General features: G+C 44.5%; 8 protein-coding genes across 11 annotated transcripts; 6 read left to right on the top strand and 2 right to left on the bottom strand.

The window, feature by feature from the left end:
• Positions 1–19,317: 19,317 nt before the first annotated feature.
• Positions 19,318–21,707, top strand: LOC120661699. The gene is made up of 3 exons (XM_039940626.1): positions 19,318–19,671; positions 20,780–21,166; positions 21,238–21,707. The coding sequence occupies exons 1-3, from the start codon at positions 19,522–19,524 to the stop codon at positions 21,316–21,318; spliced, it is 618 nt and encodes a 205-aa protein (XP_039796560.1). The 5' UTR covers positions 19,318–19,521; the 3' UTR covers positions 21,319–21,707.
• A 600-nt stretch (positions 21,708–22,307) lies between these two features.
• On the bottom strand, positions 22,308–24,687 carry LOC120661692. The gene is made up of 3 exons (XM_039940613.1): positions 24,519–24,687; positions 24,327–24,386; positions 22,308–23,761 (listed from the first exon to the last, which is right to left on the bottom strand). Exon 3 carries the CDS (start codon positions 23,678–23,680, stop codon positions 22,472–22,474), a length of 1,209 nt encoding a protein of 402 aa, XP_039796547.1. The 5' UTR covers positions 23,681–23,761; positions 24,327–24,386; positions 24,519–24,687; the 3' UTR covers positions 22,308–22,471.
• Positions 24,688–29,186: 4,499 nt separating this feature from the next.
• Positions 29,187–30,962, top strand: LOC120661685 (patatin-like protein 3). The gene is made up of 3 exons (XM_039940601.1): positions 29,187–30,125; positions 30,284–30,346; positions 30,489–30,962. The coding sequence occupies exons 1-3, from the start codon at positions 29,217–29,219 to the stop codon at positions 30,831–30,833; spliced, it is 1,317 nt and encodes a 438-aa protein (XP_039796535.1). The 5' UTR covers positions 29,187–29,216; the 3' UTR covers positions 30,834–30,962.
• Positions 30,963–33,799: 2,837 nt separating this feature from the next.
• On the top strand, positions 33,800–37,291 carry LOC120661660 (DEAD-box ATP-dependent RNA helicase 53-like). 2 transcript variants are annotated; one of them, XM_039940572.1, is made up of 7 exons: positions 33,800–34,205; positions 34,918–35,045; positions 35,145–35,553; positions 35,740–35,838; positions 35,920–36,144; positions 36,287–36,448; positions 36,546–37,291. In XM_039940572.1, exons 1-7 carry the CDS (start codon positions 33,870–33,872, stop codon positions 36,885–36,887), a joined length of 1,701 nt encoding a protein of 566 aa, XP_039796506.1. In that variant the 5' UTR covers positions 33,800–33,869; the 3' UTR covers positions 36,888–37,291. The 2 variants fall into 2 exon arrangements, with proteins under 2 accessions (XP_039796506.1, XP_039796512.1); XM_039940578.1 differs by having other exon boundaries at positions 33,802–34,205; positions 36,555–37,291.
• A 251-nt stretch (positions 37,292–37,542) lies between these two features.
• Positions 37,543–39,076, top strand: LOC120661675. The gene is made up of 3 exons (XM_039940589.1): positions 37,543–37,797; positions 37,906–38,167; positions 38,610–39,076. Exons 1-3 carry the CDS (start codon positions 37,663–37,665, stop codon positions 38,861–38,863), a joined length of 651 nt encoding a protein of 216 aa, XP_039796523.1. The 5' UTR covers positions 37,543–37,662; the 3' UTR covers positions 38,864–39,076.
• A 6,380-nt stretch (positions 39,077–45,456) lies between these two features.
• LOC120661652 lies at positions 45,457–53,381 on the top strand. Of its 2 annotated transcripts, none has more exons than XM_039940566.1 (4): positions 45,457–46,028; positions 46,139–52,161; positions 52,260–52,403; positions 52,762–53,381. In XM_039940566.1, the coding sequence occupies exons 2-4, from the start codon at positions 51,640–51,642 to the stop codon at positions 53,065–53,067; spliced, it is 972 nt and encodes a 323-aa protein (XP_039796500.1). In that variant the 5' UTR covers positions 45,457–46,028; positions 46,139–51,639; the 3' UTR covers positions 53,068–53,381. The 2 variants fall into 2 exon arrangements, with proteins under 2 accessions (XP_039796500.1, XP_039796498.1); XM_039940564.1 differs by having other exon boundaries at positions 45,457–49,241; positions 50,056–52,161.
• Positions 53,382–53,974: 593 nt separating this feature from the next.
• Positions 53,975–60,295, bottom strand: LOC120661644 (sec1 family domain-containing protein MIP3-like). The gene is made up of 8 exons (XM_039940552.1): positions 60,142–60,295; positions 59,884–60,028; positions 59,271–59,414; positions 58,388–58,540; positions 57,351–57,860; positions 55,706–57,244; positions 55,546–55,614; positions 53,975–54,715 (listed from the first exon to the last, which is right to left on the bottom strand). Exons 2-8 carry the CDS (start codon positions 59,929–59,931, stop codon positions 54,599–54,601), a joined length of 2,580 nt encoding a protein of 859 aa, XP_039796486.1. The 5' UTR covers positions 59,932–60,028; positions 60,142–60,295; the 3' UTR covers positions 53,975–54,598.
• Positions 60,296–61,276: 981 nt separating this feature from the next.
• On the top strand, positions 61,277–65,464 carry LOC120661632 (putative FBD-associated F-box protein At5g50270). 2 transcript variants are annotated; one of them, XR_005669985.1, is made up of 5 exons: positions 61,277–61,430; positions 62,314–62,372; positions 63,230–64,141; positions 64,240–64,620; positions 64,739–65,464. XR_005669985.1 is itself a non-coding variant. In XM_039940540.1 (5 exons), exons 1-5 carry the CDS (start codon positions 61,283–61,285, stop codon positions 65,054–65,056), a joined length of 1,581 nt encoding a protein of 526 aa, XP_039796474.1. In that variant the 5' UTR covers positions 61,277–61,282; the 3' UTR covers positions 65,057–65,464. The 2 variants fall into 2 exon arrangements, 1 of the variants encoding a protein (XP_039796474.1); XM_039940540.1 differs by having other exon boundaries at positions 64,240–64,383.
• The last annotated feature ends 3,125 nt before the right edge of the window (positions 65,465–68,589 follow it).

Genomic DNA, 68,589 nt, shown 5'->3' with positions numbered 1-68,589 from the left:
AACCATTCAAAAAACTATTGAAATTGCTTCTGGAAAAAAGAAAATGGATTAAATATTTTACTGTTCAAGTGACCCAATACCGAATACAGCCCGCGACGCGCCGTGCCAGGCCTTCGGCCCGACAGCCAACGGGCGGGCCACCAAGTCGGCCCATCACGCTCGCCCACCTGGGCCTTATTCAGCCCGGGACGCCGCGGAGCTCTCTCGGCCGTCGGATCTGATCCGACGGCCGGCCGCGACCCTCGCGGGATCAAAACCGGCGACGCCGGTGTTTCCCGAAACCCTAGCGACTCTTTCTCCCTCCCCCTCTCTCTCCACGCGACGCAGCGGCAGCCACGGAGCGGAGGCGACGGCCATGGCGGCCGCGGAGGAGAGGACAAAGCGGCGCCGTCGCGGCTTGCTCGCCGGTGTGCGCGCTCGCCGGTGGGTGAGCGCGCCGCCGTCGAGCTCGCCATGGATGGCGCCTTGCTTTCGAGCCCGCGCGCGTGCGCCCCGGCGTCCCGGCGGCGAGCGGTGGAGCGTCTTGTCCCGCGCCCCGACGAAGCGGGCTGCGCGGGTTTGTCCCGCACGAGGGCGGCCGGCTGTGGGACGGTGCAGGTCAGTACCCACCGCCCTATGCTCTAGGGTTAGAGTTTGCTATTCGATTTGATTTGAAATCGATCTTTTTCTTTTGATTTGCTTTCGATTCGCACTCGAATCTTTCTATCCCGACCTCGATCTACACGTGTGTAGGCGACTGATACCATTGATAGAACTCTAGGATCGACACAGTGCATAAATCGAGTAGGATTTCTTTTCTTTTCTTTACATCAAGTGCAAAAGACTCTAGATCTATTGCATAAGCGATATATGAAGGAACACAGTGAGAGAGTAGAGAGAGAGACCATCACCACCAGCGTTTGAGCTCGATCCGGCGGCCATCTCCGGTTCACTGATGACGATCTGCTCTAAGGCAGCGACGAGCGGCGCAGTGGTGTCGTGAGCGTGACGTCGAAGTCGAGGGTGATGGCAACGACGCCGATGGATCAATGTCGATGGAGGCGGCGGTGAAGCTTCCCGCTACTCCAGCGCACCCTCTAGATCGGCTAGGGTTTAGAATGTGGGAGTGGGTACTGGCGGCGCGACGAACTTCGGTCACCGTGCCCCGGCCCCTTCACCCCTCTTTATTTAGCGCTGTGCAGCGGGGGCCCACCAACCATTTAGGTTGGGCGCCCCCGATCAGGGCGCAAATCAAAGTCCTAAGAGACCGTTGGGTCTATTAGAAAAGAGATCAATCCAACAGTTACTATACCTTCTTGTTGGATAGTGTCCAAATGCGGGCGTGGGCGTGGCCATACATGCATGACTTTGCGTCGGCAGGGCCTTCCCTGGCCCACTGCTACACTCGTAACGGCAAATGATAGGGTAGCTAGCTTCCTCACATGCATGCATATGCACCACGTACAACAACATTTATGCAAGCATAATTAATACAACTAGTAGGGTAGTCCGCGCGGCTAGAGTTGTTATGGGATAAATATCAATTGACTATTTTCTTTAATACTATTGTGTATAAATGTTAATTCAATTTGTAGTTCATGGTATGAAAACATTTAGAGATCATCTGTATAGTTCCTAGATAGTAATCATTAGAAAAAGAATAAAGAATTATGTACTTTTCTCTTACACTTAATATATAGTGAACTTACCTGTTAGCAATGTATCTAAATCGAGCTCCATTCTAGATTGTTGAACTTCCCTGTTAGCAATGTATCTATATATCTCGTAATCTCATTACTTGCTGTTTAACATAGAAAGCCTAAGTTATAACAAAGAAAACTACGAACCTTGCTATTCCTCTTCTCTTCTTGTATCTTGTTGTGGTGTTTTGGAGAATCAGATGTCTGAAGACATGCTGTGTTCGAAGTTGAATGATCACATGTCTAGGTAGATGCATTTGAACTGTTGAATTTCCACACTGCACGGCAGCCCAAACATGCTGATAATCTCCAACATGTTTATTAGCACTGTAGCTAGGGCTGGACTCGAGCCGAGCCGAGACTTTTTTCGAGCTTTCTTCGAAATCAATATATTTGTATTTATTATAGTCTCCCGCGTTGTTTGATATGCAACTTCAAATCGAGCGAGCCGAGCCGAGCCGAGCCGAGCCGGCCAAAATTGACTTTTGTTTCAAATCAACTAATCTTTATTTTAAAAAAAAACGAACGTAATCGGAGCAATTTTGAAAAAAGGCACCGAGCCAGTTAACGAGCTTTTTTTCCAGCCCTAACTGTAGCACCATCAGAAATTAGTATACCTTGATGAACATTCAACAATGCCATGCAGTTTCAGTGACATGAACATAATAACAATATAAAATAGGTACAAAATTGCAAGTTCCTGAACATTGAATTTGAAATGGCATGGACATTGACGAAGGGAAAGGGACAAACATTGCAATTGCCTTCCTCGTGTCATGGCTAGGTTGCGTGCAACACCGCCGTGCCTGCATTTTGTGTGTATGTGCCCTTGCTGGTCGATACTATCAAGCATCATGTCCTCCATTGTGGCTAATGCACCGTATTGTTCAGTCTCTGCCTCACTCTTCCGTTCAGCTTGTACTTTGTGCACACCCCCCTCTCCGCGTGCCTCACTCTGCCGAGGAACTCGATGCAGTGTTGGAAGGCCATCGTCATCTTGTTTTCTGAGCCGCATATAGCTGAATTGATTTCAAATCTAATGTACTCCTATGTATTATTATCTCCTATATGTCCATCTAATTTGTCAGCATGTCCGTTGGCAATCTGCTACCCCATCCACCCCATCCAGTAACATATACTCCCTCCGTTTAAAAATATAGGTCGTTTTGACTTTTTTAAATTCATAGTATTTGTTATGCACCTAGATATAACATATGTCTAGGTACATAGCAAAATATATGAATCTAGAAAAGTCAAAACGACTTACATTTTGAAATGGAGGGAGTATATGTCGTGTTGGACATGACTCGGATTTCTAAAATACATCTAACTACTGATTGGTATTATAGTAAATGTAAAGAACATGTTTGATCATGTTTCTTGTTTTAATTATACGAAATATATTAGTATAGAGTTCAGAATATTTGACTGCATGCAAGCATTGTTTTTTTTTAAAAAAAGGGCATATCTTTCAGACCGTTACTAATTATTAAGTGATTTGCAACTTAAAATTCAAGAATGACACCGAGACCCCTTAACAATCAGCTTCCATGACTCGAACTTTACTTTTGCTTTTAATTACTTTGGGTTTACTGGACATGCTTGGAGACATGCCAGCATGATATGAACTCAAACGGGTGGCTAGATTGTGCACAGTTGACATAAACATCTCGCATATAAATTAACATTGATGAAATTCGATATGGATACCTGATCTACGGAAAGGAGTAACCTTGAATAATGCTACTGAAGTCCGAGTATGTCCATTGTGCTTTTTTTTTGACCGAAAATACTGTGGGGGAGTTCCCCACGGCAAAATTTTATAAAAGCAAAAGAGGAGATACAAAAGGTTTAATACTTACAAAGCAGAGGGGGGGGGGGGGGGGGGTAGAGAATGTACAAACAAAAAGCAAGAGACATTAAGTGATTGATTCTAGCCATTGAATAATACTAAGCCTTTTGTCCTCCCTAACTCGCACGAGTTGGAGATAAACTTGATCTCTAAATTTCTTCATCCATAGGCGTATCGTCGGGGTGCCATTGTCAAAGATCTTGGAGTTCCATAAGTTCCAAAGTTCCCACGCAGCAAAAACAAAGATTTCCACGAAGAAAGATAGACCCGTCCAATCCCGTGGAGTGCTTTAGTAAGATGCTCGTTCTTTTCTCCTTGTTATGGAGCCATTGGTGGTGCCAACAACTCCTCGGGTAATTGTTTGGCCTCTCCTAGATAATCGGCAAAATCGGCAAATTATAGGCCGGCTCCGCATCTCATCTTTGTAGATCTGATACATTTGCGAATGCCACCACACATTACTGAAGATATATCAGGACTGCAGGATTAAAGAATCCTCGTAGCCACAATCGATTACTTTTTGTGGTCTGGAGCTAAATTCAAGGCACACAAGACTAACCTTCACTTTGTCAGCATGGACGTCTATGACGATGTCAAACCGATAGCGCAGATGATCCACCAACCTTGAACTTGTCATTGAATATATTGATGCCATCGAACACTGTAAGGAACATGCAGGTGTGGAACCGTGAGGTTGCTGGCCCAATGATGGATTTACAGTCACAAGGGACTTTCTGAACTCGCGGTTGACGGTAGGGCCCACGCCCACGTGATACTCTGTCTCTCCATCTCTTTTTCTCTCTCGTTATCTCTTCCTTCCAGCCCACGTGATACTCCCCAGCCGTCCGTCCCTTCATTCCCTTTCCTCTCTATCTCTTTCTTCCGGCGGCAGGGACTCTGCAAGCTCTGCACCCAGGGGCGAGCGGCACGCGCGGCGGCCGGGAGGTGTGGCGCGGAGGCGAGCTCCAGCACCTCCTGGGGGCGGCGCGGAGGCGAGCTCCAGCACCTCCTGTGGAGAGGCACGGTGGCGAGCTCCTGAGCAGCGCGACGGGGAGGCGCGGCGGCAGCGGCAAGGCGCGCCAGGCGGGGCTGGTGGCAGGGAGGCGCGGCGGCGGGCCGGTGGCGAGCTCCTCGATAGTTTTTTTTTTCTTTTTGAGTTTTTGTTGCAATTTTTTTTACAAATTTTTTTCACAAACTTTTTGTAGTTTAGATTTGGATGTGAAAGTTTTTCTTCAAATTTTTTCAATTATTTTCAAACTTTCTTGTTTCAAAATTTTTCTCATCAATTTTTTTCCTTCTTCTTCTCTTCAAAATATTTTTGTTAAATTTTTTTCCCGAACTTCTTTAGTTTAGGTTTGGATACAAAATTTTTCCTTCAAATTTTTTCTAACTATTCTGAAAATTTTATGTTTCAAACATTTTCTTATCAATTTTTCTCTTTTTATCTGCTCAAAATATTTTTCTTTGAAAATATTTTGTCACAAAACAACAAAAAAACTGTTAAAAAAGGAAAGAAAAAATTGGTCGGAAATCGACCGTACGGAAGCCTCTATACGGTCGCCCGGAAATTAGAATCCCCCGGTTGCTGGTCCAATCCCCAAGATTTCATCTCAAGCGGGTGATGATAGGGAGCAGATTGGCTGTGTTTTTTACTTCCTAGATACCACCAGATCCTGATATGATCATACTTGAGAATACAAACCATGATCATACATGCGACTACTCCTTCACGCCGTTGCTGAATCCTTCATCGGCATGCTCTTCTGATTTTCTTCACAACCTAGACTCCCCTTGAATTGATCTGTGGAAGGCTTAAATCATCAATCTTTGAAGTTGAACAGTTAGCTTCCGCCGTCTCCGGCCGGCAGCCAATAATGTGTAGACGAAGATCAATACCGTTTAGAACATATAAAGGAGATACTAACCCTAAAAGTAATCAATTCTCTCTCCGTAATAATCTTTGATATGGATGCCAATCATATTTGATCCGGTTGATAAAAATAGAGGTAACTAGGTGATTCCCCGTGCGTTGCTGCGGGATTTGAGCGGATTTTTTGATAAACTATGACTAAAAGATATAAAAAATTAGATAAAACACAATGGAGAGCATGTAATATTATATTGATCAAGATTTGTTGAAATATATGAAATGGTGGATTTTTGAATAATAAAAACTTGTCACTAATTGACCTCTGGAATCCTCCCTCCGAAAGTTGGTGAAACGCGTTCTCTATTTTGGACGCTTTTATTTTCCGCATTGCAGAAGCAAAAGAGTGTTTTTTACACTTTTGTTCAACTTATGGATTGTTAGTTGAGAGCATCATTTCTAAGATAAACTCAGATATGATACTGGTATGGTAATCCACCTACAAATTAGCGTGATTTTTGTTTCTTCCAGGAATTTATGGTAGGGCAGAAAGATAAGAAAATTTCTTTTTGAGTGAAAAGATAAGAAAATTCATGGGACTAAGATTACCATAGTCAAAGCAAAGTAAATCTTGCACCGAGGAAAAAAAAGCAGACCACCAGCAACATGGACCTCATCTTCCAGCTTGCATAGGCTAGCGGCGTGGTACCCAAGATCCTCCGCCAGTTCCTGGCCGATGGTCACATCGCGTTCGCCGCCTACAATGTGGCGTTCGACAGCGGAAGCTACACACACACACACCATGGGAGATGGAGTCGACGCTGGAGCTCCGTGGCGCCCCAGGCATAGGCAAATGTATATGTATACATGTGCAAGCTCATGGTGCTATACAGTCAGCCTCTTTAATCTTGATCGTATGGTGGAGACTCTAAAAGACTTAGTACTCAGCGGTAGTAGCCAACAAAGTGCCCCTTAATGCTCAGCGGTAGTGCCCAACAAAGTGCCACTGATGCATGATAAATATTTCATGTTCATCTATTAATGATGCATCTTTTGTATAAATGTTTCATGTTCATCTATTAATGATGCATCTTTTGTATGGACGGTAGAGATTATGCTAGTTTGTAACGAACATGGCACCATTTATGCCATTTCGAGTGATTTTGGTGATCGTATGACAACGCAATCAATGGGACTAATGGTTTTGTTAAGTGAACATTTCTAGATCCCAGGGATAAAGTAAAAAGGCCAAGCAAAGCAAAACACGAAGAAAGAACTCAAAGAAACGCTGAATTAGACGAGTTCTACTGAAATCAGTAACACTGGAAGAACCGATGCCTATAGCATCGGTGCATCCGATGGTTGTCGGAAGATCCGACGGCCTGGCATTGGCACAAGCCTGTGGTAACGAAAGAAGCGAAGCACCGGATGAACCGACGGTGTCAAAAGAGGCATCGATGCATCCAACGTACTATGCTCCAGAGATGTTGTCAAGCGTGCAGTAGCCAAGCTTTCAGCACCGGTTGAACCGGTGGTACGTCGGAGCAAGGCGTCGGTGCAATGACGTTAGCAAGAGCAACGGCTATCTGTAGATCAAGTGTCACCGGAAGAACCGACGCCTAAGCATCGGTTCAACCGATGGTCCCTGAAAGTGTTGCGGCCGTGTCAGAGAAGCCAACGGCTAGTTCTGAGCGCAGAGTGAATGGAAGAACCGATGCCCTATGGTTGGATGTTCCGATGCTTACGCAGAAAACTGGCCAATGGCTAGTAACGGCTCTCTTGAGTTGGTGGCCCATATATATGTATTTCATCAGCCATTTGAAGTTTGCTGGAGTTGCTGGACATCCTACACACACCCAAGAACATCTCCAAGCCATCCAAGAGCATAAAGATCAAATCCTTAGTCCTTAGCACAAGCTTTGTGAGTGTTAGTGCTAGGTTAGCTCTTGAGTGAGTGATCAAGCAAGGTTTAGATCCTTATGCTGTGGTTCTAGAGTGAACCAAACTTGTATCTCGGTGCGCCGGCCTCCTTGGAGCATTAGTGGCTCGCCGGCAAGTCAACGACCCTCCGGCTTGGTGTGGAGTGGCGTCGACAACATTGTGCGGGGGACGGAGACCCCTCCTTCGTGGGCAATCTCCCTTAGTGAAGATCGGGATCAAGGTGACCGTGATTGTGTTCACGGAAGAGACTTGATTGCCGGGAAGCGATACTCTTTGTGAGTGCTTCAACAACCTGGACGTTGGGGCGCCTTTGTGGCAATCCGAACCACGGGATAAATCCTCGTGTCAAGAGTTCGTTTCCTCTCATCCCTCTCTTTAAGCTTCCGCATTTTATATTGCAACTTGTGTGCCTTTACCTTCTTAGTGTAGTATCTTGCTAGGATTGGCTATAGGTTGCAAAACTCTTTTTGGATGAGGGTTAAACACTAAGGTGAACTGTAGTTGCACGCCTAGTTAGCTTGTTTTAGTTTAAGTTTTGTGTAAACTAGTTGGAGCCATAGGTTAAGGTTTTAATAGTGCCTAATTCACCCCCTCCCTCTCTTAGGCTAGAGCACCCGATCACTTTCAAATGGTATCAGAGCCTGGACTCACTTCTCTCACAAAGAAAGCCAATTCCATTGGCAAATTTGTGTTTACCGGCTCATTAGATCGGTAGGCTTCACCTCCTAGTGAGTTAGCTCTAAGGGGGAAAGGATGGATCATTTTAGACCCGCTCCACGGTTTGACGGCACGGGCTTCCAATGATGGAAGGTGCTTAATGCAAGCCCATCTCCAAGCGACGGGTCTAAACGTTTGGAGAGTTGTGAGTGAGGGCATAAAAAATAATGGTCAACAAAAGAAGCAATATGATGTCACCGTAAAATGCATAATCTTGTCTTCTCTTAGTGATAATGTGTTCAATCTTGTTTATTCTTGTGCAAATGCTAAAGAGCTATGGAAGACTATCATTGAGAATCATGAGGGCACGGAGGATGTAGCCAACGAAAGATATCATGTTCTCATTGATAAGCTTAATAGCTTTAAGCAACTTGATGATGAGAATGCCGAATCTATGTACTCACGTTTGAACACTCTTATGAATGAGATTAATTTCTTAGGTGTGAAGCAAATTAAAGATTTAGAACTCATTCGCAAGATCCTTCACTCACTCCGAAGGCCGGACTATGATTTGGTGACAACAATTCTATATGAAAAAGGTCTCACCACAATGACACCAAATCAAGTCCTCAATAAGGTGATCGCTCATGAGCTACGCAATGACATCAAGGCAAAAGCATCTTCTTCTTCACCAACGCATAGCGCTCTTGCATGCAAACAACTCAAGAAGTTGAAGAATATGGCCATCAAAGGTAGCTCAAGTGATGAGGAAGAAGAGGATGCAAGAAGCTCCTCAAGTGATGATAAAGAGCCAATGCATCCCAACCTCTACAAGCAAGAAAAGAAGATGAACAAATGCTTGAAGGAAATCAACTCAATGGGGTATATGGTCTTCCTCAAAGATGGGCCTCACAATCAACTTATGAAGGTTGAGAAGAAGTTCAAAAAGAACAAGCAAAAGAAGGAGAAGAAGCCCAAACATGAATCATTTGCCATATTTGGTGAATGGGTTTAGCGGTGGTGAAGAATCAAGTTCAAGTGATGAATCAAATAAGAAATTCACCACTCGCATGGGATCATCATCCAACACTTGATTTATGGCCAAATGTATGGATGGCGATGTAAGTGATGATGACTCCGACTCTTTTTCAATTGATGAACTTCTTGACCTTGTTCATGAGCACCAAAAAGTCATTAAGAAGCAATCAAAAGAAATTAAAAACCTTAATGCTCTCAAAGAACTAAATGCTTCTCTTGCTACAAATTTTGAAGATTTGATGTGCAAATTCAAATTGCTTAGCAAGAAGCATGAAGAGTTCAAATTAAAATTTGAGAGCATTAATGATACTAATGACTCTTTGGAAATGAAGCAAATTATCCCTTGTGCAATTCCTATCTCTAGGATAGATGCTTCAACTTCTTGCATTGATTTAATTGATGATTCTTACTCTAATCCTTGCAATGAGAAATGCTATGATAATGTTGTTGTAGAATCATGTGATGATCTCATTGCCAAGGAAAATAATGAACTCAAGCAAGAAGTGGAAAGACTCATGAAGGACTTGTATAGATTGAAGGGCAAAGGAATAGAGAGCAATGTCCAACCTTCTCAAGATAACCGTAAAGACATGGTGAAGAAGCTTGAGAAGGGGTCCACCGTGACTTGCTCAAAGTGCCACAAAGAAGACCACAAGTCCAACAAGTGTCCTCAACCAAGGAAGAAGCTTCCGGATGAGAGGAATAAAAAGAAGCTCACAATTAAGAGTTCTCTCATCTACACCAAGCCCAACCGGAGGAACAAAAGCAATAGCACCTCCTATATGATAAAAAAGAAGACCAATGGCAAGGTGATTGCTCACAATGTTGGGAAGAAGGAAAGGAGTTGGAACCACTCCATTTGGGTGCCCAAGGACATCATCACCAACATGAAGGTGCCTCAAATGGTGTGGGTTCCAAAGGAAACTTAAAGCCAAGAACGGTTTCGGGGGATTTGGAGGCTTAGTTTACAAGTTGAAGTGAAGGCTTAAGCCAAAATAAGCTAAGCTCACAACTTGGACATTTGTTGCCCAAGTCCCCCATAAGGTAATGGTAGCTAGATTTCAATTCAAGCATCATGTTGCTCCATTGCTTTTGTTTGGATGGTTGCAAGTTTTGCATCTCCTAGTGTTATATATGGTAGGTTGCTTGTGTCATGACTCTAACACATGAGCAACCTACATGGTCTGATAAGTGTGTAGAAAGCTACACAAGGTTATCTTTCATGGTATATGGATCCATTGAGATATGTATTTCATATGTGTACCATGAAAACAAGCTATAGGGTAAACTTTCCAATTGTGTCAAAATCAATGTGCATACATTTGCTTGGTGATTCAAACACTAAATGCACACATTTAGGGAGAGTTCATCCTATAGGTTGATTTTTTGAGACTAACGTGTTTGCAAGTTTATCTTTTGTAGTCTCACGTGGAGTTAACACTTTAAGAGAATGTTTCTCACGATCAATGTGAACAAACAACTCTATAAGAGTGATTAGATAAATTGTGCTTCATGCATATTGAGCCATATTCTATTGAACTTAAATGCTCGTATATAAGTTCATAGGCTATGTGCTCATACATTTGCTTAACCTTGGTGTACCAAGTGCTCTTTGTTTAAAGACTTTCAATTGGTTGCAAGTCACTTCCATTTGGTACATGCAAGGTAAACAAAGTAACCCTTGGAGGTATACAAGGTTCTAAACTCATTCAATTGGTATAATTGTCAGTTTTTTTTATCTTTTTTAGAGCTACCTCCGTGCATGATATGATCTAAGCTTTCTTGTTGAATCTTTTAGTTGTACACTTGATTTTCACATTATCATATTGTGTACACACTTGTGGAAAGCTTAGCTCATGTCATGCTAGTTTCGTGATTTGGTGATCCACCATAGTAAATTTTCAATTGATATCTTCATTGATATCATACAATTGGATCATAAGTCATGGAACTAACTCCCTAGGCTACTAATTTTCTCTTGAGCTATTTTGTTTTGCAAGACCTTTTAGATGCAAGACCTTTTAGGTGATTTGATTCCAAAAGGCGAGAAATGTGGATCAAAGTAAGGCATGTTCCCAATAAAGAGGGAGAGATGTTCCCAAGAAGGAAAAGTATATTCCAAAGGGGGAAAATGCCGATTGGATCAAGTCAACACATGAGAGAAGAGTAGCGATATAGGGGGAGGATCAAAGGGGGATCATGGTTTTAGGGGGAGACCAAACCGTCATTGGATGATGGTAAGCATCCAAGCAAGTGTAAGTGGTTTAATTTGTCAATTCTTGCAAATTTTATACTTGCTTTGATTGTGTTGTCATCAATCACCAAAAAGGGGAGATTGTAACGAACATGGCACCATTTATGCCATTTCGAGTGATTTTGGTGATCGTATGACAACACAATCAATGGGACTAATGGTTTTGTTAAGTGAACATTTCTAGATCCCAGGGATGAAGTAAAAAGGCCAAGCAAAGCAAAACACGAAGAAAGAACTCAAAGAAACGCCGAATTGGACGAGTTCTACTGAAATCAGTAGCACCGGAAGAACCGATGCCTATAGCATCGGTGCATCCGATGGTTGTCGGAAGATCCGACGGCCTGGCATTGGCACAAGCCTGTGGTAACGAAAGAAGCGAAGCACCGGATGAACCGACGGTGTCAAAAGAGGCATCGATGCATCCAACGTACTATGCTCCAGAGATGTTGTCAAGCGTGCAGTAGCCAAGCTTTCAGCACCGGTTGAACCGGTGGTACGTCGGAGCAAGGCGTCGGTGCAATGACGTTAGCAAGAGCAACGGCTATCTGTAGATCAAGTGTCACCGGAAGAACCGACGCCTAAGCATCGGTTCAACCGATGGTCCCTGAAAGTGTTGCGGCCGTGTCAGAGAAGCCAACGGCTAGTTCTGAGCGCAGAGTGAATGGAAGAACCGATGCCCTATGGTTGGATGTTCCGATGCTTACGCAGAAAACTGGCCAATGGCTAGTAACGGCTCTCTTGAGTTGGTGGCCCATATATATGTATTTCATCAGCCATTTGAAGTTTGCTGGAGTTGCTGGACATCCTACACACACCCAAGAACATCTCCAAGCCATCCAAGAGCATAAAGATCAAATCCTTAGTCCTTAGCACAAGCTTTGTGAGTGTTAGTGCTAGGTTAGCTCCTGAGTGAGTGATCAAGCAAGGTTTAGATCCTTGTGCTGTGGTTCTAGAGTGAACCAAACTTGTATCTCGGTGCGCCGGCCTCCTTGGAGCATTAGTGGCTTGCTGGCAAGTCAACGACCCTCTGGCTTGGTGTGAAGTGGCGTCGACAACATTGTGTGGGGGACGGAGACCCCTCCTTCGTGGGCAATCTCCCTTAGTGAAGATCGGGATCAAGGTGACCGTGATTGTGTTCACGGAAGAGATTTGATTGCCGGGAAGCGATACTCTTTGTGAGTGCTTCAACAACGTGGACGTAGGGGGCGCATTTGTGGCAATCCGAACCACGGGATAAATCCTCGTGTTGAGAGTTCACTTCCTCTCATCCCTCTCTTTAAGCTTTCGCATTTCATATTGCAACTTGTGTGCCTTTACCTTCTTAGTGTAGTATCTTGCTAGGATTGGCTATATGTTGCAAAATTCTTTTGGGATGAGGGTTACACACTAAGGTGAACTGTAGTTGCACACCTAGTTAGTTTATTTTAGTTTAAGTTTTGTGCAAACTAGTTGGAGCCATATGTTATGGTTTTAATAGTGCCTAATTCCCCCTCCCCCTCTTAGGCTAGAGCACCCGATCACTTTCATAGTTGCTGAGATCCAATGGACAATACTAATTGAGATCATGTGGCTTAACGTGGTTGCAGAGAAATCAAAATAAATGATTCTTAGTGGGGACTAACTTATAAGTTTTATAGATATAGTATGACAAAAAATAATTATGCATAAAGATATTTTGGGTGGTGGATTATTTTTATTTATATGTAAGGGTATTTTTGGTCAAAATATATTATAATGGCAGAGGTAGGTAATTTTAATTTTTTCTTAATTTTTCCGATTAATATGGGAATTTCTAGGCCTTGAAAGCAAACATGGTGGCTCTGTTTGTTGGCCAAATAATAAGATAGTAGATGATATTACATGCGCATGGCGTTGGAATTTGTTCATGATGTCTTGATCTCGAGCCCAACTTGTCTCGCAAGCAGAATTGGGATCGAAGTGTACATATTAGAATATATATACCTTCTAATCTTCATTCACAAATATCCGTCCTTTAGAATAACCTAATTAGTTTAAAATGGGCTAACTTTTTTCTTCTAAACTTCACATATATACCTTCATTCACAGATGTATAAAATTCACAGATGTATGCTTTGGTTTTGTTCTAAATCTAGTTTTCTTCCAATTTTAACCAAACTTATTGTAGAATTTTTTTGGCACATACAATATATTTGAAGATGAAATCTTATCCCAGTCTCTCTACAACTAGTTTTCATTCAGATTCAGCACATTTGCGACTGGAAATCATCACACCGAACACTCTCGGAACATGTTGTTTCTATTTTACATATTTTTGCTCATTGTAAAATATTTTCTTTCTAATGCTGGAGCATTTTTCTCCCTGAAGCAGTAGATGAAAAATAAGTAGAAAAGAAAAAATGTTCCACCAAAGAGATAAGTGGAAGATATTTTAGAAATAAGAAAAAAAGTGGATCTATTGTTCTTATGTGAGAGACCTAAAAGCATCACAGTACTTGGGCCCATTTCCATCCACCAAGCTAATTGTAGCATTAGCTGATTAATTAGCTAGAATTAGCCAGCTAATTGAATAATTGCAATTTATCTTGTTAGAAGAGGTTTAGCTGCACATTAGCTGGTTCCATTTAGATCCACCATAGCAAGAATTAGCTAACTTCCAATTAGCTGGTGGACCCAAACAGGTACTTGGAAATTGGAACGAATACCACCCATGACCCATGCATGCATGGATAAGGAAAATGTGTGGAAAAATTTGGAGGGGCAAATGTGCAGGTCATACATGCATTTTTAACCCGGCGGTGATAGGGTGCTCTGTAGTAGTGTAATGATTTGGTCTAGCTTTTTAGAATAAATTTTAAATGGTAGAATGATTTTATTTTTTTTGGACCAAGGGAGCAGCTGGAGTGAAAAATCATCCCGTTGAAACGAGTAAAAAGCATCCACCGCACGGACAGACACGCGACATATCGCGAGATACCCACGACTTAAACGACCTCCGGGGGCAAAGCAAAGCCCCTTCCTCCTCGGTCCCCAACAGGCAACAACACCCTCTCCCTCTTTGCCTTTTTAAGAGCGCTCGCTACCCCAGTGCCCCTCTCACAACCACGCACCGGGCTGGGCTGGGTCCCGAAAGCCCGAAATCATGTCCGGATTGCAATCGAAACCCTGCAATGGCAAGAGCCCTTCCTTTCTCTACAAAACACCAGGCAATTTGCTAGCTGCGAACACCATGCATTAGTAACACATCCAATTTCATTCAAATTCTTTGCCGCGTACATGTTTCCAATCTATCGACAAACTAACTCCTCTTGATTTGCTATTAGGGACACAATGACCGAAGCTAAGAGGATGGTTGGAGTGAGCTCATAGAGAACTCAAGTTATAAATTTATTCATACACAGTTAATGGTTGTTAGGACCAGGAAATCGGTGGGTGGGCTCAAATAAGACTACCAATCTTGAAATTTTTAGATTTTGAAATAAGACTATCATCTGTGAATTGAGGGAGTACTAAGTAACTATATGGTTTAACCGGGAGATTACCACTTACAAAAACAAGACTTTGTTGCAATACTACAGAAGAGCATACAACACTCTCGTCTTTAGTGGCTAGCCTAGCCCTCACCTTTCTCTCTTGCTCTTTTTTATTTAGCACTACCTCCTCTCATCTACCATGCTAATGGATGAATACCATGGTAATGCAGATGTCTCTATTTATAGGCTAAGGGGGACCATGGTATTAAGACAATGGTCTATTTCTAGAGAATTTCAAAATATTCTAATATTTTCTAATTTTACTTATTACTGGTTCTAGAGTACTCCATAGAAAATATCTCCTTCTTACATGGTGAGAATATTCTAGAAGATTGCTTTGCTCTTTTCAACAGTCCCCCTCAAGGCAAACTTCTCTCTAGAGATCGCGATGATGCCACATCTCTAGCATTGGTTCCCCGACTCCGCTGAGCTTACGGGAGGTTAGAATGATGCCATATGTCTATCGGTTGCCATCCTACCGAGCGAGTCAACACCGCGTGTGCGGCCGGCTTAGCAGGTCGTCGAGTGTGATCAATGGCCTGCGGGGGGCTTTTCTTTAGGGTGCCCATGGTAATTGACCCCGACAGTAGCCCCCGAGCCTGTTCACGGCTCGGAGTGGCGTGGAGGCTTTGCCATGTTCCTTGGGTTGGGTTTTTTCTGCTGGGTTGGTGGGAGTGGACCCACCAGTGGGTCTAGCCCCTGAACCCCTGGAGGAGTCTGAAGACTCATCCAGGGGTTAGACGTCGAGACTCGGCATTATATGGGACGTTCCCTATAGTAGGCACTATGATTCACATTGAAACATTGGGGTTCTTACTTAATTAGCCATGGTGTTGGCATTTCTTAAGTCGCTACCGGGTTTGCGAAGACCTCGGCAACGGCCTCAGAAATGCTTGCTGGCGGTCCTTAGTGCAATCACCAGAAATGAGGGCGCCGACCCATCCTAGCAACTGCACCCAAAGGGTACCACTCTCGTGGTATAATCTATACGAATACAGATGGATCCGCAAGCGCACGGATATACCATTGTAGCATTTCACCCGGAGAGTAAGGGTATCGTTATTTATTTTATCCCAAAGGATGGCAGCGCCAAAGGTATTGTACTCAACATTAACCATGACATTGTGCCTCAAGCAATAGGCAAAACTCTAACAGGGGTAATAAGTCGAGATTAAGAAATAAGCAAGGGTAATGTGACACAACACACAATCCACACTCCAAGAGGAATGAATAAAAGAGAGAAATGATAAAAGAAAAAACTAAACTATCCTACATTAAGTCAGCTGGAGCTTAGGCTAGGTTAGGTGTCGTAGTGCTTCTATCCAAAGCTGGGGTTATGTTGGGAGATGGTTAGGACTACAGGTGCCAGAAAAATGGGATAGTGGGGAGAAGGTCCCGCACCGGAGTACATCCAGTCCCATTACTTCTTTGGTTAAACTCCTACAACGAACCCAAACGTCGGGGAGTACCCTAAACACAACACAGCTATTACCCCGGATGAACAGGGTTGTCACCACCTGTCGTCTACCCCAGTCACACCGTGGAGCACGGTCATATTCGAAGGATCCTGCATACCCGAGCACCACGCTCATGCATGAAGTCACTACCCTAGCGTCTCCGGGTCTCCCACCCTTCGGATGGACAAGTAAAACGCTAGAGCAAACCCGAAAGCACAACAAACCCCTATCCGTACCCGGATCATCTCGCCTAACCAAGACCTTAGCATAACTCATGAACGAACTAAGTATGGATTGATAACTATGAAGATAGTAAAGCAACCATGACATATCTCTATATTATGAATAGAAGTTTGACAAGTCGAATACAAAGCCATACCGGGAGCCGAGGGTTGCTCAACAACCCCGAGGACGACTTGATTTGCTAAGGAAAACTAGCCTAGCTCCACTACCTATCTAAGAGAGCAAGAGAGAGAAAGCCTCCTTGGAATGAGTGGAATAAAAAGTGTGTGTGTGTGTGGAGGGGGTGGAGAGAGGTCCTATTTATAGCTCTAGAAGTCGGTTCCCGCCAAATGCATATATGGAATGTGATCAGGAGCCTTGGCAGCTACTTCTCCTCGAGATGCACCTAGACGTGTTGCAGGGGAGGTTCGGCCGAACCTGGGGTTCGACCGACCCCACCTGTCAGCCATTCGAGCTGATCCTTTGCTGGCTGGTTGATACGTGGATCTTTATCCTTATCCTCTAGTGCATCTTGTGTGGAGTCCTCGTTTTCTCTGACAAGTGGGCCCTCTTTGTAAGGGTGTGACTCCGGATATGATCTTTTGTGTAGTTATGTGGCGTCTGTTGCATGTTTTCGTCTTATTCCGCTCTTGCTCATCTGAAATGTACAAAACTCGAAAATAACTGTGGAGCAAGGTAATTGATACAAATATGTGAGTAAGGTGTATAGTTTTCTTTTATTATTGTCTAGTTGAGTGGCACTTAAGGACCGTTAACACATGGCAGTGTGGTTTAGTTGTTCTAGATCCAGTTTTATGTGTCTTGTTCCATGCATGGATCCATCTTGTTAGCTGAGAAGGGAAGTTTAATTTATTAATTTCAAGAATGTTATTTCAAGATGATACAAGAGAAATTGAAATCCTCTAGGCCCCAACCTTGATAGGACACAATCCTAATGCAAAATATAGAAAACTTTACATTATATATAGAGGTTATATATCCTCTATCGATACAATAAGTTGTACCTTCAAAATTTCCAAGAAAGTATTCTCTTATTAAAATGGAGCTACATCAAACCATCTCTTGCATTACCATTGCCACAAGGAAAATCAGCCACCACGTACGTGATGGCGGTCCGAAGCACCACAACTAATGAACGAGAAATTTAGGGAAAAAATTATGAATATCAGTTGTTGGTGACATCATTTGCCTAGCCGGAAGGGGTTGGTTGGTGGAGGGAGATGGAGACGTAATCGGCAGATTCCTTGTCCGATCCGGAGGCTAGAAAGATCGATCACGAGTTGGTTTCGACGCGGGGCGACTTGGGAGATAAAAGCAAAGCAAGCACTCGTGCGCTAGGGCCAGCCAGGGATCAGATCCATCAGATCGAATCGGGAGGATGACGACCACGGAAAGCCACTAGGAGGCTCCGAGGCTTCACGAGTAGAGTGCCAGGTTGCAGATAGGGGTGGCAAAGAGTCTTAGAATTTGACATAGATAATCTAAGAACTGGACTCTAAAAAAATCAGTCTCTAATTTTATACAATTTTGAACTAAAAAATTTAAGGGCTATATTGGATTGTAAAAAGACCATTATACAAAAATAATTTAAAGGTCTCATAACGCACCTGCGGGTGGTCTAGATTGAAGTTTGCATAAAGAGATTAGTTTGCACATGATATATTTCCTAAATTATAACCCAATGAGCAATATGTCAACACTATTTATTTGAGGAAACAAATAAATCTTAGCAAATAAATGAACTAATCTCATATATAATACATCACAAGAGTCAATATTTGTGGGTTTGCGGATTTGGATATGAATTTTTCAAACCCATTAGAAGATATCCGTTGGGTTTAGAGTTGTACCTGCGCCTGTGCCTGCAGGCACAACCTCAAACTCGTATCCGCGTCCGTCGGATTTGCTATCTGCGTGTACGCGAATATTTCGTACCCATTGACATCCCTACCTGTGAGCATGCTCTCCGCGTTGATGCGCAACACCACCTGTTGTTACCGTGTCGCTAGACTGGGGAGTGTACCTGGGCACCCGCATCATGAATCATGATGCTCAGTAACAAGTCCAACGCGATGCTCTTCTCTGCTGCTACTGCATCATCGGCTGGAGGCGCTGGCGGATCTACCTCTCAATAGTAGGATGGCAAGGAGCAACTGCGGCACTGGAACCATGGCCAGGCAGCCAGGTCCACGGCTCTAGATTGCTAGAGAGGTGGAGGGTGGGGGCGGGGATCGGGATAGGGACGACAGCAAGCTGGGAGATGGAGCGTGCCACAAGACGCGACCGTGCTGGAGACCCAGGAGGCTGGAATTGGAGGTCAGGTTCTAGCAGCAGATCGTATATATATTGGTACTCATTCAGAACTTAAAAGAACATGTATTTGCACTATTTATATGGTTTTAGTACTTAAGTAACAATCCTTCATACTAATATGTATGTTGATCTGAATGGTTGTGCTATAGGTACGTTATTGAAGGTTGAATCGTAATAGTGCTCACATTATCTTAGAAGACAACTCAAGTATCTCCCAATCAAATATCTAGGTATAATGATGCTTATTAGTGCTTATCCCGGCTTGGGGGCATCGACAGCGACGGGCAGAGCCGAACCAGGACGCCGCCGCGCCTGGCTGGAGCGCCGCTGCCTCGCGGCATCTCCGGTGACGGGCGCCCTCCCCGGCCGGCCGCGCCTACCTCGGTATCCAAGAAACGCCGATCGACATTCGTGGCACCCACATGGCCGGCAGGTCCTCATCCCGCCGGCATCCTACCTCGCCAGAACCAAGACGCCGGGGTCGATCCCGGAGGCGTCCGGCCACGCCAGGTCCCCGATGCTGTGCTCGCACCCGGTGCCTTGCTGCCTCGCCAGCTCTTCCAATCGCCTCCACCTGGCCCCCTCCCGCCTGCTCCCCTGCGCCATGAAGCACCATATCGCAGCTCTGTCTTCACCGGCGCTGGCAGGAAGGCCCAAACGCCGAGCTTCTCCGAGCCGGCACAGCTTCCGTCGCACCAAGTCCAGAAGATGTCAAGGGAAGCCGCCGCCACCGCCTCGGACACCCGAAGAGCCGCCTCAATGACTTCACTCCATGACGACGACGACTACTACTTCAGCTCCTCCTCGATGCCATTGTATGACTGGAGCCCTACCCTGACTGCCAACAACACCATGCAGGTAGGAGCAACTCCACCTGGTTCTTTGATATTGTTTGCTTTAACCAGACACGTATTGATTGGTGATATATCATTTAGTTCTCATGTTTTAGAATGCCCTGGATCATTCATGTTTAGTTCTATGCAATTAATGAAATAGATCAACCCCAACTTTAAAATCTGGAATATCATTATGTTTGCTTCAGATGTTACCTAAAATAGATGAAGCCTAACTTTAAAATGGATCATTCATGTTTAGTTCTATGCAAATAGTGAAACAGATCAAGCCTAACTTTAAAATCTAGAATATCATTAATTCATTATATTTACTTCAACATTATTTGACTGTCCTAGCTTGCTGGGACTTTTGTTTCTTTATATAGTGGGCCTTGGAAAGTTTTTTGATAATGCATCTGTTTTCCATTAGTTTTGTTTTTTGGGCTTACGACTAGGTGGACACTGTATTCCTTATTTTAGTATTATTACTGGTACTGTTAGAGTGTTGAGGCAGTTTTGGCAAGATGCCTTTTATCATATTTCTGTTATCAGGCCACATAATTAAGTCTCTGTATCTTTGATGTTGTTTGCTTTAACCATACAAGCATTTGTTGGTAATATATCATTTAGTTCTCATGTTTTAGAATGCCCTGGATCATTCATGTTTAGTTCTATGCAATTAGTGAAATTGATCAAGCCTAACTTTGAAATCTGGAATATCATTTTATTTGCTTTGGGTGTTACCTATACTGGTAGTTGGCCCATACCTGCTAGCCTATATTTTGCTACTTTAGCTTGCTTAGCAGCCTAAAATATGAAACACAATGTTACACATGGAATCTGTGTACACGGTGCACCCTGTAATCTGCATGTCCTGAGCTAGTGGATATACATTTTGTGTTAGAATCAATTATTCAAATTGAACTCATGTCATAATCATTCTCACTTGGTTCAAAAAATGGTTTTCTTTGTTGTCAAGATTACTGTGACCATATGATAGAAACAGCATATTTCCTTAATATTTTGTCTGACAGCGGGAATTACAGTTTCCTTCAGAATTCTGGTTGTGAATCAGTTGTATTATGTTTACTAGTAAGTAGTAACCTATTCCATGTATTATGTTTCCATTATAGGACCCAATGGACAGTTCTCAGCCATTGGTGGACATGCTGACACAAGACTCTGAAGCCGAACTGGAGGTTCTCACACAAGCACCAATCCCAGATAGTGGCAGTAGCAGAGGGCGGGGAGGAAACTACAATCACAATGAAGACATCCAGTTGTGTTGGTCTTGGATGGCCATAACATTTGACCCAAGAATAGGAAGTGATCAACCAAAAGGCACATATTGGAATCGGATAGCACAACACTATCATAAGAACAAGACTTTTGTCTCTGATAGAAATGTTACCTCTCTTGAAAAAAGGTGGAATGGCATCCAAAGGGAATGCATTCGGTTTCAAGAATGCATCGAGAAGATAGAACGTCTCCGTCCAAGTGGCGCTCCGCATACAGAATATGTAAGTTCGTAAATTCATGACTTCGTCAAATGCTTCTCATTCTCTAATTGTTGATTTCATCTTTGTTGCAGATCAATTTAGCGCAAAAATCCTATGATGAGACCAAAGGTTTTCCTTACTTTCACTGCTGGATGGAGGTCCGCCATACCTAGAAGTTTCAACCAGTATATGAAGCAATGAAACAAGCCCAAGAAAAGAGGCAAAACAAGTCTACGACCCCATCGCAAGAAGCACAAGAAGATGACCGTGAACCTTCCAAACGACCTCCAGGTCGCAAACAATCAAAACATAAACAAAAGAGGAACGATGGAGAAGATGAATATGCCGTGCAACTTGCAACCTTTATACAAATGAAGTCATAAGAACATCAGAAACACGAAGAAAGATGGAAAGCTGAGAAGGACCTCGAAGAGCGGAAGTTGTTGTGGGATCAAGAACAAAAGATCATGTTCTGCAACACCTCCAATATGGATGAAAGCCAAAGAGCATATGTCAAGACAATGAGGCAACAAATAGCAACAGCCAAGGAAGCATTACTCAAGGCATCGGGGGGGGGGGGGGGGGGGGGGGGGGGGGGGGGGGAGGTTCCACAAGTGAGCAGGGCAGCGGAGGGGATGCTGAGTCTCTCATGTGAAGACTATTTTTTTCAGTTACTGTCATAATTATGTTGATCTCTGAAACTGTAATTTCAGTTATTTGCTTGAGATATTCTGTATGAACTTTGTAGACTTGTCGAGGCTGCATGCAGCATGCTGTATGGTTGTTATTTGAATTGCAGTACACTGTGCATATGTGCCACTGTATTCAGTTTTGTGTATATGTGCCACTGCCATTGAACTGAAGGGAAAGTGAAAAATAAAAGTACCATGACAATTTTTTATGCTTGGAATATGGAACCAGATACTTTCAGAAACTGAACCAAATATTTTCAGAACTTGATATTTGAGTGAAAAAATGTGATAAGCTCCTGTTTCCACTCACTACACACAGTTTTTTCCAACCTGATGAAAATCAACTTCATAAGTGAACCAAAATAATCATCACAAATAAGGCTTTTGACTAAGCCTTTGCAGGAAGAATTTTTAGTGCCTAAAACAAATTATTTGTTAACAGCACTACAAGATCAGGGACATTTATCATGTACACTGCCTGAAACAAATTATTTCACTGCAACAGTATGTAAATGATACAAGTTCTCTCACAGCCATATCCTTTAATTTTGCCTCTAATTCAGACTAAGAACATTCAGTTTCAGACTTTCAAAACTGTTTCAGAGTTTCAGACTTGATCAAATTCAACCTAGAACTACCTAGAACTATGGATCGCCCAAAGATGCTCCACGAGATCGTTTCGTAGTTGCTCGTGCGCTGATTTATCCTCGATTGCTTTATGGTTCTTGAGGAACTCATGTACCAGAACTGGATCACGTGTTTGGTAGTCCTCGTGTGCCAACTCTGGGAGGCCGCCCGGCTCCTGGTAGTAGTTAAAGTCCTCATCCTCTTCTCGCTCATCCTCTATTATCATGTTGTGTAAGATAACACAATACATCATTATGTACCAGAGATCATCTTTGCTCCACCATCTAGCAGGGCCTCGAATCATGGCGAATCGTGATTGTAGTACCCCGAAGGCTCGTTCTACGTCCTTCCTGTAAGATTCTTGCATTGTTGTGAAATGCACCTTCTTGTTACCTTGCAGGTTGCGAAAAGCTTTCACAAGTGGTGCCCATGCGGAGTATATCCCGTCAGCAAGGTAATACCCCATGGTGTACTTGTTTCCGTTTACCATATATTCCACTTGTGGAGTTGTCCCAGAAACCACTCTGTCGAATAGTGGCGACCGACGTAGCACGTTGATGTCATTGAATGAACCAGGAAGTCCAAAGAAGGCATGCCAAATCCAAAGATCTTGTGATGCAACAGCTTCCAAGATCAAAGTTGGCCCATTCTTATGGCCTGTGTAAACACCTTGCCAAGCAATCGGGCACTTTTCCCACCTCCAATGCATGCAGTCTATGGATCCAAGCATCCTTGGGAATCCTCTCTCCTTGTTAATGGCTAGCAATCTGGCTGTGTCTTGGGCATTGGGGGCCCTCAGGTATTCTTCACTGAAGATGTTAACAACAGCTTTCACAAAATGCTTGAAAGACTCAATTATGGTGCTTTCACCCATTCTGACTGAATCATCCAAGAAATCAGCTGACACACCGTGTGCAAGCATCCGAAAGGGTGCAACAACCTTCTGAATAGCAGATGCACCCAGACGACCCACTGCATCAGCCTTCTGGCGGAAATACTCGTCGTGAGCCTCGACTGCAGCTACTATCCTCAAGAAAAGTGCCCTTGACATCCGATACCTCCTGAAATGCTTTTCGTTGTAAACAGGCTTGTCAGTGGAGCAATCCCAGTAAATCTGCTCGTGACCGCCTAGGATATCTTGTGGCACGTTGTGGCGGCCCGGCAAAGATCTGCGAAACTTTTTCTTGTTCTTCTTCCTCTTCAATGCCGCAAGCATAGCACCAAGAAAGACGACATCATCTTCATCGGATTCCTCCTCTTCCTCCCGCCACCGCTAAAGCCTCTCAGACCTCGACATCTGCCGCACCAACAAAATGCAACACTTTCAGTTAGCATACAAGAAATGACAAGGTTGGGTACACTTGATGATATTATCTTCAACAATCGTTCCATGTGGCCTAGTTGCTTGGAGTTTGTTCAATGATACATATAAAATTTCAGTCAACAAGAAAGCGATTGAAGTGAATAAAAAAGATATAGCTTGGCAGAGTGACAAGAACAAGAAAAGTTTCTTGGAGTTTGTTCAATGTTTTGTTTGTCTGCTAGACAATGTAGGCCATCTATGCTAGAACAAGATTGCTTATCTGGTAGCAAAGAGCACAAAAGTTGACTTGGACACTGAAGCATGATTGTTCTTTTAGTGTCAGGTCAGATCAAGCAGGTGTCATCACCCATTGAAGAGAAAGCCATTTCCAAGATACACAAAGGACCTTTTTTGGGGGAAATCAAAATAAGAAACTCATTTATACTAGCATTGCTTCCCATGGATAGCAAAAGGGCCAAACAGATTAATTTTTAAGCTGAGCTGCTAGAAGCACGGAATTTTTAAGCAGCAGCGAAAGGGTGAAGCCTCTGCAGCATACCAGATCGACCCCCTTGAAGACGGCCCTGTCGTACCTCGCCTTGGCCTCTTCCGTGAGCGCCTGCAAATCCACGCCAAAAGCGCCATCAACTTCAATCCAACCAGCAGCAGAAGCAAGAGCAGAGCACCGAGCTCTGCTTGTGCCAAAAAAAAACAACGCAAAAAAAAGCAAATGACACAGTTGAGTGGGAACCTTGGCGAAGCCCTCGGTGGTGCCGGTCTGCGTCCCGAAGAAGATGACGACCCTCTGCCTGCCGTCGTCGGGGTCCGGCTCGTCCCTGGGCTTCGCGGCGAGGGGCCGCGGCGGCTCCGCCTAGGCAGCCGCGCTGCGGTGCGGGGGGCCGCAGCGGAGCGGCGGGCGAGCAGCGTGAAGTGCATCTAGGCCGATAGATGTAATGGTAAGTTTCGGTGATTAATGACAACCGTATGCGACTAACGTGTGTTTTGAAGGAAAAATTAATGATTGATTTAGTCCCATATGAAATGTGAAAAGAGACCCCTCAATTCGGAACAATCATGCGTGCCAAGGACTCAATTTCAAAGATTAAGGACCTTTCTAGTCTCAAGTGTCACAAGGAGATGAAAGACACTTGATTTAGATAGGGTTTATAGTTTTTAGTTCTTGACCGTACTATTAAGAGGGGTTCATGAGTTAGTAGCTTGATCAAAATTGAGTTGGCCTTAGAAATCTTGCACACTCGCTCAAAAACAGCTCAAGATGGTCAATAGAAGTTAACACAACACTTGGAAGAAGAAACAATCGAAGTTACTTTGAAATCCAAGTCAATCCAGCTGAAAACCAGAAAAAACAGCAGCACCGGTTGAACCGGTGCCCTAGCGTCGGAGCATCCGATGCTTGGCGGAAGGACCGATGCCCTATCGGTCTATCTTCTCTGGATGAAGGCACAAATCAAGTCTAGCACCGGTTGAACCGATGGTCAGAAAAGTAAGCACCGGTGCAATGAAAGTCCTTTGTTCCAGAGAGCATGTTTTGGTGGACTTCAACTTCTCTTCAGCACCGGTTGAACCGACGCTTCGGAATCAAAGCATCGGTGCATTAGAAGTCCTATGTTCCAGAGAGCTTGTTTGAATTGATCAGTGAAACTCTTCAGCACCGGTTGAACCGATGCCCCTACGGAGCATGCACCGGTGCATTGAAGCAAGCCTGGACACTGTGTCAGAACCCCAACGGCTACAATTTGGACACAGAGAGACCGATTGAACCGACGCCTCAACACTGACACCCATCGGTTCTTCCGGTGCTCACGGTTTTTCTGCAGTGGACTTCCAACGGCTATGCAACTCCTTCCACTCTATATAAGGGCACCCCATGGCTCATTTCAGTTGCCTTTGACACCCTGAATACTTGAGGCCACCCTTGAGAAGAAGAGAAAGTGCTTTGAGCAAACAAGAGAAGATCTAGCATTTTGTTTGTGCTTCAACCTTGAAGAATCCATCCTTTGCAAGTGTAGCAAGTGTGCTTGAGCTAGGGCCAACTAAGTGTAGGTCAAGTGAAGGCTTAGGAGCTTGTTACTCTTTGTGTTTGACGGCACCTAGCCGGTCTTGGTGATCGGGAGGTTCTTGGTAAGCTCTTGGAGTTTGTGGGAGCCCCAAGACGAGAAGTTTGTACACGATGTGAAGCTCGCCGTTCCGGAGATGGAGAAGGAGCATTCTTAGTGATCACTTGCTTCTTGGTGGAGCAAGGGAGCTATACCCTTGTGTGGGTGCTCCAACGTGGATTAGGGGGGAGCGTCAACTCCTCGAGACCACGGGAAAAAATCTGGTTGTCTCGTGTCCTTTACTTTTACTTCAAGCATTTAACTCCTTCTGTTGCTTTTCTTGCTTGTAGTTTGACTAGGACAACTTGCTTGTTAGCGTGAGCTCTTACTTAGGATTTGATCTTGCTAGTGTGCATCCATCTAGGCAAAATGATCATGATAGTGTGTTTACCTACCTAAGGACCCTTTGCTAGTATGCTCTAGTGACTAGGTTTCGAATTTATAGATTGGGCAATACTAGTCTAGGTTAAGGACTAGTTAGAAATTCGAAAAAGTCCCAATTCAACCCCCCCTTCTTGGGCCACGATCCTTTCACAGCGCGACCCCGCCGACGAGCACGGCGGCGCGGGGGAGAGGCGGCCGGCACGACACGAACTCGCCGCGGGTGCGTGAGGGAGTTAGGTGCGGGAGAGAGAGAGTGAGGACGGCGGCGAGGCGCGAGGTCGCTAGCGCAGAGGAGCGCGAACGCGAGCGCGAGCAGAGGGAGCACGGGGAGGTTTCGCTGTCCCCACTAGTCAGATTGATTCAGAGACCATCATTTGGTTTGGTTGGGTTGATTGGAGTTAGAGAATTTTAAACCCCTAAATTTTATAAACCAGCCTAAAAATACAAAATAGGAGTCCATATGTAGGCAGCTGGCTGGAGATGCTCTTAGGCTGACCACAGCGGAGGGAGCAAGAGCAAATTTGCTCCCTCCTCGTTTCCCACGCCCTCTCTGTCTACAGTGCCAAACAGTGCATCTACAGTGTCAAATAGTGTATTTGCTCCTTCCACTGTGGACGGTCTTAAGCACCAACCGCATATTGGTTGGACCGATATTGACCCGTTATATCTGAGTCCTCACAGGCGGCCCGTTAAGAAACAAACAAATAATTTCGACTGGGACCACACGACCGGCCACACGAAGCGCCCCCTCAAAAAACAAAAGAAAAAAACGAATAAACCAAGCACCAGCTGCACCACTCTCCTGTCTACGCCGCCGCTCCCGGTATAAATAGTCAGTCCTACTGTACAGTACTGGCTCCCTGTATGGAACCCGTGTCATAAAAATTTGCAGGGAGCAAGGCCAAGAAAGTTGTCATAGGTGACGTGGCATCCTTGCATTGATCGAGAACTTAATATTGTACGATGGACACGCTTACAAGCATATCTCTGTTTACTTCGTTGCAACCATGCATCTCCATCTACTGCAAACCGCGGTAGCAAGGAGCGGAAAAAGTCGCTCAATTGAGCACCGACTTGATCCAGCGTTCTTTCAGCGGTAGACGATGCATGCGGCACATATTGTACGCGTTGGGGGTGGGGGTGAGAGGACCAACAATGCACAATGCATCGTGCTTCCGTCACGTCTCAGAGCTTAACAGTGGCAATGGTGCAGTACACAAAGTACGAAGTAGTAGCCACTGCCAGAAAAATAAGCATTCGTCCAACATGTTAGTACCGGACGTATAAATTTTCGGCCCTCGGAAGTCATTTAGTACTGATGTTGTTATTTTTAAACCGATGGATTCTCGACCGGTACTAATACCCTTTTGTCTTAGCTGGCTTTGAGCGATGGCAAGCGGGGCATGGACAGAACGGAATCCGATGCTGAAGAGGATCGTAGCCTAGGATACCCATGGGCATGGCCCACAGGCAGGGGGAGAGAGATCGATCGAGCGAGGAGGACGACTACGACGACTACTCGTGGGGGCCGCCGTCGCGCATTAACCTTGCGACCGGCCAGCAGGTAATCCCGGCGATTCTCTGATGCCTACGCTGGCCGTCGATCCAACCGTACATACGTACGCCGCGTCGGTACGCGCCGCGGCAGCGCTAATTGCTCGCGCACGTCGCCGATATGATCGCGGGCCTCCGCCTCATCTGCCGCAAGGAGTATATACCTCCATGGCTCCATCTCCCCCGGATCCGATCCTTACACAGCCATGATGGCGCCACGCCGCGTGGGCTACCAGCCGGCGGCGCACCCGGGCTGGGGTTGATGGCGCTCTCGCGTGCCCACCGGGGCCGGGCACCGCGCCGCGTAGCTAGATGTTCACGCCGGCGACTAAAGTTGACGTGAACCATGCATCTCTGTCTTTGCTACGAGTTTTGAGTGACGACTCACCGTGCATGTTGGTTATTTGGCGTCTAATTTAGCGAGGATAATTAAACGTGTCGATTTTTTTTATCTATGATATTCTAATATACCACGAGAGGCTATTAGTTTATCGATCGATCAGCAGCTAGCTACAATATAATAAGTTAGGGTTTGTTGTTATATTTAGGGGTCCAATGCAAGAGATTTTTTAACCAATGCAAGGGAGTCGTGCGTGATAGCATGAGAACGGCCAATCTAATCTGACGATGGCGGTGACTGGTGGCAAAGGATGATGGTTCGGTTGCGAGATCGTGAGCTCGGTAGGATCCATAACGGTGGACACAGATGAAGAAAGCAAAGGAGGAATGCACATCAACACTGCGGGCATGTGAATGAGACAATCTATCAAGAGGTGTAAGATGCATGATGCGCGTAAGAGAAAAGAGTAATAAACCAGCTGATAAGTTATTAAAAAAAGATCTGAAAACCTCAACAAAATTTATCATTCAACCCTAAACCCTATATCAGCTGCAAGCCCTAAACAAAATTTGCCGCGCCGGAGATCCAACCGCTGCAAACCTCAACAAAATTTATCATTCAACTGATAGTTATTGAAAAAGGATCTGAAAAGAAAAAAAATCAAATCGATTTGGAAAATTAAGCCCGAAAAGTCCTTTGAGCTAGATTACTAATGACGGTGCGATATTAATTAGAATTAAATTTCGCATGGAAAAAAACGCATTTTAGGTGCTACTAATATATATCAGCTCACACATCGTAACTCACGTACGTTCATTATTAGTGCTCCATCCCGTACGGCGCCATAACGTATACGTACACACGACATCAAAAATTCTTCTTATACGGTGAAGAGAGAGTATACGTAGACGCGATCGCTGTACGCGCACAGTACACGTCCGTACGCCGCGCCGTCCCTCCCGCCTTCTCCCCCACTATATAAAACCCGCGCTCTGCCGCCCAGGAACCGCGCGCGCCACGGCGACCACCAGACGGAGCGGAGCGGAGCGGAGCCATGGAGATGGAGGCCGCCGCGGATCTCGCGGCGGGGGCGGAGGAGGGCGCAAAGGGCGACGACGCGGCGGGCAGGCTCACCTACGAGATCTTCTCCCTCCTCGAGGCCAAGTTCCTCTTCGGCCGCGGCCACGTCGCCGCCGGGCCCCCGCGCGCGCCGGCCGCGGGCGGCAGGGTATGCGTCCTCTCCATCGACGGCGGCGCGCGCGCGTCCGATGGGCTCCTTGCCGGCGCCGCGCTCGTGCGGCTCGAGGCCGCGCTGCGGCGGCGCGCGGGGAGCCCCGCCGCGCGGCTGCCCGACTTCTTCGACGTCGCGGCGGGGTCCGGCGCGGGGGGCGTCCTCGCGGCCCTGCTGTTCGCGCGCGGCCCGCGCGGGCGGCCCCTGTACGCCGCCGAGGACGCGCTCGCGTTCCTGCTCCGCCGCGTCCGGCGCGGGGGCGGGGGCTGGCCCGCGCGCCGCGCCGTCGGGCTCCTCGGCCGCCGCCGCGGCGGCGCGGGGTCCGCCTTCGGACCGGCGCTCGGGGAGCTCACGCTCCGGGACACGCTGCGGCCGGTGCTGGTCCCGTGCTACGACCTCGGTACGCGGGCGCCGTTCCTCTTCTCCCGCGCCGACGCCGCCGAGTCCCCCGCGCACGACTTCCGGCTCCGGGACGTGTGCGCCGCGACGTGCGCGGGCGGCGCGGCGGTGGAGGTCGTGTCCGTGGACGGCGGCACCCGGATCCGCGCCGTGGGCGGCGGCGCCGCGCTGGGCAACCCCACGGCGGCCGCGATCACGCACGTGCTCAACAACCGGCGCGAGTTCCCCGCCGCGGCCGCCGTCGGCGACCTCCTGGTCATGTCCATCGGCACGGGGGAGGCCGCCGAGCGCGGGGAGGTCGCCCGGATCGCTGCCGAGGGCGTGTCCGACATGGTACGCGCGTCTCTTCAATTCGCCCCCCACCTCGAACGCCATAAATTCTCTCTCGCGCGCGCGCTGCGGTTTCATTGTACGCACGCGCGAGAGCGGGTTATGAATGCCATGCCGTGCGGCGCGTGACGATCCGATCTGGCGTGGTTGGTGTGGTTTAGGTGGATCAAGCTGTCGCCATGGCGTTCGGACACAGCAGGACGACCAATTACATCCGCATCCAGGTAACAGCAGCAGTAACCAGTCGTTTTCTACTGCAGTACTAGCTAGGAGTAATGAGTACGATCAAGTGTCAAGCGAGTTGTGAGTGGTAGAAGAGGATGCGTGACCGGCAGCTAACTGCCTGCCTGAGTACAATACGTGCAGGGCACGGCGGGGGGCCGTCGCGGCGGCGGCGGGCGGCGGGGGCCCCGGGCGTGCGGCGGCGAGACGGGGGAGCAGGCGGTGTGGAAGGCGGAGGCGATGCTGCTGCAGAGGGGCGTGGAGTCGGTGCTGTTCCAGGGCCGGAAGCTGGCCGGCGAGACCAACGCCGAGAAGCTGGAGCGCTTCGCGCGCGAGCTGGCCAAGGAGCACGCCCGCTGGAGACAGCAGCAGCAGCAGGCCGTCGAACAGGCGAGCACCGACGGCGGATCGACGGAGGCCGCGCCACTCGAAGCACCGCCCCCGCCGCGGCGGCGCCGGCCACGCATCGCTAAGTCTGTACTCGAATGATCGATCGATCTTGCTGCTGGTCTTGCAGAGAGAGTTGCAAATGAACTTTCCCGACGTGCTTGTACGGTCGCGAGTGTTCATCTCGTCTCGTGGCAGTATCCTCTGGCAATTAAAGTTGTGCGCAAGCTAGCTGCCAAGCTGCGGGGTGGATTCGGTGGTCGGCATCTGCACGCGAATCTGCTGTGCGAGCCCCCGTACGCGTACGGTACGAGCTGCAGGCGTGTGCCCACGTACTAGGCCTAGGCGTGTCGTCCGGGTCGAAATGTCGCGTCGGGTTGGGTGCGCCGCGCCTGCTGGCCGGGCCTGCACGTACGGTACGCCGGGGTACTGCGCGTACGTACGTGATGTACGGGCCGGAATTTATTGCTGGCCCCTGTCACGGTTGGGTAGGCGCCCGGGCCCTACATCAATCTATTCTAATACCGACGAGGATTATTCTAAGGCAACACGGAATGCATGCATCAATCTATCTAGTTGTAGGTATACACACGTATTGGGTGTCCTTACTTGACGGGCATGCACGCACGCACGCGCGGTCTCTTGCTTGCTGCCTGCTCCCCTCCGACTCCGATGCGCCCCCTGCCCGTACACGTACGCCCGCGGCCTTAGTTCGTTCCGTGTACACGTCATCATCTTCATACAACTAATTAACTAATTGCACCGCACGCAAACCAGCAGATGCGTACGTGTCGATCGACCGAGTTGTTGATTCTTCTGCTGCGACCAGGATCGGAGGAGCTCGTCGTACGTGGACGACGCCGACAAGACCAGAGCAATGCAACGCGCAAGCGGCGCAAGGGTACGCAGAGCCATCCTTTTCGTACGTGTTTGGGGTGGAAATTAGATCGATCTGGGCGAAAGCAAACAACGTTATATTAATTGAATTCGATCATCTAGATGGAGCGGAAAAATGTGTCTGGCGATTTAATTAGCGTGACGTGGCAAATGGCGGGCTAAACGTCCAAAGGCTCACCAGACAAAAAAGGGCTGTACAGCTTAGGTAGTTGGGCTAGGGGGTGTTTGGTGGGCGTCCATCCAGGTGATCTGGTGATGGGTGCGCCTAGGATGGTGCGTGGCCCCCGGTTCCTGCTTCATCGATCCGCGCGCTTTGGATTCCAATGCATGCACGTACAGGCAGCAGCAGGTGATTACGCAGCGACCGTACGAGTAACAGCGCACTCATCATATGCATGGCATGGGCATGTGGCGATCGAAAAATCAGACAAGAAGGGCAGTGCACGTCACACGTGCGATAATAGTATGATTGTACAGGTTACATTACATATATATATACATACATACGGAGTATATACATACGTGTATCTGCAACAACTTAACTCGTGTACCTGCATGCCTGCATGTAGCTATACTCGCATGATTGTGGGACTATAGGCTCCTGTGTCAGTGACCGTGGCCGGGCTAAACCCAAGAAAGACTGGTGTGGTGTCCACACGCAACCGTGCCAACATTTTTGCTCTCGTTGTGGTGTCCACACGACACCGGCGCTGCAGCGCTAGCTAGCTTTTTGCTTGCGGCCTCGCTGTTGCGTATTCGATCCACTGCTTGACAAGACCGACTCATCATCACCGGTGATCAGGGGAATCAAACACACACTCCTACCAATGCTAGCTGCACGCAGGTATTTGATAGATCCCTGCTACTTAGTCCTTGTTACTGGCCAGGTGATGTGTGCCAACGTAACATAGGCACAAACATGTAAGATTCCGTTTCATGCCGACCCACACGTCAGTAACCCAAATACGGAAGCATGAAAGTTAGAAAAAACCGTTTCCGTCGTTGCGTGCTGTCATCGTATACCACCACGGGTAGTAGTTCTTTTGGCAGATATATTATTGATCACCCTCCTTAGAGTAACTCCAGCAGGACCTCTATTTGAGTCACTAAATCCACATTTTAGTCATTTTGCTCAAATTTTCATCTCCAGCAGGGCCTCTATTTGGGTGACTAAAATGAGGGAGTGACTAAATTTTCTCTCCCACCCCCTCAATTTGGTCACCCTCTACTTAGGCTAGCAAAGGTAAAGCCCACCATTTTTAGTCTATTTAATCGGTGCTGCTGGAGTAGAGACTATATTTTAAGTTACTAAATTTGAAAAGTGAGTAGTCACTCAAATTTAATTACTTCACTGGAGTTGCTCTCTCTCACTCATCGCGGTTGGTGACCGCCGGCGGAGTTAGTTCTCGCAATGGCCGGCTGCTGACCTGCTGTTGGCTAGTTTGCGATGTCGCAGATTATTTAATTTTGCATTGATTCCCGACGAGGAGGTAGCCTAACTTACTTTGTCAAGGAAGGAGGGGGTGTGATTCATGAGTATACATCGGAAGTACTTGCTCTTAGCCCAGTTGCATGCATGCATGATGCATACGACGGCGACAGCCACAGACTAATTGGCTGCTTGCATTGCATTTGGCTTTTCTTCCTCCCTTTTTTAATATATATATTTTTTGTCCCTTGCGTCTCTTCTTGGATCATGTGATAGTGCTAGTTGCCCACTTGATCCGAGCAGACATGAACACAACATAGCAAGATGCTTTGATGGCGTGATGTGCCGTCTCAGGGAGAGACATCCATGCACCCATGCATGTCGTTACCCAGCAGCTCGATCTTTGTCGTCATACATGAAGCATGCAGACCTGCAACCGATGAGTACATGGCCCGAGTAATATCATACTGATTTTTTTTTCAACAAATGGTAGTAGTGTTAGAAAAATAATGAGAGAATATGCAAAAAATTTATTCAAAGCCAAAGGCTGGATATTTTTCGATTAACCGTCAACACTTCATAAAACAAACACAAAAAGAAGAAGAAAAAAAGGAAATGAAACAAAAGATGGGCCGATTTCTCCCGGCGCCTCTGTAGTCTGTACAGCACAGCCCACCCAACGAGCCCGCGACGAAATGGAGGAGGGGGGAAAAAAATCTCGTCACCTCCCTCGATTCCTTCTTCCTCTCCAGCACACGAGCCCGAGGTTTTAGCTCCGCCACGAGCGGCCACTCCCCTGCTCCGCCGCGCCGATGATCTCCCTGCTCCGCCGCGCCCTCGGCCCCTCCCCGCCGCCGTCCGCCGCGCGGTGGCGGAGGACCCTCCTCGCGGCGCTCCTATCCCCGCCGGGGGCCGCTCCGGGCCCCGCGCGCCGCGCGCCGGCGCTCGAGCCGCCGCGGCGGGCGTTCCGCGGCGCGCCGAGCCCCCTGGGGTTCAGGGCCGCCGCAGCCTCGCGGGCTGGGTCTGGACTGGACGCGGGCGTGGCGGCGGGGGAGGACGGCGGGCTGGAGATCGCGAAGCTGGGCATCTCCGGGCGGATCGTCGAGAGGCTTGCCGCGCGGGGCATCACTAGGCTCTTCCCCATCCAGGTGCCTCCTCTCCCGTTCTGTTCGGAGGTTGATGCAGTCTGTCAGGCTGTGCTCAATTTGGTCTGATTTTGAATGGAAGTGGTGCTCGCGCCGTTTTAAGCTTCTCGACTGTTCGAATTATGGGATTTTAATCAAATTAAGGGCTACCGAAATGCTATGCTAGCTTTAGCTGAGTCCCATGGAACTGTTTTGTGGAACGGAGGAAAATGCATTTCTTAATTTTGTAACATCATGACTGTAACTGTACACGGCAATGATATAATTTAAACTGAGCTCCTAACACCTTTGATCTGCAACTGCAACCTGCTGAGTGCTGATGCGTTTGCAAATTTGAAAGTTTGATGTCAGCATGATTTTGGTTCGAACCTGTAAGATATGTTGCAACCAATAGTTGGAATCTGTACATATAACAGAGCCCTTTGGCATCCTGCTGTATTCGGCCTGTGAACCTAGACTCGGCATAACCTTCCTTTTTGCTAAAATGCTACGTAAGTCAATACGATTGCTCTGTTTGTGTGTCCTATTTTTGTTGCGTAACTAATTTCTTTGTGCAATAAAGACCACCCTTGCAGTTACCAAGAAACTCGCAAGATCAGAACAAGTGCTGTGCATCTGCACCTGTTGCCAGCTGCCATCTTAATTGAAAAGATGCTATATATGTAAATATGTTAGGTTTATAATCTGATCTGATTCATGCTACTTTGTTTTCCAGAGGGCTGTTCTTGAGCCAGCAATGCAAGGAAAAGACATGATTGGCCGTGCTCGAACAGGAACTGGGAAGACCTTGGCTTTTGGTATTCCTATTATGGACAGGATTATTAGCTACAATGAGAAGATTGGGTTAGTTTCTCTTTCACATTTGGAATTCTTTCAATTTACATACCACTATACCAGAGAGATAGAATTTATTGTAATAATTGCATAGTGTGACGTGTGCAGAAGCAGTAGGAATCCTTTAGCCATAGTCTTGGCACCAACAAGAGAACTTGCTCGGCAGGTTGAGAAGGAATTTAGAGAATCTGCTCCATTGGACACTCTCTGTGTCTATGGAGGTGTTCCTATCAATCAACAAATGAGAGTTCTTAACTATGGTGTTGACATAGTGGTTGGAACTCCCGGTCGAATTATTGATCTTTTGAGAAGAGGTGTTTTAAACCTTTCAGAGATCCAGTTTGTGGTTCTAGATGAAGCTGATCAGATGCTGGCTGTGGGTTTCGATGAAGATGTTGAGGTGATCATGGAACAGTTGCCACAGAACCGTCAGAGTATGCTGTTCTCTGCAACAATGCCTAGTTGGATAAGAAAAATTTCAAACAAGTACTTAAAGGATCCAGTTATAATCGACCTTGTGAGTGACTTCTTGTCTTATTTGCTTGTTACTTTAATCTTACTTTTCCTAGCTCCTCATGAAAACAAGTACATATGAAGTCCTGTCTTGGATAGATCTTCCTGGGACTAGAGACATTGTTATCTGGATTTCTTCTCAGCACAATGATACATTCTTTTCCAGACATTTACTTCTCTTCTTCCTCAGGTTGGTGACTCAGACCAGAAATTGCCAGAAGGAATCTCTCTCTATTCCATTGCCTCTGACAACTTTGGGAAGCCATCAATTCTTGGTCCATTGATTAAAGTGAGTATTCTCCTGTGTGCATAGTATGTGTTTCATGGTTTGCCTGAATGCCTGTTGAAAAAAAAATAATCACATCATCAGGAGCATGCTAAAGGTGGAAAATGCATTGTGTTTACTCAAACTAAACGAGAAGCGGATAGATTGGCATATGTTATGGGCAGGAGTTATCCATGTCAGGTGCTACATGGGGATATTTCACAGAATCAAAGAGAGAGGACACTCTCAGGATTTCGCGATGGCCGCTTCAATATCCTTGTGGCAACTGATGTTGCAGCTCGTGGATTAGACATTCCCAATGTCGATCTAGTAAGTAACCTGGGGCATATTATATGCAGATGTTTAGTACACATACTTTTTCAATTTCCCAGAAAATATGTCTGCTTTCTCTTTTTATTTGCATAGTTTTGTGTTTTTGGCTAAGAACTGTTATCCACCCTTATCCATTCAGGTGGTACATTATGAGATTCCAAATACCTCAGAGTTGTTTGTTCACAGATCTGGGAGAACTGCACGAGCAGGGAAGAAAGGCAGTGCAATTTTGATATACACGTATGAGCAAACTAGAGCTGTAAGGGTCATTGAGCAAGATATAGGATGCAGGTTCACAGAGGTAAAGTGCTTCAGGAACCATACATCTTGATTCCTGATGAAGTTATTTTGGTATCTGAGATGAGATATGGAAACTCAATTCACCTATTTGCATTTACTGCGTGCAGCTTCCAAAGATGCCAGTTGCAGATGAGGCTGCAGACATGTTTAATGTCATGAGAGATACTCGCTCTAGATCAGTTGGAGGCAGAAGAACGGGTGGGTCTTTTGGCCGTGAAAGTTTTGGTGGCTTCGGAGATCGCCGCTCCAGCGGCTTTGGTGATTTTGGCAGCAATGGTGGTTCCTTTGATCGCTGTGGTGGGTTCCGCGACTCTGGTTTGAGATATCGCGGTGGTTCTGGAGGTTTCAGACGACCTTCCAATGAGTTTGGCAGGTCTAGTTTCAGTCGTTCTGATAGATTTGGCGACTTTGGACAAGGGGATTTCAGCAGGCGTGGCTGACCTGACTTTGGCCGTTCCTGGAGCCCTGATGATTCAGGCTCCTCACGTTATGGGAGACAATCCGCTGGCTTTGACACTTCAGATTTCAGCAGCTTCAAGGATTCCAAGCGATGAGTGGAACAGTGGTTTTCTTGTACAGTTCTGAACCTTTTCTAACTCCTGTTGTTCCTTCCATGCCTGAGAGAACAAGACACCGCCTTGTTGCGCTTTTCGCCTAATCATGAGTAGTTTGGTTGTGTAGGGTTTTCTCCAGAACAAATGTTGTATTTGTAATCTGTGTATGTGCCTGCTGCCTGCTGTATGTTTTGATTCTGTTTCTTTAGTAATCTGATGAAAGTAAACATTTTTTTCTGTTAATGTACCTATGTACTGTGTTGCTTGATCTAAACTTTATTATGGAACTATGACTACAGGTCAGGAATTGAATGATAACTCTAAGAATTATTTTGTTCTCAAGCTAACACGGAATTCCTCTGTTTCAGGTTGAATCTTACCAACCTGACTAGAGGGCCTAAAAGGCAAAAGTGCAGGGACTTCCGTTTTCCGGCCCAATCCACGGCGATGCTTTGGATTGGGTTGGGACAGGTCAGCAGAAACGACTGAACGAGCGACGACGAGACGGCGATAAGATTTTGCCAAAAGCTCAGCTGGGAGACCGCACGGACGGCGGCAAGAGCCAAGAGGACGAGGCTCCAGCAAGGCGGCCCACCACGGCTTCAAGCCTTCAACAGGCGGCGTCACGACCAACCCAGAGGCTTCACAGCAGCGGCAGCGGATGTCCGACTCCCCACAGCTCCAGCACTCGCCTCCCCCTCCCGCCCCGCCGCCACCGCCGCCGCCGCCGCCGCCGGAGGCCAGCCCAACACAAGCCGAGTCAGCGGCAGCAAATGCCCAGCCCCAGCTCAACCTGGTACTTCACTGCAGCCCACCATTTTCCCCTTCTTTCCGTCTCCTTTTTGTACGGGAAAATAGAATTTTTCTGAGGTTACTGACCTTGCTGTTCCGTTGTCTTGTTGAGATTCCGGTGAAGCCGAGGATGATCATCAAGGGCGTGCTCGGGCGGTACGAGCGCTGGAACCCCGTGCACCCGACAGCCGGCACCTTCTGGGGCGTCGGGCTCGGCCTCGGCTGCGGCGTTGGCTGGGGCCCGGGATTCGGGCCCGAGGTGATTGGGTACGTCGGCGCCGGGTGCGGCGTGGGGTTCAGCGTCGGCTTCACGCTCGCCGGCGTCGGCATTGGCCTGCCGCAGCACGTCCTCATCAGGAACAACGAGGACAGCGGTAAGCTGCTGTGTGCAGCGATTGCGATGCTCTTTTTCTTGTGTTCACTTCAACAAACTGCCATCAGTATTGGTGGATTGGATTATTTCTTTGACCACTTGAAGCCTCAGTTAGTGTACTACTATAATTTCTTCCAGTGGAGAACACAATGAAAAATAGGGTCAATTAGCAAGTAATTGGCGTGAAATGTTTTTGCAATAATGTTTCAGCATCATGCTTGGTGCTTGCCATGCCCTGTAGTGGACCTTATTATATATGTAGGATACCCCGCAATCTTGCAGTAAACGTGGTTGGTGGTGCACATGATTTAGCAAGCTGACAGTAAGCTTTATACTAATACATGATTGATTTGTGGCCTTGTATACCCAATTTTCGGGTGCTATTGCCAGCATTAATATACAGCACACAAATGACAGATTTGCCTTCCGAATTTGATCTGTAGGTTTTGCAAGCAATATGCCATTTGATTCAGCAAGGTACTACGCTGTAACTGCCATCAGAGGCTTGGTCTGGGATGCCATCAACTATGTAGCGGCAGTGAGGAAAGAATCTCGGCAGAAGCTTCTGAAGTTCCAGGACAACCCTCCTGTCTCAGGAGGAGTTGGTCTGCCCAAGCTGGGGAAAGGCATGCCAAGCAGCATCCAGTCCACCGTGGAATGCATCAGGGCCTTCAAAGATGAGCATTGGCCTTCTTAAAATGAAAATCTAGTATTCAATCTAGCTATTGATTATGTAGATGCATCTGTAAATATGATGACGCTCTTTTGCTGCACTGTGCATTGTGCAACAGTGATGTAATGTGAATTAAATTTCCACTTATATTGTATACCCACAACTGTAGCCAACATTTGTGATAGTGTAATGTCAAATCGGGTAATTCCTTCTGAACACAAGGCAGGTTTATGGATACCGTCTGAAAGCGTATTGTTGAAGCATGAATTTAGGTTACATCTGGGACCTATTAACAGCTTGAACCTCGGGCGAGCCATGAGGTTGGTAGGTGTTTATCTGAAGGAACCTGTACGCTTTTGCACTAGATGCCTAAGCTGTAGCTGTCTGAAATATTCTGAAGACATGGCCGCCGAGCTGGATCATGTGAATGGCTACTAGTAGCTAGTGATTCAAATACAATGCTACACCAGACCGACTGACACTATGAGATGCTTGAAAACCACAGTAACCATGGTTTGTACTTAGATCTGATTGTTTTCGCTCACAGTCACAGATATGCACTCGTTTCTTTCCTGAACCTTTTAGATTCTTGGACAAGTCCTGCTCCTCATGAATGCTCGATCATATCGCTTGCTGAAAACACCTTGTGAGCACTATCTGAGTGACTAGGACACAACCGGCGTGTCTACGGAGTCGTTGGATGACTTTAGGCCATATTTAGTTCTCAAAAAAATTTCTACAGTACTTGTTACATCGAATCTTCAGACACATGCATGGAGCATTAAATGCAATTGAAAAAATAACTAATTACACAGTATAATTATTTCATACGAGATGAATCTTTTAAACATAATTAATCCATAATTGAATATTAATTGTCAAATAACAACAAAATATGCTGCAGGACAAAAACTCAAATTTTTTGGCGAACTAAACACAGCCTATTTATAGGAACACTATCTTCAAGTCTTCTGAGTATAGTAGACGACGGTTGTGTAGGTGTATTGTCAGTGGGCCTAAAAAAAAACGCGGCCGGTGGTTAAGACCGATCACAGGATTGTTATGCGATGCACGGTGTACCGGGCATGCATGTCAGCCTGTATATGAGTGCACATGCGACTGCGAGCCGTTTCGTGAGAGTCGTTGGGGGGGGGGGGGGGGGGGGGGGGCGTGCAACCCAGGCCCAGCAAATCAGCATGGTGTGCCTGTGCTCTGGCCCATCTCCGCAGCCTGCCGGCAGCAGAGGGCCCCCAGTGCCCATCTCAGGCTCGCCCCTGCCTGCTGGGTGCTGGCTGTGCAGCCCACTGTCCTAATAATTTCCTCTTACAGAGATGTTTTTCTCTGATAGGCAACAATACCATTATTGATCTCAGCTTTCGGTAATTAATGATTATGCCCTCCTGTCTTGGAAGGAAAACAAATTGATGAAGCTACATCATTCATGTGATAAACCTAGCTACTGCGGACGGGCCTTTGGCCTAGTGGCAACTCCCGAGGATGGAGGCTGCCGGCGGGGTTCGAACCCCCGTCCCGCACCTGTGCTGAGGTTGTGCGCGTGTGTGTGGTGTGCGTAAGTCTCAGTATGGCGCGCGTTCGAGACTACTTGGCAGTCTCGTCTGTGTTGAGTCCGGTCAACATAGGTGTCCAAAAATATCTGTGTTAAGTTCGATCAACATAGGTGTCTAAAAATCTTACATGACTCCCCAGTGCTTCTGGGCGCTTTCAAAAAAAACCTAGCTACTCATACCATTTTAAATATCCAAACTCAACAGCATTAGAATGGTTGGCCGGCTTAAAGACAACCAGACAAAACCCCAGAGATATATAGAAGCCTGTGGCGCCACCCATCACCTAGTGATCTAGTCTATCATCCCACTATCTCGGCTTAACCAAAGAAGAAGAGTCAAGGTACTCATAGTTCAACATTAAGAGCATATCCAATAGATCACTCATCTCTCTCCCAATACCAAAAAAAAACTATCTCCAATACCAAAAAATGTCCTTTTTGGTAAGAAGGTGCTCCACCAGTATATTACCAATTACATCTCCAAATACCAAAATATTTTTGGTGATAACCAGAATACACCTTTCTCTTATTCAAATGTAAGGGAATTTTTTCCTCTACCCTAGTCTTTGAGTAATCTGCTACAACACTGTCTACCCAAAATGTAAAAATATTATTAGTGAAGCAGAGAGAAAAAATATATATAGGGTACGAGAGATGAGTAATCTGCTGAAAATGCTCTAAGCCTTTATTCCCTTTTGGATCTTTCTAGCTAATCCATTAGCTGATTAGCTGGGTTGAACCAACTAATTGGATAACTGTTATTTAACTACTAGTTAGAAGGGCTTTTGCTGCACATTAGTTGGTCCCGTTTGGATCCATCCTAGCTAAAATTAGCTATTTGGATCCAAATAGATCTTTTAACTATTATCTAATATAAAAATATGTGTATATTTTGTAACAAAAATAGTATCGATAGATCCATATCTGAAAGACTGTCTTTCTACCATTACGATTTTGTTGCTTGTGATATAGGAAAATAAAGTTAATTGGCAAAGTATATATTGAAATTTCCTAAACTCTAAACCCTATATAGCATACAAGAATATAGACAGATATATTCAGATGGTCAGGAAATTTTGTATTAGCAATGCGCTGAAGGACGACAGATATATTCAGATGGTCAATGCACTCCATCAAGCTCTTCAAGAGATGTTTCCACAATATCTGTGTGAGAGAGAATAAATTCAACAATAAAATGGACGGGCCGGCGCGGCCGCAGAGACCTGAACCGCTGAACGTGCATGCATGCAATGCGAGTGAACAGTGCCAGGAGGAGGGAGGCGGCGGGACCTTCCTGCCCGCCGGCCGGATCGCGGCCGTGGCAGCGTGAACTATTTAAGAGCATGATGCTCGCTCCACCGTCCACCCAGCAGCCTGGCGAGGCAGCGCCGGCCATGCATGCAGCCGGGCGGCGCCGGCCAGGAACGTGGATCAGGCCGGCCGGCCCGCCGGCCCGCCGGCCCCCGCCCACCGGCAGCGCTGCAGGCGGCGGCAGGCAGGGCGCGCAGCAGCAGCAGCAGAAGAAGACGGCGAGCGGAGCAAGACAAACGCAAGCCGCCGCGGCGTACGTGCTCGTCAGCTGAGATCGATCACCCACTCCGCGTGGCCGCAGTTAATTGGCGTCCAGCGGCAGCTCCAGCGGCCGCAGCATTTGCTTTGTTGCCCGCCTTGTTCGGTAGCGGCGGCCATGGCGAATCTTCTCGCGGCTGGCCAGCTAGCTGGCTGCCGATCACCAGCAGCCGGCCGGCCCGGTCGTCGATGGATCGACTTGGGTTGTTGAGGATCGGATCTAGTTTTGAATTCGATCATATCATGGAGACAAAACCCTAAACCAAAACCTTTTCCATTTCGCCGTTTACGGTAGCTCTCTTATAATTATATAGCCTCCGAAACATTTTTGCTATTTTTTCTAGAGAAAAAGGGCACTCCCCCGCTTTATTTCTGTGAAACAAAGCATACGGTTCAGGGTCTATTTGGTTCCATACAGCAGTTCAGAAAGAGTTGTAAAGCTCTTTATATTCAGAAAGATTACTCATCCCTCTCCTCAATACTAAAAATTGATGTTTTGGTTATTAGAGTGCTCCAGCAAATTACCAATCCAATATATCCATCACCTAAAAAATTTTGGTAATCACCAAAATATACCTCTCTCTCACCTGAACGAAGGGGGTTCATCCCTCTACCCTATCCTTGGCGATTGAATTTTGGTAGTTTGCTGCAGCAACCATTACCAAATAGATAAAAGTAATTATCGGTAATGGAGATAAAGTGTTTTTTGGGTGTGAGGTATGAGTAATCTGTTGGAGATACTTTTAAGCCTAAAAATATCCACTACCTTGGCAACGATTGATTGAGCTTGGTTGGACGACAACCGCCAGGTTGTCTTCAGATGGGTCTCTCAGTTCCTTCTTTGAGCTGGCATTGCCCCAGGCCGCCTACCCAGTCGACGTTGCCAAATCTGATTGCATCTCTGTCTGAGAGCTTGAGGATATCGTTGCTTGCATTGCAGTCCCCATGTTAAGCGTAGAGATTGGTGTAGTCTTGGTGCGCAACTGATTCAAAGTCAGAACCCAGATTTTTATCAAAAATATCAGATAAGAGGTGCCATATAGTTGTAGGCAGCTAAGAATCCAAATGTTGTTGGTTAATAAGTATTAAAGGATTCACCCGGCTTGTCCAAACTTTAATACGAACAACAAAGCCGATGAATGAACTAGTTTTGGTGGCTACATGGTCAGATCAGATATACAAGTTCGTTAGCGTTGTTAGGACATCGTGATAGGTCTCCATAATAACATTTTTACTAGCAATATTTATCTACAAAAATATAATGTATAAGATAGAAATAGTTATATATTAGGAGAGTATATATTATTATATTATAATAATAAACCTAGTAATGCTAATGTTGTTTGCTATCCGATCCGTCTATATAACATCTATATATTTATGGTCAAACCTGAGAATTAATGTTTGACTTATTAGGACAACCCTGGATGAAATAAGTATCATAAGGCTGGGTTTTGAGAGGCAGATCACCACAATGGCCAATTTGGTGCCATTCAAGGTTATATCTGGATAGGGAGTATCTAAATTCTAGAAAACCCTAACATTTAATAGGAGCTCATGAATAAAGGCATTTTGGTGGGCACTTTGTCTAATCGGAGATATAAATCCGCTAGGATATCGACTCAGTCTTCAAGATTACACTTTGGCTTGAAATATCGATAATAAAAAAATCAAAATTTCTAAACTAACCTTCCATTCGACATGGAATGGTTATTTTTTCGATCAGCATCCAAAAAAAATTGATTTGCTCTTCTATTGTAGTTGTAGATGTGGCTGGCTATATCTGTCAATACATGTCAATGAGAGGCCTTTTGCAGTGGTTACCTACGTACTATTTGAAGATTCACCAAAAAATTGCTGCAACGTTAATAGGACCTAGCGACATATATATGGTGAGTATGCTACGTGAGCTCAAATAAGGACATTGGGGGGGGGGGGGGGGGGGGGCAGACCTCACGAACGGAGCCACTTAGTTGCTCTGGTGTGTATAATGTTAGGTTTCAGGAGGCAGATTATTGCCACGAATCCAATAGTGTCGCTCCACCAGTGGCTTGAAAAAAGTGGTAATATATATTGGGGGGACAAACAAACATGCAACGCTATGGATCGACAAGACGGTGCGCACGGGTGGGGATGAGGGACACGGCTTTGGGATAACTAGATTTAGGATAGGGCAATCAACTCTACAGGAGTAAGAAACATTATTCACCATGAGACCGGGGTTCATATTTCATTTCCTCCCATACATAACAAAAAAAGGTGTTTTTGGTAACAAAACAAGAAAAATCCTTAAACCATCAGCTGCGAGAGACGCACATGTTCATATTCATAGCGATAATTTCTGAATCATAGTAAATTACATTTACATTGCCGTAAAATAACAAGAGAACTTTTGTTCTTTTAATTTGGTGGGAAACATGAGAGAGAGAGAGAGAGAGAGAGAGAGACTTGTTTACACATCCCTATTGCTTCTGTGCTTCACCCTTTCATAGGGCCGGGAGTTCCACTCTTTCACAACACACAGGCACTAATGACTAATAATCAGTAGGTATATATTATCTATATGATCCAACACTTAGCCCGTTATAGGTAGCGGCCTTGCTTTAAAGTTTAAACATATAGGTGCAACATATATATTATATATGTGTAGATATACCAGGTGTTAATTAATTATACTTTGAAAAATGACTGTACAAATACCAATTGTCGCCTATCTTTGTACTTCACTATTACATTGCTGTGGAAAATCGCGCATGTTGAAACCGATCGAGTTTCCTAGCTAGCTACTACGTGCCAAGTGCAAAATGGTAAGGAAAAAGACAAGATTCTCATCAATCGCTTTACCTATCATTTTTAAACAGACGAGGAAACTGTAGCTACAAAAGGCCATGCCCTGTGTGGCATGCACGATCTCTCTCACCATTACAGTAACATTGGGGCCAGCCGGGTTTACAACCATTAGTCTCCAAGAGAAAAGGGTTGCCACACAGCAGTGCTTGCATTGCTTATCGTTGTCATAACTTGCATTGTGACCCTCCCTACGGATGCAGCTAGGATATAACTAACCATGGTTTAGGACTGCTTTGGCATGATTCCCTAACCACATGCATGTCAGTAAAAAAGACACAGGCCGGTAGTGATGAATATGCATATCGATCGGTGGTGCCTTGACCCACACTCACACCCCATCCACAGGGGAATCCTACTTGCTGCCAAAGCCAAGCACTGGGAGACAAAGCCCAGTCCAGGGAGGACAGCACTGCATCGATCGCAAGGGACCGGCCGGGAAAAAGAGAGAGAGATTGCACGCAAGCGTCCACACAAAAAGCTCGAGGAGGAGGAGTAGTTGTTCTTGCATTTGCATTGGTAGGTGCGTAGTACTAACTGTATAATACTTTGTTGCATTTAATTGAATATATGATATGATGATGCGTCGATCGTGGATGCACGCAGGCCGGCCATCACGCCGCAGATGCGACCAAGCACAAAGATTTCGCATCCCCCACAGCGGCCGCATGGATCGGAGCAGCTAGCTAGCTGATGCTACAAGCAGCAGGCAGCAGGCAGCAGCAGCAGCTAGCAAGGACGAAGGGAAAGGCCTCAGCTCCTGACAGAGTGTCATGTCGCCGGGCGGCGAGTAGCGCCCCGGCAGCCTCTAGGGTTTCCGCATCTGCGCGCAGCTATGCGCTTGTCGCTGCCCGCGGCATATCTCATGTAATAATGCGCGCGGCCGGGGGTGCGTGGGAGAATGAAGGGAGCAGCTCGGTCGATCCAGCAGCTAGGGTTTGGTGGTGCGAGCTGCTGCGTGCTGAGGTGGCCGCTACACACCCGCTAGTATGTGTGGCCGTGCTTGCTCTGTGCATCAGCCGCAAAAGCGAGTGCGTGAGGGATTAGCTAGCTAGGGCACATTACATTCGTCATCTATATATCACCATGGGGTCCGGAGGGTCTATATATTTGTTCTTGCCAAGCACCTTCAACCTCACTCGCTCACTCCATCTTCTTCCTCTCTCGATCGTTCATTCATTCCCTATCATTGTTCATCATTCATATGTGAGTACATACATGTGCGCGAGAGAGGGGGGATGTGAGCTAGCTGTTGATGAGAACCATGCAGCTAGCTAGCCTAGCTAGTAGGGTAATGGAGATCTTCTATCTTGCAGGCGGCGTGAATGGCGGAGATGATGATGAGCTTGTGTCTTGGCAGCAGCAGGGGCATGCATGTGCCGATCGATGGAGCTGATGATGAGCCATTAGTATGTAATGGCGGCGGCAGGCAGGAGAGAACGAAAGGAGGTGAAAAGTTCTAGGGAATATGCCTGGCTCCCTGTATGCCACTCGCACGGCTACCACCTGGATCGGAGATTTTGTTGATCGATCGATCGGTGGCCGCTGCGGCTGGCGTGCGAGGTGCCAAGCATGGCCCTCATCTCTCTCTCTCTAACATTTCTCTTCGTCTTTCCGTGCATTCGCACAGTCTCACATGCTTTTTTAGCACAATACATTCAAGCTCAATTTAACCACTCCTTTTTTGTACTATTTTATTAGTTCACAGAATTGTATTCCGTTCATGGTGGGCTCAAAGCCATTGGGGTTTCATAGGTTTCTCTAACATAGCGGACCATCTTTAATTTTGTGGGTATTATATTGACATGACTCTCTTTTATCATCGTATGAAGCATTCATGGTATATACAAAATTATTTGAATTTGATACTGATTATATTCAATTTTGACCTGCTACATATACTATTACCAAGCAACTTACTTTCATTTATCCAATTTCTTATGTACTCCTATATCAGCTATGATTCAAGTGCTTTGAGCCCTGAAGTTCGAATAGTCGTTGTCTTGTACATATATATTTAATTTGTGCATTTCATAAAAAAAGATTGCATTTCCTCCATTTCAAATTATAGGTCGTTTTTTATTTTTTTAGATATATCATTTTTGCTATTCATCTAGGTATACCTTATATCTAGATATACATATATAGCAAAAACTATGTATTCAGAAATACCAAAACTATTTAGTATTAGCCTATATGTGGTGTTCTTTTTTCTATAAAATTCATGGTTCATGTGTGTTTGTACTCATATATATCCAAGTAATCATAGACCTTTTTCTCCTTTTATAAGCGTATATTTTCTTGAAGTGGCGTGCAAGACATTTGCTATAGTGACGTATACAGCAGGCCTGTAGTATTTGCTGTATTGTAAAGCTGTCATAGCTAGCTAGCTATGTCTAAATATCTACCGATGTACATGAGTATGCAGCTAGCCCTGAGTTTGAGCCTTCCACAATAAAAAAAGAATGTATTATTCAGTGGCCTTATTCTTTTATCAAAATCTCAATCATGTCGCAAAAGCAAGCAAGATAAACAGCGGCGTAGCGTTTGCATGGTCAACTGTGTACTGAGCAATAACTCTTTTTAGTTTGCTCATAGGGATGTAATGTAGTTGTGTCTAAGTAATAAATTTAGCTCTCTTTTCCCTATATATTAATCAGGTGTTTTTGGACCCGTATCACTATATATAACAATGCTGCTAGTTTTCTTCAAATGTACCTTCTCTTATAGCTGAGAACATCGATCTTTGTTAATCAATCACACACATGCATGCATGTAGTGTTGTACTGTAGGAAGCTGATCTACTGTGTTGTGGCCTAGCTAGCTAGTTCAACCAAGTTTGAGCCATAAACTCGCCATTGATACATAAAAATGTGATTCAATGAGAACGAGCATACTCGGATCGGATCATGTGAGGCCTTCTACGTACGTGTGTGTGTGTCTTATTGCATGCTAATTCCTAGCATGTCTTATTACTGATACATCTCTCTCTCTCTCTCTCTCTCTCTCTCCTCTCTCTCTCTCTCTCTCTACGCGCGCGCTTGTTGTCTTGAGGGGTGCGTGAGAGTGGGCCAGTAGTACGTGTATACTGTATAATAATGTGGGTACGGTTGAGGCGCGTGCTTATAGCTAGCTAGCTAGGGCTGATTTCATTTGCCGAGTAATAATCGAGCTGTGTGTATTTTTGTTTTGCAATGCATGCATGATCTCCTCGCTCAGATGTGACTGTATCTTTGGTATCGTCGATCGATCTCATCTGCTAGCTGCTACCTGCCTGCCTGCCTAGGTTGTCGAGAGGCAGATGTGCGTGCATGCTGGCGGCGTTCGTTGCGCAGGCACTTTAATTTGTACGAGTAGCGAGTGTACCCAATATAATGCTGTAAAAAAATCATGCCATGCATTTCACCTCCGCTTACCGTACTGCACACATCAATTCTTGTCGTTTTGGTACCGAAATTGAGCAGTTGCCAAAATACATACATACATACCCAGTACATTCTGAACCTACTAATGGTGCACACGCGGCCCCAGTTTAATTTAAATCTTTTAAACCGGTTCAGGAGACTGTTGGAGATACTTAAGAAGCGTTATTTTTGTCATGACGGTTTTTAACAAGACCCAAAAACAAATTATTACGATTTTTTTAAAAAAAATTGTTGAAAGCTTCCGTGTTTTCAATTAAGAAGGAAGCAGAGCTTGAACCCGGATCTCCCTTTCAAATCTTCAAGACGCTCTTCTCTAGCGTCGTCAGGGCTGTACAAGGTTGCCTACTTCTGTTTTCCATACTAGGAAAAAAAACAAAGGGACGAAGCTACAAAAACTCATCTGAAAAACGATCAGATCATCAAACGGGACGGCCAGCAGGCAAATAAACCCAATTCGTCTGTCAGGATGGGAACAGTACGGATTACTGTAAAAAAAATTTATTAATTAGTTTTCCGGTTCTTCGAACGTGGCCGCAACTGCCGCATCTTGGGTGTGCTTGGATTGCTACTAAAATTTTGACAGGCCAAAGTTTTGGCTAGCCAAATATTGGGCAAAAAAAACTTGCCCATATTTTGGTAGGGTAAATATGAGAGGTGAATAAATTTTAGTACCCAACTAAATAGTGGCCAAAATTTTAGCTTGGCAAAATTTTGATATGCCAAAATTTTAGTAGCAATCCAAGCATGCCCCTTGTACAGGCACTTGCTTCCTAGTTTCTACTGTAATGGAAAGGCAAAGCTCCTGCTTCGAAAAAAAATGAATTTCAGACGGAGACGAAGCCAGCCAGACCGTTTCTCTGAAATGACCATCGAGCCCCAAGCCGATAAGAACAAAAAACCTGACTGCTCTCTCTCTCGGCCGCGCCGGCGGACAGGCCGCCGGAGATGGGCTCCAGTTCGCCGCCCGGGCACCAGTCGCATCCGGAATCCGCAGGTGATCTTTCCCGCATCCTCCATTGTTTGCAGATGTGCATCATAGGAGTACGGTTTAACGAAATGTAAGGAGAGGTGCTCTTGGGGCTTAGGGTTTCCGCCAAGAGTTTAAGCGACCCAGAAGATTGGTCTAATCTAAACAGGGCAATGCTCGGTATTGGAAGAGGGATGCAGGGAGAGGGCGGGGGGGGGGGGGGGGGTTGATTTTACTTCTATTGAAGCAACATTTTGGGGGTAGAGACAGGACGTACAGTAGACAAGTTCTTTTTTTTTAAAAAAAGGTCCGTTTTGAGTAACAAGAAACCATATTTCGAATCGCAACATATCATTTGCATTAAAAATTTCTTGTTCAGGAACTATAGTGGGTTCCAGTTGAGCTTTGAGATAACATTTATATGGGGATGGAACTTATTCAATGAGCTGCTGATAGAATGTTTCCTCATAAATCATAATGCCATTTCGTTCAAAAAATGAAATCATAATCACATTTTTGTGGGGATCGAACTAAACAGAAGGAAACTCAAGATAGGTGCGTATAAGAATCTGTGAAGGATCGATTTCCATATCAATTCCCAAATTTAGTGAAGTACGGCAGCTCCTACTCAGATAGCAGCAGCATGCATTCCTAGTACTTTGCGTCAGTGGTTCAACATGAAAACAGTGAGCTCTTGATTATATTTTGTGGGTAGAAAAGTAGTGGGGGAACATCTTAATTGCAGTTTTTTTAACCTTAACCTGAACAACTACAAGCCTACAACACAACTGAGTGACCTAACTGTGCAGCTCAGCATTTGTATTTTTTTACTTTACTCCAGATGACTGCATTCCACTAGAGAAGAGGACATGGCGTAATGTCGAGAAACATGCACAGGTAATTCTTTTTTAAAAAAAAATTTTAAGCATAGCTTAAATAAGTGCATTTTGGTCATTCCAACGAAAAGCACATTTCTTTTTACTATTATTGAATAGAAACAATTATATCTTTTGGATTGATAGACTGCAGTATTTATATCTTGAAGAAGGAATTCCATCGCGGTCCTTTGCTACCATGGAAAGAACAATTGTGCTAATTTGTGGTTGAAAGTGATGCTTTAAATCATATTTGTAGTTCAGTTTCAACTCAGGCTTTATGTAGGAACAATCCTCGAGTTTAGGATCTTAGTAGGATATGGTGAGGATTAGAAAATTCAACAATCATGCTAATTTTTGGTTGAAAGTGTTGCTTTAAATCATATTTGTTGTTCAGTTTCATCTCAGGCTTTATGTAGAAATAATCCTAGAGTCAAGGATGTTAGTAGGATATGGTGAGGTCGGAAAATTCAACCATTAGGTAAATCAGATTCTTCAAAGGATATTGCAAATAGGTAAAAAAAACTTATTGCTCTATGGGAAAATTTAGTACTTGAATGCAGTGTAATTTCCTGAATAAAACTGTGCATTGGTATAACTGCAATAAATTTGATGCAATTGAAGCATAGTAGAACAATAGTGATGGTATTTTCAACATACAAAGGTTACCAGTGGCATTAGGCTGTTTGGTTTGACACCCACGGATGCCAAATTTTGTTTACTGAGGTCGGGTTTGAATGTGGCTTGAACTTTTCAAGCAGTTGAACCAAACAACCATGATGTAGATAACAGCAACCTAATGGTAATTTCTTGTAGGAGATGCAATCAACTGTTCGGACTCTTTTTCTTGCTTGCATTATTGCATTTGCTTGCTGAATTGATTGAACGGTAAATCTTGAAGAACTATGCTGGTTGTAGGAAAGTATACTTAGTCTATATCTTCAGGAATTTTATTCTTCTCCATATAAGCTTACAGACCAGAGCTAGACATTTGCCAAGAAAGAAGAAAATTATTTTGTGTCCAATAGACATTCTAGTTAATGTACATGTTAAGAAACATGTGCTTTCTTCTGCAAAGGGAAAAAAAGAGAAACATTCATTTGCTAAAATCACTTAATACCTCTGATTCTATTTATTTCTACAGAATTCTGATAGGATCAGCGCACTCCCAGATGATATTTTGATCCAAATACTTTCGCTAATGACAGTAAGGGAGGCTGCAATGACTGATGTTCTTTCCCCCAGATGGAGACACCTCTGGGAAAATATCGACCATCTCATCCTTGACATGGATACTTTTGGGATGCAAGTGCCAGCAAATTCAGATTATCGTGGAAACCCTGATTTCTGGAATTCAGAGGCTACAAAGTTTGTGAATAAAGTAAATGGAGTTTTGAGACACCATAAATGTAATAGAATCAAGAAATTCGAAGTTAAGTTCCCATTATCCTCAGTCCATGCTTCCGAGCTAGATCGCTGGGTTTCATTTGCAGTTAAATCCGGTTCAGAAATGGTTAACTTTATCCTTTCTGAGTTCTGACTATATTGGCATGGTGCGGGTAGCCACACAGCATGCGGAGCGATACTTGTTCCCTTTGGAGCATTATGTTGATTTGAGAGGCTGCCAACTGCGCTATATGTTTCTATCCACATGCAGTTTAGAAACAGTGCCTGCAAACCTCATTGGATTCTCTTATCTCCTTACCCTGAGACTCGACTTTGTGCAAGTGGTTGATGAGGTTCTTCAGAGTATTATATCCAGCTGTCGTGCTCTCCGTTGGTTACATCTGGGAGCTTGTGATAAGTTGATCAATCTGAGAACTTCTCATGCAGAATTGGTGGGCTTAGGAGTTTATAACTGCTGGAGATTACTAAGTATCAGTATTCATGCTGAAAAGCTCAAGCGTTTCTCATACATGGGTGGTAAGCTCGTCAATATTGAGTATGAATGTGCACCAGTTCTTCGTGAACTTAACGCTCTTTCTCAGCGTGGTTGTGAGTTCCCTTTAGACTGCATAGGTGTATTCCCTAAACTAAAAAAGCTGAGGTTGCAGTTCACCTCTCGTTCACAGGTATGTAACAAGCCATCACTTAGGCATGTAACGTTTTTAGAAGTTGTTGCTAAACTTATCCCCACTTCTTATATGTTTCCTTTTTGGGCTATATTTAGGTATCTCCTATACTACAGCTCAGTGGAAGATTCACCGGTTTGAAGGAAATTATGTTGTGTCTCTTGACATCTTGGAAAAAGAGCATCCGTTTTGTCCCTTATCTCCTTAAAGCTGCCTGTTTAGTAAAAAGACTGGAGCTTGAGGTATATAATTTGTGCTTGCTAGTCTTCAGGGTCAAAAGAACCAGATTTAGGGATTTTCCTTGTTCCTGACAGTTCCTCCCACTAACTGAATGGTTACTGTTTATATTTAATTTTTTTAATCCAAGTTTACTTTGGATTATTGTCTAAGCTTTACAGAATATCTGGTCTTCCTCAAATCATAGTGAAACAACAAATATAAAAGGTGCAGTAGGGGGAAGAACCCTGCTAGGTGCTACACACCTTTTATCGCAACTAGTAAACAATATATCATATTCTACAGTGGATGTGTTTTCAAGCACGCAGTGTAGTCATTATTTGTTAGCCTTGTACTATTTCATATTTCTTTACTTATTTACAGGTCCATGGCAACCTGCGTCCACCAAAAAAGCTGAAGATTAGATGGCCCAAGAATTTTACACCTACAAGGCTCCACACTTTTAGGATTGGAGGGTTTAGTGGGGAATCTGAAATGGTGCAACTTGTGTTCTTTCTGTTAAGTTGGTCACCTATGTTGAAGACAATAACAATTTACACGCATCGACGCTACAGCAAATGGATGAGGGAGGAGTCTGAAGATGATGCAAGATGTGAATATGCAAGGGAGGTGGTGTCAACTCACTTGGCCCCTAATGTTCCATCTACCGTGAAGCTCATCGTTATGTGACTGTCGTGCTGTTGATAAGAATGTCACGGTCGTTACCAATTATCTATGAAGTAGGGCATTTTGAGCATGTTATGACATGTTGTGAGAAACCAGTTTGCAATGACTTTGGTACTAGCCGCAATTAGTGAAGAAATATCCTGTAGCTGGTAGTTTGCTTTAATTTGTGATGCGGACATCTCTTCGTGGATGGATTACTGTTGTGCTGAAGTGTTTATTAGTGACACTAATGTGGAAAATGCCTCCCTGTGTACAGCTATTATGCATACGTAATAGCTTTGAAAAAAAAATTATGCATACGCGATAAAATGTGCCTCTTTCTTCTGCGTACCAGTTGGGACTGTTCATACGCGAATGGGCACCCAGTGCTCTTTTGTGGTAATGGTGTATCAAGGCACTGAGCTGGTGAAATGCAATGCACACTGATGCTTTTGTGTGGTCTGTGGTAGGATACATATTTCACGTATTCAATCTGTCATGTTCTAGTTCTAAATTCTTGACTAATTTTAAGATGTGCCCATTAATACGTCATACATATTAGTACACTGACGTGGCTGATAGTACCACTTGGATATGACAATTCAGACTTCTTTCCAAGGCCTTAGATGACTTGAAGGACCAAAAGATTCAGAATAAAATCCAGTGAATCAAAAGGATGTTGAGAACGAGCCAGTGGCTTGGGTGGACAGACCGAACCCTCAAATAATGTAAGCTGCTTCTCATGTCAAGCCATAACAGGAATGCAATGCACCAGCTGCCTACAGAATCATGATGGTTCCGGTGAACTTAAGATCTAATTGAGTGCATTAGGTGTGAGTGGATGCGTGTGTAGCGATGGTGTATGTATGTATATGAATACAAACTGTAGCTCTACCCATACACGAGGTGTAAAAAAAAACCATACAAGAGGTGTAAAAAAAAGATGAATTTTCAATATAGGAATGTTCTCCAGTGCAGTAAACCTCCAAAATTTCCTTATCACCATACAATGTACACTGATTTTACATGCTGGTTACTGTACTAGAATGCATATCTTTGGGAGCAAAACAACTTCTCATAAGCATTAGCACGTCCTGATGTCCATGCTAATTTTGGGTGTATAATTAGTGGGTTAATTCGGACTTATCTTTTGTTTGCCATCTCTTGACGTTCTAAGATAGAAGCAAGCTGGCCACTGACTCCATAAGATGTATATACTTTTGTGTAGCTACCAGCAATGCGTGCATTTTCAGAAGATTACTGCAAAGGCCATTATTGCCGGTGCTGCAAACCTATGAAGAACAGTACATCTTGCAGCTTATGACCAAGGGTCCGCAAGGACTGTTTATGAATTGCCGACTGCTTGCATTGCTTCTGGTAGTATTAACACCACACACTTCATAGTCTGAACATTCTGCTCCACCAGACATTAAAATTTCTGAAAAATGCACTGAGTCAATAATCTGGGTTATTTGGGACTCTTCTTCAGATGCCTTGTACACCACCCCGTGATGTTAGAACCCAATAGCATTAAGCCTCAAGCATGAAGGTGAACTTATGAGCCCAACATCAACTCAAACATGTCATCTGGAGTGAGAAGGGTGGTACCGCCAAGAACAAGCTCCACATCTGGTCTGCTGCTCTCTGAAATTGCCTTCATAACTTCCCGCACCTTGCATAAAAGAGGCCATTTGATTTGGTAAGGCACTGATTACCATCTTGTTTGATATAATGTTATTACTGTATGACATACCATGTTCTACATTTCAGAAGATAGAACTACAAGTCTTGGAGTTTTGGAGATTGTATGTTGAAAAATGAAAAACTAACCTAGCATGTGTTTTTCAAACTGCAGTAATTATTACTATTATAGAACCAGATTTTGTACAGTGGAAAAGCAGAAAATATATTCAAGGTAAAAAAGAATGGCAATAAATAATACTTGCTCAGATTCAAAATATATGTCATTTAGGATATTGACACGGTCTACAAGGTCAAAACTTTGAATAGCAATTTCTATAAAAATGTAATTTCAAAGAAAGGAAGTTAAAGTTGTGAAAGTACTTTTCACGGAGAATCAAGAAGCATCTTGTTGTCAATCTATGTAATTTTTATATATTGATGTCCAAACACTCAAATCAAAGTTAGAAAGTTTGAACGAAAAGATTCCTGAAATGAAATATGTATTTTGGATCAGATGGTAATTAAGGTGTGCTTCCTTCATACTAAGATAATCTCACTATACCAAGAAAAAGTACATTATGCTATCACATCTGATGAATTAACTAAAGTATGATTCTTCATAGAATCACAAATGACAATGATAAAGATATCTGATTCCATATTTAATTTAAAAGCTAGTGATGGGTTCATACAGTTTGCAAGAGAGAGCAAATATTCATGTAAACACCAAACAGCCTGGGAGAAAACATAGGACTTAAAATCTTAAATCATGATCATGACAGGATCAAATAATGGAAACCAAAGAAAATGGATCCATACCTCCAGAGTATTAATACCCCCCACAACAAAAATGATAAGCACGCTTTGATCACCAAAACTTGGTTTTGACTGCAAACGGAACACTAGTTAGAAAAAAGGAAAATAAAGAGATAAACAAAGACACAGCCACAAGCAAGTAAAAAGTAACTAAAAAACTCACCTGTCCAAGCCCAAATCTCCCTAATCCACTCTTGAATAAACGACCAACAGCTGATGAATGGTATTCGAGGCCAGGTATATCGTACCTTGACAACAGAGCTAATAGCAATTTATAAAGCAAGCCTTTCCTTGAGTAGCTATCAGTTTCGAATCTACTTAATGCTGCTAGGCCTTCTCCAAGAGCATAGTTTCTTATCCTCATACTGGACAATTTGTGAAAGAATTTGAAAAGTTGATCAACCCTATCTCGGACTTCCAACTTAAGTTGCATGTCCCCATAAGCTTCCTCTTTTTGGTCATCGGCATTATCATTGTCATCCCAGTTACCCCATTCATCATCGAAATCATCAGTATTGGATGCTAGCTCAGTAGAATCCTTATTATTTCTCTCAACATCTTTGGATCTTGCTTTAGCTTCAAGTTCATTATCCAGGCCATGAAGGAATCGTAGCTTCACTGATGATGGTCGCTCAAGGATGGAGTCTACCACGACATCTTTAAGAGACCGTTCATCTTCCCAAGAAAAGGGGCCACCAGCTATGGATGTAGGAAAATTCTCACCAGCCAAGATATACCCAATAATTGTTAGAAGTAATACGTCCTGAAAACTAAGTAATCCCTGTGAAGACTCCAATGTAGTAGCTTGTTTGTGAGAGTCCACTGAAGTGCTAGTGTTGATGAAATCACGAAGCTCACCGGCAAGACTTTGAGTCGTCTCTGCAGATGTTACACTTAATATTCTCTCAGCACTAGTAAAAGCATCCCAGTGAGAACTTTGAGGCTCCAGGAGAGTCATTTCAGCAGCCAGAGCTAACTGGATAACTCCTTGGTTTCTTAACAGTGACATCTGCTCTCGTGAGAGTATTTGCACCATAGAATGAATCTCTGAAACAGAAGAAGCTCCTTGTCGACCTATAAATGCAGAGGATAGTTTCTCATGTTGAAGAGCTTCGATGAGCCATTTCTTAATCAGCATTAACCCATCTTTTGCTCCTCTGTCTAATAATGCTTCTAAGTAGCGTACTCCAGCATAATTCGATAGGAGTGAACCATTTAGAGTGCCAAGTTCACTGCCAAGTCTGTCATCATGTGCTTTGTCAGAATAATCAGGTAGCCAGGTAACTTCAGAGTTAACTTCAGCAGAGTTCCATCCAGACATAAATGACATGATACCTTCAGACACCATACTGGTCCTATTATTAGGTTCTTCCTTCTTAAAAACTGTCTCAAAAGGAACCTTTATATCCAGTGGGACACGTCTAACAGCAGCGTGAGAATGCTTGCTTGGAGTCTGTGGATTTTTCGCCACAGAATATGATGATGACATCCTTTCCTTGCGTGGCAACGAGGACAGCATCCTATCAAGAAATGAGTCACCATGAAAGCAAGGAGTTAGGAGATCAAGTGTACGATCTACGATTAATAGACCGGCAGATCTCTTATTACGACCAACATCATATAAACTTGACATATCCATCATCAGCTTCCCAATGATCTTTGATGTATCACCGAGTGAAAATATATCGAGCTTTAGATCCATCTGCAGACATTTTGTAATGAAGAGTGGCAATCAACAAAGGCTCAAATCCTTAAAAAAATAGAAAAATGTCACTAGCAAGTGGCATGTGCTATGAGATATATTGTACCTTATTGGCCAAATGATACAGGAACTGAGCAGTCAATGTCACTCCTGGAGGCACCTCATCACTGTCAAAAGGTTTACCAGTAGATATGGAAGGTAGACCAGGACCAAGGGAATCTTCATGCTCATTCGACAAGCATGAGTCAGCAATTATGCCCTCAGAAGGCAAGACAAAGGCCCTTGAGGAAATAGGAGAGAAAATCATTGGGAAGTGAGACACAGTTACAGACAACCTCTTCCTGCTAGCTTCTATCTGGCCTAAGTCACCATCAAACAAATTCCTTTTCGTTGGGCTGGATTCAGAATTCGATCCATAACGGACCCTGGAAGCCCATTCAGAATCCTTATCAACATCTGCGGTGAAATCACTCCCGGTGTAACTAATACTATAGTTATGTTTATTTGATTTCACACACTTTTTAAAAAGCTCCTCATGGTCCTGAACGAGTAATGTCTCGTACTCCTGGAAAGCATCTGGCCCAAGTGGAGAATCAACATATGCTGAATGACCAATCTGCCATAAGTTTTCGCAAAAAAGATTCAAAAGGTCCGCTTGGATAAATTTAGGATACTATTGATATTGCTTCGAAGTGCTCTAAGAAAGCAATATGAATAACAGTAGCAACAAATAAATTTACACAAATTTTTCTAAGTAATGCATAAGTTACTGTGGAATTCAGATGTAACATCATCAGCTAAAGATGCTCCTTCAGTACTCATCAGCTATACAAAAACACGAGGACCTCAGGCTAACTAATTACAATATAATTAAATAATAAGATATATACTACAGTAGCATACATGCAAATTGCTACAGATTACGTATATTAGGGGGGGAAATCAAACATTGTAAATGGTTTTACTATGGATTTGTTGTATTTAAAAAAAATAAGTAGGAAGTTCAATGCCAACCAAAGGTATTTTAGGTAATTTTCTATCAAGAGAGTTTTAGTCGAAGGAAAAACATTAGCAAGCAGGATTCTGAAGCGCTTAAACGAAATCATAAATCACAAGGAACATAGTCTTGCAGTGGGGAAGCACCTCGGAAATAGCTGTCAGCACTGTACAATGTGAAACAGTCCCATGGTTGCCCAGGCATCGCAGAATATATCGATGTGCATCACTAAGAAGACGGGATGTAAGCACTAAAATCTTCCTTACTGGATGAGAAAATGTTGAGTGCCAGTCAGCAACCTTCAAAGCACAAGATACACCACACAATCAGGTAAAGAGTAGAAGAACAGAACATTCATGAAGGTCAATAGGCCTGGCACTTCCAATCTATCATAAGTACTGAACAAAACAGATATATTAATTATACAAAAACTCAAGGTGCTGTAAAACCAATAGCAATAGGCAGTGTTTAACAAGAATATACATTATGAAAGGAGAAACTCGAAGTCCATCAAGCTAGAACGAAACACCATTTACTTATTGTGCATCACTGTCAACCAACTCGATATTGAGAAAGTATTTCAATAACAGTGTAGTTAAAAAACATGTTCTTCTAAAAAAAAATCTGCTCTGCATAAATAACATCGAGAAAATAGGCACAGAGCAATAGAATACACAAAATCATCATAAAACCATTCCTGTCACGCTACCAGCAGAGAGTATTGCATCACTGTCATACTCACCCCCCTCTCTCTATAATCCTTAAAGTGTGCAAGTCACAGCTCCTGATGACAGAAATCAACGTGATACTGCATCCCTACTCAGGATCAAGTTTGTCATGATTAGAAGAACCTGTAATCTAATTATGAATGTGTCCTGATCTTTATCATTTCATTTGTATTGTAGACATGCATTTACTTGTTTGAGCTTGGATGGACCCAACATGTTTCATTCAGTTCGGCACTCGCATTTAAGCATACTTCACTTACTGCAAGTTATGACTGGTAGCAAGATAGTAAAGGAATCTCACAGCATCAAGAGGTGACGCGTTCTCCAAGCTGCACACAGCACGAGCACCAAGCTCAAGAAGCAGAGGAAACGCTCCTATGAACTGAAAGGCCTCCAGAGTGCCCGCATCAACATACACTATTGCATCCGCAATCTCATCTCCAATCTGCAGCCACAGCAAATAAATACATTTATTTCTTCAAAGCCGAAAAGATGATAGTTTCACATTCAGAACTCATCACAAGCTATTATTGGCAAATTATCCACAAATTGAGTTGGTTATTAGGGAAGACTAATGTTGGGTCCAGAAGCTCAAAAGGATGGTAATAAGCTGGACAGGTGAAATGTACCAGGCATGGTAACAGAAACTTTGCCAACAAAAATAATACATGTTCCAGTCCAGGATGTAAAAAAAAGATGGTTTTTTTAACAGGTTATAATTGCTCCAATCAGGCACATTTATCAGATAATCGCTGCACAGCGCAAATTCGCATGACTAGGTGCCAAAGCAAAGTCGTGGAAACCGCACGGATTCCACGCGACAGTAGCTGGAACTTGGTGCTGTGTCGTACGAAAGAAATTGGGGCGAACAAGCATAGACCCGGAATTAGGACGAAGTGGCGAAGGGATCTGACCTGGCATATGGAGTCGCGGCAGGAGGCAATCAGATCCACGGACCCCATCGCGCCCTCCTAGGAGAGGGGATGAGTAAGCGGCGCCCTAAGCCGGATCGGAACGAGGATGGGAGGGCGAGAAGGCAGGGGCGGACCCAGTATAGAACTGGCAAAAAAGAAAACGAGGTTTAGCAGGCAGATACAAATAGCAAACATCAGGGTTTTGGGTGTTCGATTTCGCACAGCAGGAAGGGAAGGGAAGGGAATAGGCGGTCATACCTATCGGATGCTCGTCGCCGGCGAAGAAGGGTGGCGGCTCGCCCTGTCGTCGCCGCTGGGGAAGAAAGGCCGAGTGGAGGTGGAGCGGAAAAAAAAAGGAAAGAAGCGGAGGAAAAAAGAAAAAGGGAACGCGCGCTCGGGGCCGTCCTGGGCCGGAAGGCAGCGCAGGGCTCAATTTATTTTTCAATCGGCGTTGCGTTTTAATCGGAGAAAAATAGCCCAAAACTTAAACCCAGCCTATTACTTTAATTGCGCTAGTAAGTGATTATAGCACATACCCTAAAAAAAGTGATTTATAGCATATGATAATCTATAAAAAATTGATTAGCACATGCGAAAGGACAAGTAATGTTCCAGTAGTTGTTAAAGAAGCACCTTAGATTCTGGATTCGACTTCGGTGGAATCTGAGGTGCTGAGGTGCTTCTTTAACAACGGCTGGAATATTAAGTGATCTGCATGTGCTATAATCACTTTTTTTATATCCTTTTCGCGACTGCAGGAGTTCTTTGAAGAACATTGTGCTATAATCACTTTTTTTTATATCCTTTTCGAAGAACATGCAGGTCACTTTTTTATATCCTTTTCAAAGAACATTGTGCTATAATCCCCTTTTCTATATCCTTTTCAAAGAACATTAGAATCTGAGGTGCTTCTTTGAAAAGGATATCAAAAAGAACTTAAGAGAGACCGACCTAGGGGTTGTTTGTTTTCCAGAACTAAAGTTTAGCCTCTATCACACCAAAGAGAATATTGCTATTTAAGAGTATTAAATAAAATATATTTATAAATATTTTTTGACAGATGAGTGTTAATTTACGAGATGATTCTAATGAGTTTAATTAATCTATAATTTATAACAATTCGCTAATTATGGATTACTATACCTCGTTAGATTCATTTCGCAGTTTAACCTTAGAGTTCTGCAATTAGTTTTATAATAAAATTTTATTTAATATTTTTAAATATTTTTTTATGTCACAAAGACTAAAATTTAATACCTGAATCCAAACACCATCCTAAAAATATAACTTACGAAGTTCTTTCCCCAGGTTGGTGTTTCTGTATTTCACACAAACAATGCGAGCAGAGAGAAGAGATTGTGAAATGACCATCGAGCTCCCGCCCACTGTTAAGTTGCTGATGGCCCACCCCTGGCTTGGTGCGGCTACCACTGTCCAACACCAAGCGCCAAGCTGCTCGCTCAGCCGTACCCGCGAACTGGCCGCCTGGCCGGCCGCTATGGGCTCCACTTCGTCGACGGCGCTGGGTTGGCCGCCGGCAACCGCAGGTGATCTTCTAGACCCTCACCGCTGTTGCCGATGAGCATCTAGGAGTACAAAGTAGCCATCTGGCTCTGCAGAATAGCTGGAGGTTCAGGGTTTTTTTTTTTTTTTTTTTTTTTTTTTTTTTTGCTGATGAGCATCCGCGTGTGATTCGGTGTGCGGATGGAGGGGATAGAGGGGGTGGTGATTGTACTTGTATCGAAGCACCGTTGCTGGGGATATCTAGTGTCGCAAAAAGATATCCTTTGGCATTTGAGGTTGCTGGGGATATGAGTAGAGATGAGACACATAAATGGACAGGCTTTCTCGATTTTCGTCGAGTATTTTGATCCTAACCAAGAGTTTGATTTTCCAGAAATCAGATCTCGGGTCTGCAACCTAGTCCACATGCATTGAATTCTGCTTGCTCGTTGATGTGAGGATGGGACTACGTTTCAATTTGTTGGCGGGGATTGATAACCTAGTCTCCTGTAATGCCCTTTTTGGGCGGTGTCAAACACTTATATGAAGGAAATTTCACCAATTTAACACTTGGGGAGGTGTGGATTAAAAATCAGCGAATTATGATTTCCATCCCATCCCCAAATTTATTGGAGTTAGGACTCCCCAAGTTTAACTCCTGCTCCTTTCAAAGCAGAAACATACAACCTGTTCAATGTAATATGGCGAGCAAGCGAGATAGCAAGTAGATGGGAGAAAATGAAGTCAAAAGTCTTCTTGTTCCTTGCCTTAGCATTTGAAGGGCATAATGCCTCAAATCAACATTTCCCCTTTAATTGCATTGACCTTAACATGGAACAGCTAGAACACAATTGAGTCACCTGTGTTTCAGAAAATAATTGATTCACCTAGCTGTGCAACTCAGCATTTTTTTTTATTTCTGTTTAGATGACTGCATCCCACCAAAGAAGAGGAAGACTTGGTGCAGTGTCCAGCAACCTGTGCAGGTAGATTTTCTTATATTTTATTATAGCTTTAATAAGTGCATTTCTATCATTCTAATGCAGTGTGTTTCTTTTTCCTATAGTACATTATTTTTTTATATATTTCGACAAGAAATTCCTTTGTAGTTATTTTGTTAGATGTTTCATAGAAGGAACAATTATGCTCATTCAATACTTCAAAGTAATGCTGGGTGACAGGATATTTATAGATAAGCAATAAAGTTTCACTTCACGCTTTATGTAGAGAGAATCCTAGGAGTTAATGGTTTTGATGAGATATGGAGAGGGTTGGAAGGTTCAACCATTGGGTTAATCAGATTATTTAAGCGATGTAGGCATTTTGTTGCCATAAATATGAATTTAATTGTTTCAATGCATCATTTTCCTTCTCACAAGAACTGTGCATTGATATTAATCTTGACAGATTCGCTGGCATAGAAGCATAGTACCAGAAAGGTTATAGTAATTTCAATATATAAAGGTTTCCAATGGCATTAGAGGTTTGGTTCAAAGCTCATGGATGCCAAATTTTATTATACAGTGTCCGGGTTTGTAATTAGGCATGAACCAAAAAACCCTGATCTAAATAACAGCAATCTAATGGTAGTTGGAGATGAAAAGATTTTCCTGACGTTTTGCTTTCACTTGCTGATTGGTTTTAAGATCAATCTTGAAGTATTATGCAAACTGAAGAAAAGTTTACCAATCCCCCATGTGTATTTGTTCAAGGAAGATTTTCTTTTGTTATTCATCTAGGCATTGTACTTATTTTAAAAGTTAAGTGCCTCCTTTTTTAAAAAGAAATGGAATATGCAGTTTCTGAAATGCTTTACTTATTTTAATTGCTGTTTCTTCTGCAGAATCATGACAGGATCAGCACACTACCAGATGACATTTTGATCAAAATTCTTTCGCTAATGACAGTAAAGGAGGCTGCAGTTACTGCTTGTCTGTCCACCAGATGGAGACACCTCTGGAAAAACGTTGACCGTCTCATCCTTGACGTGCATACTTTTGGAATGCAAATGCCAGAAAATACAAATAATAACGAAAATCCTGATTTCTGGAATCAAGAAGCTACAAAGTTTGTGACTAAAGTAAATGAAGTTTTGCGCCATCATAATGGTAATGGAATCAAGAAAGTCGAAGTCAACTTCCCATTATCCTCGTCCCATGCTTCGGACCTTGATCGCTGGGTTGCATTCACAGCTGCATCTGGTTCAAGAACACTTAACCTTATCCTTTCTGGCCATCATGGCATTATTGCCACACCAGATGCAGAGCGATACAGCTTCCCTTTGAAGCATTTTGTTGATTTGAGAGGTTGCCAATTGCGCATATTGCTTCTATCCATGTGCAGTTTAGAATCAGTGTCTGCAAAACTCAGTGGCTTTTCTTATCTACATTGCCTTTCACTTCACCGTGTATCAGTGGTTGATTCAGTTGTTCTGAATATTATGTCCAGTTGTCGTGCTCTCCACCACTTTAGCCTGCAAAGATGCCATCAGTTGATTACTATGAGAACCTCTCATGCAGAATTGGTGTATCTGGAAGTTCGTAATTGTAAGAGCTTAATTAGTATTAGCATTCATGCTGAAAGGCTGGAGTGTTTCTCATACAAGGGTCATAAGGTAGATATTGAGTATGAATGTGCACCAATTCTTCACAGACTTCATGTTTTTTTTGTGAAGAATAATGAATGCCCTTTAGACTTCTTGGGTGCTCTCCATAAGCTCAGATCACTGACCTTACAGTTTCCCACATGTTTACAGGTATGTAAGAGTTCTGTTTGTGACATCTCTAGAATTTGTATTGTTGCTGAATTCGTCATTTCCTTTCTATTTTTCTCTTTTTTTGGTGCTACCTTCAGGTATCTCGTGTACTGCAACACAGTAAAATATTTGCTGGTTTGAAGAAGATCGTGCTGTGTCTCTTGACATCTTGGAAAACGAGCATCTGTTCGGTGGCTTATCTCCTTAAAGCTGCCCCCCTAGTTGAAATACTTGTTCTTCAGGTATATAAGTTGCGCTTGCTAATTGACTGGGTCAAAACTGCCAGATTTGGAGAGAGAAAAATTCTGAGTCCCATGATGGTTTATATTATCTGGTTTTTTTTTTGGGGGGGGGGGGGGGGGCAAATATAATTCCACCTTTAAACAGCATATCTTTCGTACAAAATTTGGTGGTCTCTAAGAGTATGGGGAAAGAGCAGATCCAGGCCCTGAAAATGTTCGTATTCTGCTAGTTTCATCGTAAGTATGCCATAGCTTGTAAACAACACATCATAGTTTCTGAATCTTTTTCAAGCTACCTGTCTGGTCATTTTTTTGTCAGCGTTTTACTCTCTTATGCTGGTTTATTTATTTGCAGGTTTATGGGAATCTGCAGCCACCGAGGAAGCAGAAAGTTATATGGCCCAAGAAATGTACCTTTAGAAGGCTCCGCAGTATCTATATCGGAGGGTTTAGCGGGGAACCGGAATTGATGGGTCTCAAGTCCTTTCTGCTAAAGAGGTCACCAATGCTGAAGAAACTGGTTATTGACACACATCCACACAAGTACAAAGGCTTCAGCAAATGGAAGAGGGAGAAGTCTGAAGATGCCACGAGGTGCAATTATGCGAGGGGGGTGGCTTTGACACACTTGCCCCATGAGATTCCATCTACCGTGAAGTTTAGAGTTATATGACTTGCACGATTACAGACAAGAATGTCATGGACAAGTCCTTGTCATAAATATTTTGCTATGACTCGGGTACTGGTGGCAACTGAATGTAGTGAAGAGATGCAGATGCAAAGCAGTAAACTGAACTCTATAGTTTGGAATGCCGTAGCAGGCTGTGCCGATGGCTTTAAGCCTTTAACGGGGTCCCTTGCCTTTTGTGGTGTGTTGGCTATATCGTGTGGATGAGTTAGTCTGGAGGTGGACTTTGCTGTGCTGCTCAAAGTACTCGTAGATGGTGAAACTAATGTGAAAGCAATTCCCATTACCTATCTATAATAGCTAATGTGCATTCCAAATGTCTGTTTGTAATGAAGGAATATCTGAGTATTTCTGTACTTTTGTTGTTGCAGATGTGGTATCCATTTTAGGACAGTGAATCCCAGTGGTTTCAGCTAAGCAAACGGGGGGATACATGTTACTGGGATATTGGTAGTGAACAGGCTGCGATAGAAAAATCCTTGCATGATCGACCTCTGCAGTGGTATATTTTTGGAGTCTAGTACTGATCGTGTTCCTTTAAGGGGACGTGGTTCTGCACTTGTGCTCCACCCCAGGGTTCTTGCATTGCGAAGAAGCGCCCTCGTTGTTTTGCAAAAACATGAAGCTAAAATGCCGATGGATGAAGGGCCTGAAATTCGGGGTGGGAGAGTTATCGTCTATTCTTGGTCTAAAGCAAGGATGAAATTAAACATTTGCTTCTACTAAAAAAATTGATTCGTTCATGTTTCCTTTCCCAAAGAAAGGAAAATTTATTTGGTATGTCTTCTGAAGCAACCATTTTGTCAGAGTTTGGTTAAAAACACAAGCTATTAATTAAGCTAACCAAACTATCAAATCAAACAGACGGAAAAGGAAAAAAAATTATGGGGTGAGAGAGGTTCGAATTCTCTACCTCAGGATTACTCAATTTAGCTATGAGACCTACGTGCTAGCCAACTGCGCCTCCACCCCTTTGATATTAACTAAGCAATTATTTTTTAATTATTAATTTATGTCAGAAAACTGTCTGAAGTCTAGACACGGCAGAGCTAAAACTGACCAAGTAGGTGTATGCACTGTATTACAATGCCACTACAAAACGCACAGATCACCGTCCATCCGTCCCCAAATTACGCGGCAAGAGCGTCGAATGTCTACTATGATCACCAACGGAATGCCACCAACTAGAGGCATCGATCGACCCTATTGATCTGATGCTCTGACCGTCCGGCTCAAACCGTGTGCCTTATAGTTTTAGCTCCGTTGGTGTTGGGCCCAGAAGCGGAATGCCAAAATTTGCAGAATCTGCTAACAGTGGCTAATTTGTTCATATCACGTCTTTAATTTCCTTCTACCGCGCGGCTCCTCAAGTACTACAGTACAGGGAGTAGCCTGATGTAGGAGCCATTACGCAAGAGGGGCGGCTTGGACAGATTAGCTGCAGTAGCATACAGAAAAGGGCAGGAGGTACTGGGATGGATGTAATGTAGCAACAGATCCTTGCTTGATTGTGACAGAATCGCCAAATTAAAACTCTAATTAAACGTAATGACCGTCATTTGAACACATCGGGCTCATTAGCTTAACGGCTTAATTTGACGATCCTTTCTCAACCCACGTCCCGATCGAAACATCACCGATAGTCCCACGCGAAGGTGGGCGCAGATGGTATAAGAACGGCACAATTTGAAAATACAATGAATATACATAAGGCTTTACCTTAAGTTTTACAAACCAAGCTTGAATAAATACATAATTTACAAACTTTGCATTACTGGAATTCCGGGTCAACTAGAGGAAAGGGGCTACAACTACCAAAAGTGTGCCCTAAGAAGATCCTTAACTAAACGTCCGGCTCCACAATCTCCCATTCCTCTGCATCCCGGCGGATGAACTTGGCGCAGCAGGGACAGAAGTCTACGTCTGCGTGACCTGAAATAATTGTGGCAACAAACCCTAAGTATACTAATACTCAGCAAGGCTTACCCGACCAGTGAGTATAACTTAGCTCACATATCTAGACATGCAAGACTTTTGGCTAGTAGTTATTTTGCAGAAAACAGCGACTAAAATTATTCCTCACTTTCCTTATTTTAGCCCAAGTTCTATATAAATTAACATAGTCTAATATTTGCATAACCAAATCTAGAGCAAACATAATGTAACAATAAATAATATTTCATATGTTCATCAATATGGGTATAACCATTTTTCTCCAACACAAAACTACGCTGCGACGCAGTGACCAAGGTGCTCATATCCGAGAGCGACTGACGGCGAATCGATTCGATTTAACCTTGCAAGGTGGACCTAACCAACACGGCACGTATTTGCCCCGTCGGACTATACATGCCAACCATTCCCCTCCCCGCCTTGAACTACAGGAACCAGCCCAACGACATATGGTCAGCCGAGCTCAACGTGAGACCACCAAAAGTAAACAATGCATCTCCATTTCTCCGCGACTACTCGACTACCCCAGGAGTTGGGTGAGGGTTCCTGTACTTTCGAAGCAAGGCAGTACTCGGCTTACCGGTTTCGACTACCTCTTACTCCCGGTATGCGGTTAGTATAGTTCAAACATGATCAGCAGGGCCAACAACGGCTCAGTCCTTAACCGACACAGGCGGAACTACACTTCTCCCGCCCGGTCTCGAGTCCTAATCTTTCTTTCATTTCAAGACTTCCACCAAAAAATTAGTAACTCAAATCTGGAAATATAAAACTATCCTATATCTCGTGAGTAACCAAGAATTACTCGTCTTCTACCGAACCCTATCTAGCATAGCATTGCTAACGTCCTATACATACTAGTACAACTCAAGGACACCTAGGGTTCATGCAACTAGGGTTTCAAACAACTCCTACACGTAATGCATAAGTAATAAATACATATATATAGGTGTCATAATTTAAATTAATAGGATGTGCACCGGGGCTTGCCTTCGGGCTGCTGCACAGAACTGGGGTCAGACGGGCCTTGTGGAGGGTGCTCATACCTCTCCTCCTGTGCTTGCGCCGGCTGCTCCTGCGATGCCGCAATCACCTCGAATACGGCGCCCTCAGCTGCGGATGCTACACGTATGCATATGAAATAAATGAGTGCAACTCAATGATGTAACTATTTTACTTTAACTGGAATGCCCTGCGGACTGTCCGCGCCCAAGTGGCGGACCGTCCGCCGTACTATTCTACCGACCCACCAGAGACAACAACATCTCCGGAACAATTTCCAATTCTATCTGCGGACTATCCGGCCACCCTTGGCGGACCATCCGCAGTTCACGTATTCAATCCACCAGAGACGTCAACGTCTCTGGACAAAATCCTAGACTCTACTGCGGACTGTCCGCGCCCAAGTGGCGGACCGTCCGCAGTTCAATCCTGCGAACCCCCACCAGAGACATCGTCTCTGGACAACCTTAATCTGACCGGCGGACTGTCCGCACCTCACAGGCGGACCGTCCGCGATACCTAAATTTTGACCCGCGCCACAGGCGGCAGCAAGTGCGGCGGCG

Source organism: Panicum virgatum, chromosome 2K (genome assembly GCF_016808335.1).
Source record: "Panicum virgatum strain AP13 chromosome 2K, P.virgatum_v5, whole genome shotgun sequence".
In the NCBI taxonomy this organism is placed as follows: Eukaryota; Viridiplantae; Streptophyta; class Magnoliopsida; order Poales; family Poaceae; genus Panicum; species Panicum virgatum.
This window is presented reverse-complemented; position numbering and strand designations above follow the sequence as displayed.

What these genes read in the sequence shown, in the direction of transcription:
- LOC120661699 (XM_039940626.1), top strand. Translation starts at nt 19,522, where the DNA reads ATGTCAAGGGAAGCCGCCGCCACCGCCTCGGACACCCGAAGAGCCGCC. An exon ending in CTGCCAACAACACCATGCAG is followed by an intron (nt 19,672 to 20,779) that starts GTAGGAGCAACT and finishes TTTCCATTATAG; the next exon opens with GACCCAATGGACAGTTCTCA. An exon ending in GCGCTCCGCATACAGAATAT is followed by an intron (nt 21,167 to 21,237) that starts GTAAGTTCGTAA and finishes TCTTTGTTGCAG; the next exon opens with ATCAATTTAGCGCAAAAATC.
- LOC120661692 (XM_039940613.1), bottom strand. Translation starts at nt 23,680, where the DNA reads ATGCTTGCGGCATTGAAGAGGAAGAAGAACAAGAAAAAGTTTCGCAGA.
- LOC120661685 (XM_039940601.1), top strand. Translation starts at nt 29,217, where the DNA reads ATGGAGATGGAGGCCGCCGCGGATCTCGCGGCGGGGGCGGAGGAGGGC. An exon ending in CCGAGGGCGTGTCCGACATG is followed by an intron (nt 30,126 to 30,283) that starts GTACGCGCGTCT and finishes GGTGTGGTTTAG; the next exon opens with GTGGATCAAGCTGTCGCCAT. An exon ending in CCAATTACATCCGCATCCAG is followed by an intron (nt 30,347 to 30,488) that starts GTAACAGCAGCA and finishes CAATACGTGCAG; the next exon opens with GGCACGGCGGGGGGCCGTCG.
- LOC120661660 (XM_039940572.1), top strand. Translation starts at nt 33,870, where the DNA reads ATGATCTCCCTGCTCCGCCGCGCCCTCGGCCCCTCCCCGCCGCCGTCC. An exon ending in ATCCAGTTATAATCGACCTT is followed by an intron (nt 35,554 to 35,739) that starts GTGAGTGACTTC and finishes CTTCTTCCTCAG; the next exon opens with GTTGGTGACTCAGACCAGAA. An exon ending in ACATTCCCAATGTCGATCTA is followed by an intron (nt 36,145 to 36,286) that starts GTAAGTAACCTG and finishes TTATCCATTCAG; the next exon opens with GTGGTACATTATGAGATTCC.
- LOC120661675 (XM_039940589.1), top strand. Translation starts at nt 37,663, where the DNA reads ATGTCCGACTCCCCACAGCTCCAGCACTCGCCTCCCCCTCCCGCCCCG. An exon ending in CCCAGCCCCAGCTCAACCTG is followed by an intron (nt 37,798 to 37,905) that starts GTACTTCACTGC and finishes TGTCTTGTTGAG; the next exon opens with ATTCCGGTGAAGCCGAGGAT. An exon ending in CAGGAACAACGAGGACAGCG is followed by an intron (nt 38,168 to 38,609) that starts GTAAGCTGCTGT and finishes TTTGATCTGTAG; the next exon opens with GTTTTGCAAGCAATATGCCA.
- LOC120661652 (XM_039940566.1), top strand. Translation starts at nt 51,640, where the DNA reads ATGGTGCGGGTAGCCACACAGCATGCGGAGCGATACTTGTTCCCTTTG. An exon ending in AGTTCACCTCTCGTTCACAG is followed by an intron (nt 52,162 to 52,259) that starts GTATGTAACAAG and finishes GGCTATATTTAG; the next exon opens with GTATCTCCTATACTACAGCT. An exon ending in TAAAAAGACTGGAGCTTGAG is followed by an intron (nt 52,404 to 52,761) that starts GTATATAATTTG and finishes ACTTATTTACAG; the next exon opens with GTCCATGGCAACCTGCGTCC.
- LOC120661644 (XM_039940552.1), bottom strand. Translation starts at nt 59,931, where the DNA reads ATGGGGTCCGTGGATCTGATTGCCTCCTGCCGCGACTCCATATGCCAG. An exon ending in ACGCGTCACCTCTTGATGCT is followed by an intron (nt 58,541 to 59,270) that starts GTGAGATTCCTT and finishes TGTGCTTTGAAG; the next exon opens with GTTGCTGACTGGCACTCAAC. An exon ending in GGAGATTTGGGCTTGGACAG is followed by an intron (nt 55,615 to 55,705) that starts GTGAGTTTTTTA and finishes TTCCGTTTGCAG; the next exon opens with TCAAAACCAAGTTTTGGTGA.
- LOC120661632 (XM_039940540.1), top strand. Translation starts at nt 61,283, where the DNA reads ATGGCCCACCCCTGGCTTGGTGCGGCTACCACTGTCCAACACCAAGCG. An exon ending in GTGTCCAGCAACCTGTGCAG is followed by an intron (nt 62,373 to 63,229) that starts GTAGATTTTCTT and finishes TTTCTTCTGCAG; the next exon opens with AATCATGACAGGATCAGCAC. An exon ending in AGTTTCCCACATGTTTACAG is followed by an intron (nt 64,142 to 64,239) that starts GTATGTAAGAGT and finishes TGCTACCTTCAG; the next exon opens with GTATCTCGTGTACTGCAACA.